General features: G+C 35.4%; 3 protein-coding genes across 8 annotated transcripts; all 3 read right to left on the bottom strand.

Annotated features, from left to right (window-relative positions):
- Positions 1 to 140: 140 nt before the first annotated feature.
- LOC140762911 (UDP-glucuronate 4-epimerase 3-like) lies at positions 141 to 5,410 on the bottom strand. 3 transcript variants are annotated; one of them, XM_073100893.1, is made up of 2 exons: positions 3,891 to 5,410; positions 141 to 422 (listed from the first exon to the last, which is right to left on the bottom strand). In XM_073100893.1, the coding sequence occupies exon 1, from the start codon at positions 5,300 to 5,302 to the stop codon at positions 3,920 to 3,922; it is 1,383 nt and encodes a 460-aa protein (XP_072956994.1). In that variant the 5' UTR covers positions 5,303 to 5,410; the 3' UTR covers positions 141 to 422; positions 3,891 to 3,919. The 3 variants fall into 3 exon arrangements, with proteins under 3 accessions (XP_072956994.1, XP_072956992.1, XP_072956993.1); XM_073100891.1 differs by having other exon boundaries at positions 142 to 403; XM_073100892.1 differs by lacking the exon at positions 141 to 422 and adding an exon at positions 501 to 901.
- Positions 5,411 to 33,441: 28,031 nt separating this feature from the next.
- LOC140763428 (transketolase, chloroplastic-like) lies at positions 33,442 to 37,524 on the bottom strand. The gene is made up of 7 exons (XM_073101619.1): positions 37,017 to 37,524; positions 35,919 to 36,009; positions 35,682 to 35,787; positions 35,299 to 35,581; positions 35,069 to 35,217; positions 34,838 to 34,991; positions 33,442 to 34,725 (listed from the first exon to the last, which is right to left on the bottom strand). The coding sequence occupies exons 1-7, from the start codon at positions 37,494 to 37,496 to the stop codon at positions 33,769 to 33,771; spliced, it is 2,220 nt and encodes a 739-aa protein (XP_072957720.1). The 5' UTR covers positions 37,497 to 37,524; the 3' UTR covers positions 33,442 to 33,768.
- An 18,960-nt stretch (positions 37,525 to 56,484) lies between these two features.
- LOC140763776 (probable tRNA N6-adenosine threonylcarbamoyltransferase, mitochondrial) lies at positions 56,485 to 71,205 on the bottom strand. 4 transcript variants are annotated; one of them, XM_073102126.1, is made up of 14 exons: positions 70,895 to 71,205; positions 70,743 to 70,787; positions 69,221 to 69,295; positions 69,045 to 69,141; positions 65,881 to 65,971; positions 63,569 to 63,618; positions 62,367 to 62,557; positions 62,112 to 62,197; positions 61,860 to 61,938; positions 61,672 to 61,755; positions 61,484 to 61,598; positions 60,782 to 60,870; positions 56,955 to 57,119; positions 56,485 to 56,872 (listed from the first exon to the last, which is right to left on the bottom strand). In XM_073102126.1, exons 1-13 carry the CDS (start codon positions 71,168 to 71,170, stop codon positions 56,988 to 56,990), a joined length of 1,410 nt encoding a protein of 469 aa, XP_072958227.1. In that variant the 5' UTR covers positions 71,171 to 71,205; the 3' UTR covers positions 56,485 to 56,872; positions 56,955 to 56,987. The 4 variants fall into 4 exon arrangements, with proteins under 4 accessions (XP_072958227.1, XP_072958228.1, XP_072958226.1 ...); XM_073102127.1 differs by having other exon boundaries at positions 56,485 to 56,869; positions 56,959 to 57,119; XM_073102125.1 differs by having other exon boundaries at positions 56,487 to 56,872; positions 56,959 to 57,119.
- Positions 71,206 to 72,089: the final 884 nt, after the last annotated feature.

Below are 72,089 nucleotides of genomic sequence, written 5' to 3'. Positions count from 1 at the left end.
TATGAAAATGGCATATATTAGACTCTTCAAACATATGTCTGTGTTTTTCTTAGCAAGGTATGCAACAATTTCAAATGAGAGATGAATGATCATTCCAACTCAGAAGGCAAATTGGTGAAAGAGACAATTTGCACCAAGTGAAAGATCAAAATAACAGAGTATGTTGAAATAACAAGATATAATCCCTCCTTTACCAAAAAACAATGATGTCACAATTCACAAAATTGAAGGCAAGAAGAAACTGAAAAGGAAAAAAAGAAAATCCCATACACGGGAACACTGTACATTCCTACCCACTGAAGAACAGAAAGATACCATCATCAACAATGGGAGCCATAGTAGGAACAGGTCCAACATTCTGATTCTCAATAACTCTAAGGATCAATCAAGTTTTGCCAGAGTCCTGCGAACAAAGTACTCACCTGGTTGAATAAAAGTTGAAACTTAATTTATACAAGTGAAGAACCTTGTAAACACGCATAAGCCTGTTACTGTCATCTAACCTTCTGTATTCCAATCCAGTGTATTTCAATTCATTATTATCCAGGAAAGTAAAAAATACTAAGGAAAAACAAGCATCCATCCACTAAAGCATGCATACCTCGAAAGGCTTATTGAGTAAAAACACATTAGCAAAAAGAAAAAAGAATTGCATCATTAATTCCAAAAGAGTTACATAAAATGATACTGGATAACCCTAAACCACTTGGCTACACCGAAAAATGTTTGATTAGAGTTTGTAAGATTTGCCACATCCAGATATGAATCAAGCACCACACTTTCATTGTAGTGGGCTACATGGAGTTGCTGAGAGGATAATAAAAAATTACAAAGTGACCTTCCTATAACTGCAGCTGAATATCCGAATCTAGACAATGGATTCCCAGATCAGCTTCCTCCTCTGTCCACATCATGTTTGTATAAGATCTTAATAGTTAATATAGTGCATAAAGAGAGCAACAATTCATTCTTCATGTCTCAAAAAGGAAGAGCAAGGGTGGCTAAAAATAATATTTTGCAAAAATCAAATCTCCCAAGTTAGAGGAGCATATCTCAGCCATTGTAGTGATGCTATAATTAAGGGAGTACAGAGAAGATTCTACTGTTCAGTTAAGCTTTCAACATTATGGTGTCTAGGCGATGACCAATCAATATCTAGCAAGAAAAAAGAGACTAAAGATTAGATGAAGTCTTAGCCTACAAGTAGCCCACCAATTTCTCCTTTTGAAGTAAAAGAACACATTGATATACTTGTATATCATGGGACCGCAGATGATAAGGAGCTGACTAATGGTTAGATCATTATAGACAGGATCTTTTTATTAATGGTACCATGTTTTCCAAAGTGGATACATCAGGAAGACTTGCTCGAAGACATAGGGATTGAGGAGAAACATAAATCAAGAGCAAGAAAGTGAGAAGTCTTAGGACAAAGGGCAGTGATGTCTGACAAGACATAGCAGAATAAGAATAAAAGGCAGTAATAAGAACTACTTGATCATTACCGTATAATGATTATGAAAAATAGACAAAATATTTGAATTTTATCTTGTGCTGCAACTATAGAGAAAGAGAAAAGATCTCAAGAAGTGGAAGGCAGTCCTTAAAAATTAATTTAAAACTGAGAGCTCCATCAAGTAGAAGTTCCATGATGGTAATGAATTAAGGTCTAGATGAGGATTCCAACAAAAAATAAAATAAAAAGTACAAATTTGTCCCTATCTTGGATCCTGAAAGACATCAAAATCTCATCTCTAAGTGTTTGTACATGAAATCTAAGAGGTAAACTGCTTCACACCTATGTCCTTATCCTCTCTGTTGGATCAAAAAGGTGCAAAGTAAATGAAGTATCACCAAGTAATGTACCTCTAAATTCAAATCCTTGAAGAGATATATTGATAAGGTCATTGAAGAAATTTAAGGGTTCATTGAAGAATTGAACATTTGCCACATAGAAGAGCAATCGGTTACAAGACCCAGCCAGTTGGAGATTATCTTGTTATCCTTATCAGATCTCAGGCGCAATAAAAACAGATATTAAGAGGTAAATCACATGATCGCCAAGCTTTTAGAGTAAGAAGTGATGAACCATAGTAGTCTCTTTGTTATTTTCAAATAGTTAATGTGTTAGAAGATGATGGTTGGATGATGTGCATCAATTATCTTGCAAATAAGATCAACCCTAGAGATAGATATCTTCTACCTTTTATCAGTGATTACCATAAGCAACAATATTAGATATCAAGTATATAAATAAGAACTAGAGGGGGGAATGATGAAACCTAGCTGTCTCCTTGTTCTTAAATGGTTCGTTAATGTATTGGAAAGATGATAGAAGAGAATTAAGTTCCACCTTGGATCACCATATACACTCGGGAATGCATTTTCCATAGGAGATCACTGTCACACTACTTCAGCCTAAATATTACCTATCATCTAAAGAAAATAGCAATCTGTCTTCAAATGGATGAAAGTCGTGTAATAATGGAAGAAAGTAATAAGTGGATAAAATCCCTGATCAATTATTTAGTTGTCCTCATTCTTCTTTCTCTTGTCACTTACCTATCTTTTCATTTATGTTCTACATTTATGAATAGAATTTTTGAATCAAAAAATAATAAGGGTGGCAAACCAGATCATATGGTAGAAAACATGCCTACAAGAGAAGATGTGGATACAATAGTAAGGAAAAGTTGAACTATCAGAAAAAAGTACAGAGGAAGATGGACTAAGAACATTCCGGAATCAAGATATTATTCAAGTGTGGCTTGCGCTGTCAAAAATTGAAATGATCTTCCTATTAATATTGCAATGAAGTTAGGTTTCCACAGTCATGACTAGACATGATCATCACATAAAAATCAGCCACGAGAATATTCGTGAACATATCCTGTAAACAACACTAGACATGCTTCATCATTATTCATTACAATGTCATTCAAAGTTTAGATTTCTCTTTGTCAACGGGGTTCCAACTAGGAAAGAGGCGAAGATTACAGATGCAAGAGTTTGTAATCATCAAGCAGGTGCAGAAGCAAGAGTTGCTACTTGTGAAGTATTTCTTTACTTTTCAGCTCCCATCAGAAAAAGAAACCAATAGTCCAGATGCAAGAGTTCTTTATAATGTATTTGCAGATGTGAGTTGGTAAAGTAGATTCACAGACAGCCATCTTGCTCCTTCCATTCTCACTCTTATTGCTAATGCATCTTTAAACTATGACTCTATGAGCGACATAAAATTTATACTAAATTATGGACTTAAATTGGTTTCTAATATGCTAGAAAAATTGAAGAACGGCAAAACTGAAAAACCTACCACTATCGCATTTGTTGCCAAATCAAATGCTGAAACCCACAGCAGTGGTAGCAATTTGATTCTAATCTCCTTAAAAAAAAAATTGATTCTGGTAAATAGGCCTCTACAATAAATTATGTAATATGAAGTAACTTCTAATCAAGTATCATATTTTCTCATAATAAAGATCAGTCATTTATTTCACGCAACAACACCAATAGGAGAAATGTACTAACAATGCTCAGAAAGATTAGATGACAACTAGAGATAACTGAAAGAACATAATTGGTTTGATTCCATCTCTTTTTTTCCAGTACAGATCACCAGAATGTCCTGCAAACTTACACCCCCGCACAACGCGTGGAAAAGAATCTTACCAGCAGGACTCTTAATTCCTTCCTCCACCTTCTCTTCATTCTTCTTCATCTTCTAACAATGCCATAGTAAAATAGCTAGAAATCCAAGAAGCATAGGTAGAAGTAACAGAAACAAGCAATTCGAAGCTAACTAAAGAAATTTCAAAAGGGGGGTAAATGGAAAAAGAAAGAATTCCGTAAGAGCATCAATAGGGAAGGAGAAGAATTCGAAGCCTGACCAGCCCGGCAGTGCAGCAGCCGCCGTCACTCATCTTGCGCTGCTACTTCCACTGCGCTTGCCAGTTTTCTTCGACAATGAAGGCGAGTAGTAATCCAGATACCACTTCACGAACCTCTTGAGGCCAGTTTGGAGGTCAGTGGTGGGCCGGTATCCAAGCTCCCTCTCGGCGAGGCTGATGTTGGCGTGTGTGAACTGCACATCTCCATTCCGTGGCATCTTCACGACCTTACGGATAGCCTTGACCTTAAGAATTCTTTCCAGGATAGTAACAAGGTCGCCGACCGGCACCGGGGAGGTATTCCCAAGGTTATAAGTGCGGAGGGGCGCCGCCCCGTGCTTCTTACCACCGCTTCCCGTGCTCTTCCCAGCGGTGTCCAAAGCCGCGAGACAACCGCGCACAATGTCATCAATGTAGGTAAAATCGCGGGCGACCGTGGTGTGCCCGGGCCCTTCGAAGACGGTAATCGGCTTTCCCCGGAGAATATCGCGGGTAAAGAAGAAGTATGCCATGTCCGGTCTCCCCCATGGGCCGTAGACGGTAAAGAACCGGAGGCCAGTGATGGATAACCCATAGATGTGGTTGTAAACATGTGCGATCTCCTCCCCGGCCTTCTTGGTCGCCGCGTACAACGAAGCTGGGCGATCGGTGCGATCGGCTTCGGAGAAGGGTACGCGCGAATTCAACCCGTAGACCGACGACGACGACGCCCAGACGACGGCTGGCTGGGGGTCGGCATTCTTCGCGGCTTCGAAGAGGGAGACGAGCCCGGCGACATTGGAGTGGACGTACGACGCCGGGTTCGCCAGCGCGTACCGGACGCCGGCCTGCGCCGCGAGATGCATCACGTGGGTGAAGGGCACCACGTCGAACAGCTTGCGGACGAGCGCGGCGTCGTTGACGTCGCCCTCGACGACGAAAACCCCGGCGCGGTCGAGGACGGCCTCGCGGGCGCGCTTGAGGGAGGTGTCATAATAGTCGTTGAACGAGTCGAGGCCGAGGACGCCGTCGCCGCGGCGCTTCAGCGCGGTGGCGATGTGGGATCCGACGAATCCAGCGGCGCCTGTGACAAGGACGGAGAGGCCGTTGGGCTCGCGGCGGATCCGGGCAGAGTTGCGGACCCGCTTCTCCCAGGCGGGCCCGCCCCAGGGGGCGGAGTGGAGGGAGCGGCGGTGGTCTGCGGTAGCCTTGGGGGAGCTATTGGCGGTGTTGGCTGGGGAGAGGAGGAAGAAGGCGAGGAACAAGGCGAGGGCGAGGAATGACCAGAAGAGGAGCTTCGAGAAGGGGGACGAATGGTGGTGGAAGCGGAGGAGGAAGCGGTGGTGGTAATTGGGGTGGTGATGGGTCGGCTTCTCCGCCTTAAGCTTACCGCCGCCGATGGGGGCGGAGGTTAAGCCCTCAAGATGCGTCATTGGACGAGGCGAGGAAGGTGTTCGGATTCAAGAAATGGGAGGACGACGAAAAGAAGGTAGAAGAATCCGAGGCTTAATTTCTCAGAAATTCCCTCTTTGCCCTTCCACCACCCCCCCCCCCCCCCCCCCCCCCCCCCTCCCTTCTCTTTTATTTATTTATTTATTTATTATTATTATTATTTATTTTTTTCCTCGATGCGGAGGGAAAGGTGGGATGCTGATGTGGTGGGGACCCCCTGGTGAATTGCTTGGGGCCGTGGCAAAAGGCCAAGTATTAATTCTCTTCTTTAAAAATTTATTTTTTTTATTAATTCTTTCTTTTTCTCTTTTAATAGGATTTGAGGAGATCCTTAATTTGCTCCTGGAATTGCTACCTAATCTCCACCAGATTAGAAGCCTAAGTTTGTTGAGATGGTTGTTGCTGCTTTCAATCTCATATCACTACTCACTCTCTTTGGGTTTCCAGTTTGAATAAGATAGATTCACACTTTTTGAGTAGTTAGGGCTGGTGTGTATGAATGAATATGATGATAACTGGAGCTTAAATTTTAGACTGGAATTGAACTGGATCCTATTGAGTAAATATAAAGATATCCACAGTAATAGTATACTGTGATGGATAATCTAAAAAAGATCCTTTTTCTTCATCAATAGATTAGGGCCACAACTGAGACTCTTTTGTCTTAAATTGGCTTAGCTTTTGTCGGTGGTAGGATGTGCTGTGCTCCTCCAACAGTCTCTTAAATTCAATTTTGTCCCAAATTAGGCACTTTCTAAGATTTCATTTTAGCACTTTCTAAGATTTCGTTTTAGGTTGTCCAGCAAAACCCAAGCTGAAAACGCCTCTCACCTTGTCGTCATAAAAGTTTACAATTAAATCTAAGAGGACAGGATGCGGAACAATCACACATAAAATAGCTGACACAAAAGCTGCTAACTTTAATAATAATTATTTTTTTTTAAATTTAATCGTATTTAGATGTCAACACATGTGCATAGATTTATATTTTTATAATAATTAATTAGTGATTTAAAATATACGTGGTTAGATGACTCAAATATTAAGCTTATTTTTTTAGAAATCATATCATAATATCTCTATCATAAATTAAGCTTATTTTTTTAGAAAAAAAATTGATAAATTACCTTCCACGTGTACAACAAGTTTATCTACTTTAATAAAAAATTATAGATTTTTACTAAGAAGAAAACAACAAACTAATCATCTCAGCAACAGCTCATCTCACAAAATCCAAAACCCAAAGAACATCAATCTCTGATAGGGGTGAAAACGGGTCGGATAAACTCCGACCCAACCCGCTATCCGACCCGACTTGGATCGAATTCGGATAAAAAATTTCTATCCGATTCGGATTCGGATTCGGATATGGATAGAATTTTTGAAAAAAATTCGGATACGGATTCGGATACGGGTCGGATATATTTTTTGGATTCGGATACGGATATCGGATATCCGTTTATCCGCATATTTTTTTAAATGATTTACAGTTTTTAGTTTGCTTTTTTAAATAGTAAGTATTAATATTATTACTAATAATACGTTATATATTATTTATAGAGATTAATTTCTCTAATTTTATATATTTGACATTAAAAAAAATTATTTGTTATAAAACTCTTAATAATTTTGTGTTAATTATATTTAAATAAAATATTATAATTATTTTAAATTTAATCAATATCCGTTTAAGATCCGATCCTTTATCCGAAAATTATCCATATCCGTTTAGTTAGGATATGGTTTTAAATTTTGCTATCCGTCTAATATCCGTATTCGAATCCGTATCCGAACTAAAAATACGGATCCGGATATGGGTTGAGTACTATCGGATCCGTTTTCACCCCTAATCTGTGAGCACTATAGAAATTATTCTCAAAGAATCAAAACCTAGAGGATATCCAAACTCCTGTCCTCCGTTCAATGATCGTCTCACATTCTCAGTCAGGTGTAGATGGCATTATAAATAAGTATCAAACTTAAAAGACAAAAACATATCAATATTATTGTACTTGATAAAAGAGGACACCTACCTGGAGATGCATAAATAAATGAGTGATTAATTCTAGTGTTCAACGCATTAACGTGGTTGAAGTATTATTTTATTTTTCTTTTAGTTCATTGACGCAAGCAATTACCTCATAAGCTGCTATATTAGCTGCACAAAACCCGTGACTGCATTTCGAAGATTAGATTAGGCTAATCTCGTGGTTAGTGGCTCTAATTTTATTCATATTACCATCATTATAGCTTCTAGATAAAGCCACCATCATTTGATAACAGTACCAGTGTACATATTGGCTATATTAAAAATAAAGCTCTCTATTTTGGTAAAACCGTTAAATAAATAGATATTATTTAATTCGACCATTAGATTAACTTAATTATAGAAATGCTGCCTCAAAGTTCATATTAGAGGAGCGAGATAAGGGAGACTTAGGAAATATTAGAATATTATTTAAAATTGATGAAATATTCTACTTTTTGTTCTATTCCTTCTAGAAAATAAGAGACTTTATTATTAAATGCTAAGAAAGAGATGGTTTTATTTATAATATAGTTAAAATCTAGTGCGTTATTTATAATTTTATATTTAATTTTTTATATTAGGTGATTTTATAAATTACACTCTATATTTTTCTGATTTTCTCTATTATTTTTATATAGTATCTTGAGTCAACTTAACTTAACCATAACCAAATGAAAGGGCATCACTAAAGGAATATAACTCATATAACAGAGTTAATATCAGTTAGTCAAAATAATATTAAAGTATATATGAAAATTATAGAGAAATAAGAGGGATCAGATTATAGAATTATTAAAGATGGAGTATTAATCAGAAAATAGAAAAATGTAGGATTTGATTTGTAAAATTTTCTTTCACTTACAAACTTTGAGACATTCTCCCTTATTTTTGTATCTAAAAAAAGTGAATCCTAACATTGTTTCTTTGAGATAATTGCTCATCAGTGACTAACAAATATTCTCCCAAATAAAATAATATTATCTTTTTATTTGTCCTCGATAAGAAAGTACATTATTCTTTAACCGCCAAAATTCACCATTTGTTGCTATCTCAAAAAATCATAATCCTCTCCTCAAAATCTCATCAGTCGTTAAGGAGGGTCCTCGTAGGTTCTATTTTAAAAATTGATGGTTAAGAAATGAGTTTTTTTGTTCTTATTTATAGGGATGTCAATGAGAACGAACTCTCTCAATCCTAACAAAAACTCTCAGTCAATATAGCCACTCTCACAAAATAAGTAATTGCGTAGGCCAAGAAGAACACTAATAGCCTTCATTTCCGGATTGCTAAAATAGAGAAGGAAATACTATCCCTCCAATCTAACTCGAACGTGAGCAACACAAATATACATCAGAGTTCTCTTATAAGCCTTTATAAACATTTATTGGTTATGAAGGAAATATATTGGCATCTGCATTCTAGAGTCCATTGGTTTACTTGGGACTACAGAAATAACTCTTTCTTCCATACTCAAGTTAGTGCTGGCGATTCATAGAATAATATAGCTTAGGCTTAAACTAGAAAATAGTGTTTGAATGCAAAACTTGAACCAAATTATAAAAGCTTTTATCTCTATTTCAAATCTAATTTTACTTTGTTTAACCATCCCTCCATGTTCAATCTATAACATCATTATGTTGATTCTGGACCGAAAATTTAGAACATGCTAGTGCAAGTCTAGATGAGATTCCTACAGAGGAGGAGATAAGCACTGCACTTAAAGGTTTAGCTCTTGATATGACTCTCGGCCTTGATGGCCTTAATGCTCGCGTCTTTTAGTCGGTGTGGCCTTCTCTCAAGGACATGGTATGCAAGGCAGTCAATCATTTTCATTGAAGGAGACATGGGCTTGAACCTAAATAAAATTAATATCATTCTTATTCCGAAAAGAGATTTTTCTAGGCAAAATGACTATCCTCTAGTAAGCATATGCAACACTATGTACAAGATTATTTCTAAAATTTTTGCTTCAAGGTTGAAACCTCTAGGATGGCTATTGGTCTTGAATGCCCATAATGTCTTTATTTCAAGTCGTCAAATAATTGATAATTATGTTTGCACTTCTTAAGCTCCTCCAAGAGTAAAATGAGATTATTCATTCTTAAAGTTGTTATGTCGAAAGCCTTTGATTGAATGGAGTGGTCATTTTTGTGAGACGGTTTAAAAATTTATGGCTTCTCAGATGTCTTCACAAGGTGGATATACTCTTACCTTTTTATGTCATCACTGGTAGTGATTATTAATGGAAAAAAATATGAGTTTTAGTTTTTTCGTTCATTCAAGGGGTTTGTAAGAAGGTTGTGTTGGCGGTAATAATCTGATTCTAAATGTCACAATTATGTATAGTCGAGTTTAGTATTAGATACTATCTCTTTATACTAATTCGCTCTCCATCGATTGCTTCTAGAATAGTAAACGTCGGCTTTCCAAGAAACAACAACTACCTTGCACTTGAAAGGAAGCAGTTATTCAAATGCCTTGTTGAACCTAAACCGTATTGTACTCCCTCTCAAATACAGACTAAATACTTGAACTAGAATTGAAAAGAATGAACCAAATTTCGTGAAAAAATAATGTAGACTGATAGCTTATTTATATAATTAAACAAGCTTGACGAAGGGATGCGACTGACCATAAATGGATGCACAATTTTCGATTTGATTAACAATTTTATTATAAAGGGATGCATCATTTCGGGTTCAATCAACAAACTGATAAACAGTTCTAGTCAAAGGATCACACCACTTCGGGCTCAACTAACAAATTGACCTGAATTAGATCAAATCCGAACATATATTAGGCACTGAGCTGGGCAGCGCGTGTGTGTAAGTTAAGTTGCATAGTATCCTTTACCCAAAAAATAGGTACCCCTATTAGGGCCCAAAGCTCATAAGAAGTTTAACGCTTATATACCATACTAATATTTCTCAAATATCGAATATAGTACTAAACTCTTTTTTTTTTTTAAATTTTCATTGTCATGATACCCACTTTAGAGCCAATTTTTATTTACTTCTTTTCATGAATTTAAATTAGTAAATATGTGACAATAAAGTACTCTTTGAACTAAATTAATTTCAACATTAATCCATCATTGATAATGTGTGATCCCCACTTAAAACTTAGCTCAAAGTTAATAAATTTTTTTATCAAATATATAAATTTTTTAACAATCCACCACATGAATGATTTGGCTGTAAATGCATATGAAATGCAGACTTGATTGAGAGTGCCAAAAAAAAAAAAAAAATTATCAGGATAGGTAGCTTTTGGCTTTGAACCTTCTTTAGTGAAGTATTACTGTATTTTTTTTTTCTAACTAGTGAGCATAATGTTTTGAACTATTTCATTTTTATATAAACTAAGACAATAATACTTACAAAGTTTCTTTTCAACATAGTCGTTTCTATATGTTGTGTCCATTTTGGCTCTGGACATGCCTGATAATTCTTTGAGTGCTCTAGATATTTTTAAAAGTATTATGCCATACTCCACTTAGATTTCCAAAGTATAAGGGTCATTATTAGCATTTGCTTATCCTACACTTAGTACATGTTTATCACTATATCATCATAGGAAAAGGAATAGAAAATTAATTCCTTAGTTATTTCAGAGAATGCCCCTACAACTTGATTGTCCATTTGAACCTAGATCTTGGGATCTCTAGTCAATTAGGTTGGGTTGCCGTTGTATTATTACTCTAGGTGGTATCTTGCCATACTCTACTTAAATTTTCAAGGTATAAGGGTCATTAAAAGCATTGCTTATCCTAATATGCTTGATCTCTTGATGAACAATACACTTGATCTCTTGTTAAACCCTTTGTTAACGGATCCATGATATTATTATTTGATTTCACATAACCAATGGATATTATACCATTTGAGCAATTGTCATAAAACGTACATATTATCAGTTGTTGTTATACAATTGACTCTGTGCCCTTTATATAGCCGATTGACTATCACAATGTATGCAAATTACAAACACAGGTTTCAGCCATATAGGAATATCTTTTAAGAAATTTTGAAGTCACTCGGCTTTTTCTCCAACCTTATCCAATGGTATGAATTCAAATTCCATAGTAGATTTAGCTATACATGTTTGTTTAGAAGATTTTTATAAAATAGATGCACCCCCAAGTGTTAAGACATCCACTCGTGGATTTGGTATCTTTTGTATCAAATATCCAGTTTTTATCACTATGCCCTTCAAGTACTGCTAGATATCTTGAGTAGTATAATTCATAATGATGTATCTCAAATATCTAAGTACCCTAACTATCGCTTTCTAGTGATCATTTTCTAGATTACTTGTATATCTACTTAGTTTACTCACAGAGTATGTAATATTCAGAAAGTGCAATTCATGACGTACATTAAATTGCCTATTATTCGAGAATATTTAAACTGAGATATACATTTACCTGTATTCTTTGTGAGATGAAGATTCCAAGTGTTCTGGCTAGATTATTATTATTTTTATCAAATTTATCAAGCAATTTCTTAATATAATGTAATGGAGATATAATATATCCTTTAATTATCTTAGTGATCTTTATACCAAGAATCACATTTGCAACTTCTAGATCTTTCATGTCAAACTTGTTAGCCACATATTCTTGGTAGCTTTAATGACATTAATATTCCTACCAGTTATTATTATATTATCCACATAAAGATATACAATGACATAATTATTTGAAGTGTCTTTCACATAAACTCATTTATCACATTCATTAATGCGAAAACCATTTGACACCATAACTCGGTCAAATTTTTCATGCCATTATTTAGGTGCTTGTTTAAGTCCATAAAGAGACTTAACTAGTTTGCACACCTTTTTCTCCTGTCCTAGAGCCATAAACCTTTCGATTTGTTCCATATAGATTTCTTCATTTAATTCATCATTCAAAAACATCCATCTGATGTATTTTTAGATTATATAATGCCGCAAGAGTAATTATTAATCGGATAAACGCCATTCTTGTTACTGGTGAATATGTATCAAAGTAATCTATTTTCTCTGTTTGTCTATATCTTTTGACTATAAGTCTTGCCTTATATTTGTCAATTGAACCATATGGTTTTACCTTCCTTTTGAAGATCCATTTTAACCCAAATGTTTACACACTAGTGCAATATCTATAAATTCTCGACTATGATTTTGCAAAATGTATTACTTCACCATCAATAGCTTCTTTCCATAAAAGAGCTTCAGGAGTAGACATTGCTTCCTTATAACTATGAAATTCTTCTTTTAACAAATATGTTAGAAAATTAGGACCAAAAGATGAAGTCCTTGCCCTTTTACTTCGTCTAGATTCATTATTATTTCCTTCTTAAATGGACTCTTAGTCTTCTAATCTCTTTCGATATTTTCATAAGTTCTTTTGAGAGAACTTACTTTTAATGTAGATTTATATAAAAATATATTCTCAAAAAATGATGTATTCCTAGACTAAATAATTATATCCTCATGTATTTCAGAACTATTTGATTTGTGTAATAGGAATTGATATGCACTACTGTTATGAGCATAACATATTCAATAGTTTTAGGTCCAATTTTTATCCTTTTAGGAACTAGAATTGCAACATTTGCTAAGCAGCCCCCACACTCTTAAGAATTTATAGTTAGGTTCTCAACTTTTTAATTATTCATAAAGTGTTTTATCCAATTTTTTATAGGGTAACCAGTTAAGAATGTGACTTGTAGAAAACAAATCTTTGCCCCATAAATTCTAGAGTAAATAAGAACTTAACATAGTATTCATTATCTCTTTTAAAATTCTATTCTTATGTTCAACAATATCATTTTATTGTGGAGCATAAGAAGTCATTGTTTGATTAATAATTCCATTTTTTATACATATTTGTGCAAATGGTGACTCATATTCACCATTTCTATCACTTCTTAGCATTATAATATTTCTGCTAAATTGGTTCTCAACCTCAGCTTTAAAATATATAAACATTTCTAATGCCTCATGTTTGCTTTTTAGCAAATATACATAATATTATCTTGTGCGATTGTTAATAAAAGTAATAATATACTTTTCACATTTCTAGTTTGAATAAATTTTAAATCACATACATCGGTATGTATAAGTTCTAGAGGTTTTGTATTTCGTTCGATAGAATGAAACAAAGCTTTAGCCAATTTGTCTTCCACACATATTTCATATTTATTATTCAAATTAATATAAAAATTAGGCAACATGTTAAGATTAATTAATCTACGCAATGTACCATAATTAATATGTCCTAATCCACTATGCCAAATTTTACAAGACTCAAGCAAGTAAGAAGAAGAAGATTCATCTTTATTTATACTTGGAGTCATAGTCATTACATTCATCTTAAAGAGACCATTAAACAAGTAGGCTCTTCCTACATACATGCCATTTTTGATAAGTATAAACTTATCAGACTCAAACACCAGCTTAAAATCTTTCTTATTCAGTAATGATTCCAAAACTAGATTCTTTCGAATGTCGGGCACATGCATTACAACATTGAGAGTAAGTTCTTTTTCTAAAGTTAATTTTAACATGACCTTTTCTATTCCTTCTACCTTAGAAGACGTTGAATTGCTTATATAAAGTTTTTCATCTGTCACAGTTTGATAAGATAAAAACATCCACCTGCTGGCGCAAATGTGGCTTCTTCTTCTCAGATAAAAATATCCACCTATTCTCATCAACATTAGAACGAAGGTTTTCCACTTTAGTTACATTGGCTTGTGACTTATTCTTCTCAGAGTTCTATTTTTTGGAGTTCTCGTTCTTTTTGAGCAAATGGCAGTCCTGAGCACGATATCCTTACTTGTCACAGACATAGCATTTGCCTTCGAACTTCTTTGCGTCATGACCTTTAGAGTCTTCGTTAGTGTGCTTCCTTTTCTTGTCATTTATAGACTCCACAATATTTGCCTTTGACATGTACTAGCTTCCAATTTTCTTTTCAGTAATACGATTGTCTTTTTCTATCCTCAATTTGATAATAAGTTCTTTAAGTGTTATCTCTTTGCGCTTGTGTTTTAGGTAATTTTTAAATTCCCTCCAAGACGATAACAATTTTTTTAATAATAGCCACCACTTGGAATGATTTATTAATCATCATTCATTCATCGTGGATCTCATGAATTATTACTTGAAGATCTTACACTTAATTAATCACTAATTTAGTGTTAACCATCTTGTATTTAAGAAATTTACCGATTACAAATTTCTTTGCATTGACATCTTTTATTTTGTACTTTTTGTCTAAGGATTCTCATAATTTCTTAGACATTTTGACTAAACTGTACACGTTGTACAACGGGTTGTCCAGTCTGTTGAGGATATAGTTTTGGCAAAGGAAGTCAGCATGCTTCCATGCATCTACTACTGCAACTACTTACCTATCTGCTTTCTCCTTTCGGAGTTTAGACACATTTTTATGTAGAAATTTAGCCAAGTTCAATATGGTAAAATAAAACAACATTTTCTACTGCCATCTCTTGAATCCTATACCACAAAACTTTTTAGGTTTTTCTCTATAAACTGTAATAACTAGAGGAGCAGCGAAAGGGGTAATAGTACTTTTTATTATTTCAACCATCTAAAAATATGAAAGAAAAATAAAAATTCGATAACAAGAAAAGAACAATGATAGGAATCAGATTAACAACCAGAAAATTAGTCTTAAGATTGTTGGCGGTAATAATCTAATTTTAAAAGTTACAAGAAATCTAATCCAAAATAAATAAATAAATAAATAAATAAACAGAATAAGCCTACAGATTATGGAATGTAAAATTCTATATAGTCGAGTTCTGTGGAAAAATAATATAGACTGATAGCCTATTTATAGAATTAAACAGGCTTGACAAATGGATGCAACTGGTCACGAACGGATGCACCATTTCGGGTTCAATCAACTAATTGATTAATAGTTAAAATCGAAGGGTCACGCTACTTCGGGCATTAGACAAAAAATAATTTGGACTTGTTTTGCGAGCGAATCGAACAGAGCCGGGTTAGACGATGCACGTGTGTGAGTGAAGTTACATAGTATCCTTTATCGACAAAATAGGTACCCTTATTGGGGCCCAAAGCCCATAAGAAGTTTGACACTTATATATTATACTAATATTTTTCAAATATCCAATATAATACTAAACTCATTTCTCTTTAATTTTTATTACTATAATACCCACTTTAGAGCCAATTTTTATTCACTTTTTTTCATAAATTTAAATTAGTGAATATGTGATAATAAAGTACTTTTTGAGCTAAATTAATTCCATAATAAATCCATTATTGATAATATGTAGTCCCTTCTTAAAACTTAACTCAAAGTTAATAAATATACATGTCAAATACATAAAATTTCTAATATGTTGTCCACTATCCCCATTTTTATTTCATTTTGGGAGCTAACATCCTTCATTATTTTTGGATCATGAAGCAAAGTGGAAGAGGATTTGTAGTGTAAAGCTAATGAGAAGGGCTCCATTGCTATCCCAGCTTATGTTTACTGATGATCTCTTTCTCTTTAGGAGAGTCACCACTAAAAATAATATCAATTTCAAAGATATCATTGAGTTTTATTGCAAGACCTCTGTGCAAGATGTTAATTTTGATAAATTTGCCATCCATTTTAGCAAATGGGCTAACGACTCAAATAGAAGTCTAATTATGTAGCCTTCGGGTCAAGCTTCTTGCACTTGGGGAAAAGTCTTTGGGAAATCCTTTGTTACTTCCAAAGCCTAAAGCTAATGCTCTCAAGTTTGTGGTGGAAAGCATTAAGACAAAATTCGCAGGATGGAAAGCAAAGAACCTTTTGTATGCAAGTTTACTTATCCTGATCAAGTCAGTTTTAGGTGATCTCTATTTATTTCACATCGACAACTCTCTTCTCAAATGATTTGCTTTCAAAAATCAAACCTTAATGAGAAATTTCTAGTGGGGTTTCAAAGAGCACCAAATGCACAATTAAAACTTGCTTTGCAGACTTTTAGCTCAGGGCTGGGTATTAGATGAGCAAAACTAGGTCAGAATAATCTCTAAATGATAGCTCTTTTGTGACGACAGTTTGCTCGAGTGTGTCAGAATAATTATTAGCTTATACCAAATGATATTCAACTTAGTAAAAATGTCTTCCTGCTGTCTTGTTGTAATACTTACATGAGGAGGCTCAACCCCTCTTGTTGGCATAATTGAGATGATCAAGGTGGGATATTCAAGGAGGGGCTTGTATCTTTAGTGACTCTATCACCGAACACAAGTTTGCAAAATTTAGACTATGCATCCTTTAGCCTGGGAACGCTTTTGGTGGATTTCTTTATTTTTTCCATCACAAGGATTCGTTTTATGAGCATGTGTAATAATATTTGAGCACAGGTCTAGCATATCGAAATCGAGTTGAAACTAGATAAAAATCTTGGGATGTACCAATGTGTTTTAAATGAATTATCTATGTCTAAAGACTTCTATTAAAAGAACAAGCTTACAATGTTCACGGCAATTGAGGAGTCATTCTATCATATGAATTGGTTTATTTAGAATGTAGCACCAGTTTTAAATGAACTAGGTCAAGTTTATGGATTGTGGTCAAATTTAACTCATTCAAATCACTTCTTATATTTTAGGGGCTTTTTAGATAATTGATATTAAACTTTCAAAAAGGTTATAAATCTCAATACGTTCTTTAAAATATCATAATTGTTGTTGAAATGTTATATTTTCAGAATTACCATTATGATTAGTTTTTAATAGGGTATTCTTAGAATATTTCTAATAGATTGTTGATAAAGTTAACAATATATATATATACTATCCTTTATTTTTGTTAAAGTTTAGAGTGTAAAAGAAAATCAGTAATTTTTGTCTTGATAAAGTGTTATTTTCTTGTCCTATTAGATAGCTTTTGAAACATTATGCAATTGATTTAGATAGCTTTTGAAACATTATGCAATTGATACAAAGGCTAAATAGTTTTAAAAATTTAAGTTTAGTTTTAATCATGATTCGTTAGATTAAGAATAGATTTCTTAAAAGAGAACAACTATTTGGGTGATAATTATAATATTTTGAAGAATATAGTGACAATTATGATATTTTAAAATTTTTTCAATAGCAACTACATAAGATTATTTCAATATTTTATTACAATTGTTTGATTATTAAAGAATAAGATCATTATTCTTTATCAACTTAAATTTTCTTTTAGAATAATTAGTGAGTTAAAATGATATTAGAGCAGGAGGTATTAATGAGTCAAACTAGTATCAAAATTAGAGGTCTTTGATAGTGTCATTTGACATATAGACCACTTGATCCAAACTCACCTTTTTAGATAAAAGTGAGGTAGATCATTTGATGGGCATCTATTTGGGCAGCCACAATATTTTAGTAGTAAGATCATCATCTTTCATCATGGATTAGACTACAAGCCAGTCTTTAGAGGAGACAATAGGACATAATATATATGATACCACCAAAGAAAAGGAAAGAAGCTGGAATGAATCTATCTCTTCATTTACACAACCTCTTCACTAGCAACCAAAATCACTTGTGTACTAGACTGGAAAAGGCTTGTGGTTGTTCTGAAACCTAAGCTGGCATTGGCTGTGTGTATGTGCATCTTGGCAAAGGGTCTCCACTAGGAAAATGAACAAAAAGGACAAAAGCAAAAGAGGAGAAGAGAAAAGTAGAAAGAATTGGCTCATAGAACTGAGAGGGGTTCAACATGATAGATTTCATTGGCACCAACCACAGTCCACAGTATTCATAGTACAATGATGAAAGAACATTCATTGCAAGAAAGCTTCTTTATATCTTTTTCTTTTTTATAAATTATGACTAGTTATAGTTCAGACAAAGAAACTAATCTTCTTCAATAATGGACCACTTTGGTGGACCTTAATGTATCTTTCTTTCCCTCACAAAAAGCCTAGTGAGTAAAATGGATTGTACAAGGAAAATATAAAATATAAAATTATTGTTCTCTAATCGTTTAAGTTTGTAGTAGTATCATAACAGAAGTCATGAGTCTAAATCCTGTCAAATTTATTTGTCATTTAAAATGTATAAATATCTATCCATCTAAATTAAATTCATTTTTTTTTATTCTATCAAAATATCTGAAATCTTGATGCAGAAGGAGAGAGAGATCAACAAGTTAACATCTTGATACTGAAGGCAATGAAAAAGAAGAACCAAAGGAAAAGTTTGCTCATGATGGTCAGTTAGTGGCATGCTTTTCTTAGCCTAATTTACCATTTGTTGATCAAATCCACATAGATCCTACCCATCAGATCATTTGGTTGGAAACCTACTTAATGTAGTTGCAAAGCAGCAGATAAAGGAGAAATGCCTAGTTCCATGTTATTTAAGCGAGTGATTCCTTTTCTTGAGGGAGAAGCGAGAACTTTAACTATATCCCAGTTAAATCGATGCCGCTAAGATTTGAACCTAAGAATACTCATACAGTATGAGTATTTTTATTTTGCCTAAGCACGAGGTTATTGACATTTGAAGCAAGTGATTTATCTCAGCTACTTAATCTCAATTTTGATCAACAATATAAACAATTTTCACTTTGAAATCGTTTCAATTTTAGCACTTAGTCCATGAAACTAGACAAAACTTTCATGCTTGTCTATGTGCAAGCCAGACTATAAATTTGCACTTTTGAAGTAGCAGTATTCTTTGCAAGTACCTTTTGGCCATCACAATGACATCCTAGTAATAATGTTGCCATGGAAAGATCATCATAATAAGCAGTATACTTGGCATCATAGTGACATCCTAGTCTTTGTCTCCATAAGATTAGATCATGAGCTTACAGAGCAAGCCTTCCATTTTCTTTACAACCAAGGCAACTTAAAGTAGGATGTCTTTGTTAGCTCACTCAAGTCTTGAAAACAAAGTATGCAACTTTTCTATTTGGCAATCATATCCAGCAGTAATACAATCCTTTGCTAGCTTTTAATGCTTTATTCTGGAGAAGGGTAGACCCAAGTACTCAATTGGCATCTTACTGATCAGCAATCTTGATAGCAGGCTTTTAAAAAGAGCATCTAATTCTTCTGAGGAAAGAGAAGCTCTGACGAAAACTGAGACTGCACAACATTAGGCAATGATACGCACATAGACATGAATTGTGAGTTTGAACTGCCTTCATCTTTTATCACACCTTAAAGAACTTTATATGACAGTTAACAAGGGCGATAAATGGGCCGTATTCTTCAAGAGCTACCACAGAAATTAGCTACTGAACCATTAAATCATCAGAGTAAGAGAACTCACATATACAGCAAATCCAACTAGTCCAAGTATAAAAAGAAATCTATACATTTCAGAAGATTGAAGGAATCTCATATGAAACTCTTTATTTTATTTTATTTTTTTGAAAAAATTTCCGTAGACTGATCGTATCATTTGTTTCAATATACCGATTATAACATGATATAAAGGATGTTGAGAGGAAATAGGACAAGAGGTATAGAAGCAAGTCCCACACTTGGCTGTAGTACAGATTGAATAACAGTTAACACAGATATCATAACAAGAACTCAAGCACAAAAAAAAAAAAAAGAAACTGAGGAGATAGAGCAAAACTCTAATAGCAAGTCTCTCACTTAGCCAATTGATAGCACTACAGGTAGAACAATATGAATTTTGAGAAGCTAAGCACCCACCTAAATACCCATTTGGGTAGACCTGTGATAATGTACACCTAAAATTTAAATTTAGACGCGCAAAGATAAAAGTAGAAAAGTTACGTACAATTACAATTTTCCAAGAAATTTGTATATAATACTCTGTCTTTTAATAAAATTATGATCTACGCACTACATTTTTACTATTTATAAATAAATTCTTATGATTTAGCGAATATGTGTAGAAAATACACTGCCATTAAATCGGTTAGTTAAACTTAATAAAGTATTTTATTTAAGTTAAATATACTAAGAAAATTATGAAAATATTCTTAACCAAGTCATACTAAGGACATTTTAATTATTTTAAAAATAAAAACTTATTAGTTATTTTAGAAATAAAATATCTTTACTTAACAAAATATTCTTATGGTGTTTGTTCAAATTTAACCTAGAATATTTTCTGCATATATTCACTAAATCATAGACTCAATTTACAAATAGTAAAATTATATGATGTAAACCATAATTATATTATAAAGTATGGTGTTAAAATTTCTCTAATTTTCTTGGAGTGCAGAAGCACAATGAGATTGGAAGCTTGATTCCAACTTAACAGGGCGTTCTCATAATGCCCACCATTCTCTGGACTGGACTAGATGTTTTGTTACTTACTTTCTAAGCAGGATTACTTTGGATACCAAACATATAAAAATAAATTAAGGGTGGGAGAGAGACTAATATGGTCACCAAAATTTCTTCACAGTCTAGTAGTAAAAGAACTTCAATGAGCATGCTACCAACAATAAAAAAGTTCGTCCATCTTAAGGAACTTGGAAATTAAACAAGCCCAAGTTGCAAGCCAGATATTCCACATAATTGAAACTTTAAACTATGCATTTATGATTATAGATTGAGGGTGTGTTGGCAATTCTGTAAGAACTAATCCAGAGTAATGCATTACTCTTGAACCTGAGATGCCCACTAAATTACGGAAGTCAGAGTGGTCTTTTAGATTACCCAAAATTTCATAAGTTTAAAGTACTTCTAGAGTTTTAGTCTTGTTACTCTGATTATAATTGATTGCCAAATACCCCCCTCAAGGAAATTCCTCTCTTATGCTTATCCTTAAATATTTGTGAAGAAATGCTTTGATATACTGGAAACGAGCACTATCACAAGTAGTTATTAAATATATATGGATAACAGTGGCGGTCGGGCCGGCCTAATGGGTTTGGGTTAGGTTTAAATTTAAGTACTAGATGTAGCACATCAAATCGAACACAACCTAAAGGATGTTGCTATTAGGTTTAGAGTTTGGGAGATGGGAGTAAAGTTAACTAGGTTAGAGAAGTAACTTAAAAGAATAATTTTATTTAAACCTCGTAAACTACTATCATTGAACCTTTATTTTTACAGATTAAAGAGGTTTTTAATATAAGGGTTCATTAATTACTTTTTTTTTCTTAGTTGGAGGAAATATATTGTGAATTTTTTTCGTTTTAGTTCGGAAGTATGCTGGTGATAACAAAATTCAAAATATATATATAAAAAATAATAATAGTTCAAGGGTGAAATTATACCATTAACTTATATGATCATATCGTTAAACGGGTTGATAATACAAATCTAAACAGTACCCGTTTAATAATCGCATTGAACATGTCAACCCGTTTATGATATGAGCTCATTTATATTAAACCCGAAACTTTTTTTTAATGCCATGGGTCTGTCACCTCTACCTATATATACAACTGAAACTGCTCATCCAAGGGGAAAACTAAGATAATATGATCAATTGTTCTCCACCAAATTATATAAGACAAAAAGGGATAATTATACTTACAACCGTGAGCCATTCTCATTTTATACAGACCCCATCATTTATTTTTGGTAACACGTCGATCCCTTTTACTATGTAAAAACCTCTAAAATATTTTTTTTAATTAATTTTTTTTAGTTAAAAAAAAAAAGAAGATATCACACAATCAGTTTTAGGCTCTGTAGGATTGTTTTATTCTTAATTTAGCATAAAAGAAGATAAAGAATTTGAGAGGTAGATGGTTATTTGATATCTTTAGTTAACACCATTAATGAGGTTGAAAGATATTAAATAGTTAAAGGAATCAAAGTGACAAATAAAAAAGTATAAGGAAGGGCTTATATGAAATGAAAATGGCTATTAGTTAAGGGTGCCAATTAAGGTGTGATTAGCCTAAGACAAACTAAGGGGAGTAATTGACCTATGCGCCGAGATTTTTGTTTTTTTTATTTTTGTTGATAAAAGTTTTGAGATGGGTTCTTTCATTCAAATAACTGGATTACAGAGATGATCCAACAGTGGATCAGTTCATTCTTTACATGTATATTCTCGAAGAGCAAGGATAGTTAGGTCATGAGCAGCAGGATTATTATCGGTGAAACTCTGAAACATAGACACCCATCTAACACATTCTAAAACTATAGGGTATCCAAGGCATGATCCTTACCATTCATAGTCTTTACCATTCACTCAGAGCTAGTAAGTATCTAGTAGAATTAACAACATGCAAGGCTTTCAACCCTGACAGTTGGGTCAATGCTTCATGGTCAGGTCCTAATGGTTCCCAATGCTATTCTTTCAAAGAATTTGGTCTTCTACCAAACTAAATATACCCTTAATTATTGACGATTTCTTTCACTAAAGAAACTCCTTAGTGTGTAATTTATATTATATCGTTCATGAGAACAAGAAGTATATATAAGCCCCCAAACTATCTATCATTTAAGTGTTGAAGTTCGCGTCTCTTTTGAAATCCGTCTCAATTAAGTTCTTCATGATTAGATTGCCTCCACATCTGATTTAGAGTATGCCACTATAGATCACGCTTCAAACTCTGTGTTGATGTTGATAAATTTGATTCAGCTTGTCCGATGTTCTTAATCGATCTTTGATGTAGAACTTGCAATCGGACATATGTAGAAGCTTATCTTAAATAGATAAGAATTTAACTCTGCTAGGGAATTAGAGAATTCTTCAAAGTTAGTACTAAAAATTTTTAGAATTCTAATTTTGATAGGAGTACAAGCCATCAAATGAATTTTCAAAACTTGTTTTGAATATGAGCTTTCTTTACTATCCTATGCATGCCATTTAGATGTCACTTATCCCATTCGGATGCCTTTAGTCTGACAAGATGAAATTTTACTTTTCTAAATTCAATTAAGCATCAATTGACTTGGAATGTTCATATATTTTGACATCCATAAACTATGTGACTTAATTATACACTTAATCTAATTCATACAACTCAATTAAATATTAAAATTTTGTCCACAAATTTATCATTACAAAAATATCGCCCATACAAATTTTCATGAAGCCTTTCGAAAGAAAAGCCATTAACTTTATATTTGTCATCAAATTGTAGTCAATTTGAAGGAAACATAATCAACACAAATTTAATTGGAAAACTAAGATAAAGGCGATTTAAACGAGGAATTATTTTTGATTTGTCAGTACTATCACTCTTTCTTTGCTAAGAATTTTTTTGCCTCTTTCTCCTCTCTATGTAATTTTTAAAATTTTATTGCTATGAACAAATCTTATTTGGACTGATCCCCATTTATTTTTAAAAGAAAAAGAAAAAAGAACCGATCAAGAAAGCGAAGGGAAAGAGACTAATATGTGACACGAAGATCACTACAATAATCATGCTAATAGGGTAACTTAGCTCTATTATGTTTTTCCTAACAAAGGCACAGCCCTTGGATCTCCCTTTCTCCCATCCTCCAACCCTAGTAGGGGATTTGGTGGAGGGGAGAGGCTGTCTCACCATAATTTTTTTATTAGTTTTGCTTGCTTTTCCTCCTATTTTCGCTCTCATTTTGTTTTCCTCTTTCTCTTCTCTCTTTTCTAACATTTTATTTTCCTCTCTCTTGTGGATTGTGAAGGAGACGATCTCCCATGTCACTTTCTACTTCTTGTGAGTTGAGAAGGGGATGATGAGTTCTTGAGTGCCCTTTTCGCCTATCCAAGGTAAGATGCGGGGATTTTGATCCTCAGGGATATTTGGTCTTCTCTTCTCTCCTTTTCTCTCTCTCTCTCTTCCATCCCCTAGAGTTGAAGTTCCAAGGAGGGCATGACAAATTTTGAAGCAAGATTATTCATTTGTTCTTATTGTAGGATGACGACTCTTTGTTTACTTTCCTATTTGCTAATGTTATTACCTTCTTGCTATTTTGGGTTATTATCAGCACAATACTAGTAGATGTGGTCAAGATAGCTAGCAGCCAACTTATTAATTCAATGTATCTTTTCTTATCCAGTGATCACCGTATGCATCCAATGGCAGCGTTGAGTCCCTTTGTATGTGTGTACAACTATGTTCTCTCCACAGTCTTGTGAAGTACTTACAGTCTTAAAATTGCCATATGGTATTACTTAAGGTCCCTTTTATGGGTTGTATTCGCTTACTTATGCAAATGTTCTTATTTATGTAAATCCTAAATGATTACATATTTCAAGCTACTTATAGTTTAACACATATTTCTCCTTTTAATTATATGCATAAGCTTTGTAATTGATTGATTTTGAAATGAATAAAATATTTGCCTACGAGCTTTCTTTCTCTCTAAAAAAGGAGCACGCTAACGGTAATCGTAGGAAAACTGGAAAATTGACTAGGCTCTTGCAATAGTTAGGCGAAGATAAATCTATCTCTTGAATAAATTTACAGTCCACTTATTAAGATTGAAAATTACCAAAATAATATATTCTTGATGGATCAAGGTGCAACTCGCAATATTAAATCTTGATCTGAATAAGAGTTAATTATAAAAGCAGGCACTAATGACTTTTTCATATCTCAAAACAAAAACACTATTTATTATTTATATAAAATAAAAAAGACACCAACTAAAAGATGCCAGTAGTTAGATAACTAAAAATTAGTTACGATAGTTAGAAGACCAAAAGATGCAATTACTACTTAAATAACTAACAATTAGTTATGATTATGAAAGTGTACCTTATCTAATTATCCATTCACAAAATTATTTATTTATTTTAAAATAATGTCATTGACATTAATATTTCTAACAATCCTCCACTTATTTAAAAAAAATAATAACTTTAATTTTAAAAATACTTACAGTTATACAAATATATTGATACATAAGTGAAAATATCATATGGTTTGAATTTTCACATAGTGTAAAATCCTCAAAATTATATCTGCATATTAATGGATGTAAAATCCATGACACAACTAGATAATTCACACACATTTTTATCAGAATCTTTATATTCTTTCCAACTGTGCATCAATGGCCATGTGCTGATCTGGACTTTATGAGTATACTATGAGTTGACCAAACTCTGACATAAGCACCATGACTTTGCACTATGGGTGAAAACATATTAGATATTGCTCAACCCATATCTGGATCCATATATTTAGTCCGGATATGGATTTGGATATGGATTTTGGACAGATAGTAAAATTAAAACCATATCTTAACTAAACAAACATGGATAATTTTCGGATAGAGGATCAGATTTTAAACGGATGTTTATTGTATTTTAAATAAATTATTATCTTTTATTTATACATAATTAACATAAAAATATTAAGAGTTTCACAAAACTTAAATTTTTTGTTGGTCAAATACATATAAAATTAGAGAAATTAATCTCTACAAATAATATATAACACATCATTAATAACAATATCAAAATTCACTATTTAAATAAGCAAACTAAAAAAATGTAAATCATTCAAAAAATATGCGGATAAATGGATATCTGATATCCGTATCCGAATCCAAAAATTATATCCGACCCGTATCCGAATTTGTATCTGGGTTTTTTTTTTTTTCAAAAATTCTATCCGTATCTGAATCAGATAGAAATTTTTTATCTGAATCCAATCCAAATTGGGTTGGATAGCGAGTTGGGTCAGAGTTAATCTAACTCATTTTCACCCCTACTTTGCACTTATATAGGTAGAGTTTTTTTTATGCGCTCTTGTAGATTAAACACCTATTATACAAACCCATTAAGAGTTTAACTTGACCAAACTCGTTCATTGTAGGAACATAGCACTTATCAAATAATTTTTTGTAGGTGCTACATCATTACCCTCCAAATTTATTTTTTCCTTTGTACCTAGAGCATGAAAATCCATGGTTTATGTAGGGATGTCATTCTTTGGTGATATTATTTAACTAGTCTTAGACCTATCTCACAAGATGGTTTTCTAATTAGATTCTTGTTAAGGCCTTTAGTCAAAGGATCCGCTAAATTTATGCACGATCATATATAATTTACGGTGATTACTTCATCTTATAATAGCTGTCTCATAGAATTTTGTTTAAGACATATATGTCTTGACTTTCTATTATATGATTTGCTATATGTTTGTAACAAAATGGCTTAACTATTACAATAAAATAAAAATATGAGGCATAGAATTTGTCCACATTAGCGAATCAATAAAAAAAATCAAACAAATAAGAAAATTTCTTAAGAATTTTTTCTATACAATGACTTTGTGACAATGCAAGAGTTTCTATATCTGTATATTTTCATACTAAGAATAGTATTTGTAATATCCAAATATTTCATATCAAAGTGAGATGATAAATTTTTTAAATTATTTTAATGCATAAAATACTTTTGCTAAAAAGAAACATTTCATCCTCGTACAAGCATATGATCACAATGTCATCATCAATCATCTTATAATAAATGTATTTGTTTACTTTATTTGACCAGAATTCATTAGAAAGCATAAACATGATCAAATCTCTCAAGCGATTGCTTAGAGACTTGTTTTAGACCATATCTAACCAATTTGCATACTTTATTCTCTTGACCTTACTAAATTAAAACTTCTAATTGATCCATGAAAACTTTTTCGTCCAAATAAGCATTCAAAAATATTGTTTTCATGTCCATTTGATGGATTTTAAAGTTATATATTAATGCCAATGAAATTGAGATTCTAATTGAAGATTTTCTAGCCATAGGAGTATACGTATCAAAATAATCAATGCCCTTAAATTATCTAAACTCTTTGGCTACTAATCTAGCCTTATACTTATCAATGGATCCATTAGATTTAAGCTTTCCCTTAAATATTCATTTGCATCTAATAGGTTTAGATCTCGAAGGTAAGTCTACAAAAGTCTAAGTATTATTAGATAAAATGGACTCCATTTTATCATGTTATGAACCGGTTTGATCCGATTCGTAGTGGTTGAGATTCGGGTCTACACGGGATTTGGGATCCGTGGGTGGAGGCACGAATTCCTAGGTATAGGATGGAGGTAATGATGGATTGGAGGCCGAGTAGTTGATGGAGGTGGCTGAGATTTGTGGATGCAGGTGCAATAGATGGTTGAAGGCTATGATTGACCTACAAGAGGAGGAGGGAGATGTAGAGACCGACGACCCAGTTGAGAGAGATGCCAGGGCAAAAGCCAATTAATATTTCATTCCATGTATGCCTAAGATACAAGACATAATGCCCTATATATAGAGAATAAATTAAAAAGTCCTAAACAAATTTAACTAAATCTTCTCAGATTAACTCTTCATTTCTTTGTAGATAGATACCGAATCTGTGAAAACTCTAAATATAAAAGTAATAGATGAGGAAGTCGCCGACCTTCTCCAATTGATTTGATATTATTTGGATGTCTGTAGATTATCTTGCAAATATTTTACTAAAACTACGTAGATTTGAATTTAGCTAATTAAATAAATCTTAACCTACTAAGACTTTAACTAAACCACATAAGTATAATAAATAAGATAACTAGACTTGATATATCAAGATCAATGTCTTTTGTGGTGATCTGTTCTAGTCGGAATCACATCATATTATTGATAGCTTCTTTCTAAAAAATGACATCTCTTGATTTTATTACTTCATCAAGACTAGAAGGACCACTCTCCATATTAAAACAAAAATAAAAATATTTCAAAACAGAATTTGAAGTGCTTTCTACAAGGTAAGTTATAAAATTAGAACCAAAATTTGATTGTTTTCTAATTCTTTTGGATTTCCTAATTTCCACATCTTCAAAAGAATTTCAGAAAAAATATAATCTAGAGATTTCCCTTGATTATTGAAATAAGATTCTAGAGATTTAGATTCTTTAAATATTTTATTCTCAGAGAATTCGACATATCTACATTCAATCACAACATTTGTATTCATCTTTAGAAAATGATATGCTTTGTTATTAAAAGCATAACCAATAAAAACATATTTAGTGGTTCTTGGCCCTAACTTTGATATTTTCAGATCGGGCAATCTAACATAAGCTAGACACCCCCATAATTTTAAGTATTCTAAGTTATATTTTCGATCAAACCATAACTCATAAGAAGACACATTCCTTTTAGAAAATATTTTGTTAAAAATATGTGCAACTGTTAGGATTTCTTTTGATTGAATTAAAATTCACATGGCCTAGTCTAGCATGCCATGATGACAAAAAGTTAGGAAAAATAAATAGAAGAATCATTCTTTATTAAATTTAGCTTAAACATACAATCTTCATCATAATCTTTGTCGACAAATAAGCTTTTCTTAGTACAAATTGTTCGATTCAAGCATAAGCTTATAACTATGCTTAGAAAGCAAATTACCGAAAACAAAATTCTTTCCAATCTCGGGAGCATGGTATATATCAAGTAGAGTAAGAGTTTTACTAATGTAAATTTTAATTTTATAGAACCCTTTCCAACTACTTCCAATAGAGGAAGAATTATCTATATAGAGAGTGAAACATTGTTATTTATAAGTTTATATTTTTTGAAAAGATTTTTTATCTCCATAAAAATGACGAGTTGCGTCTGTATCTACCCACCAATCTGATATAGAGACTACTGAATTTTCTTTGGACACAACAACGATAAGATTTTCAACTTTGCTAGATCGTTGTTGCTTTTTCTTAAAAATGCAATACTTATTTTTGTAGCATCCCTTCTTCTTATAGTAATAACAAATTACATTCTTTTTGTTGTTGTTATTCTTCTTACACGAAATTTTTTTAAATCAAGGTTTCTTCCTTTTTTTATTGTCTGTTTCAATATGTGCAACTTTTGTCATTTCTGCGGTTTTCTTAGCATTATTTCGAAGCCTTGACTCTTTCTCAATTTTGAGTTGACATTGAAGAACCTCAACTTTTGCTTACAAGACGTGCAGTAATCTTTCTAACTTGGTAGTAATTTGGTAATGATAGCACCAAATTAAAATTTATCCTCTATAGAAATGCCCTTAGAAAGTATTTGTTATACAATAAATTATAAATTATGAACTTGAGAAAAAATAGGCTTATTGTCAACAATTTTAAAATCAAAATAATTAAAGATAATAGTTTTTGTTACCAAAGACTTATGTTTGTATTTATTTTCCAAGACTATTCAATTCTCCTTTATGGTCTTCATATGAGAATATATACCAAATAAGTGTTTGGTAAGGGACCCAAGAATAGTATCACGGCATAAAACATTATCCTCATCCCATTTTTATTTTACAGTATTTTCTTCTACATTAGAATTCTTGATCAAAATGCAACATTCCTTTTCTATCACATAACACATCTTTATCACTCTAACAACAAACTTTAAGGCAAGATAAGCCATTAGTCAGCTGTACAATGGTAGGCCAAAACCTTCGACGCCTTTTTTTTTAACCTTGCATCACTTATAGTTATTTTCATCGAAGTGATTGAGATTGTTATACAATGATATGATGAAAATACAGCACTAGAAGTAGCTATTTGAAATCACAAAATAAGTAAAACTTATTCAAGAATTATTGGAAAACTGAAAAGTGTAGATAAATGAAATCAAATAGCTAAGCTCTTGCAACGGTTAGGTGAAAGTAAATCTATCTCTTGAATAAATTTTTGTGCACTCATGATTAGAAACTACAAAGGCAACACGTTCTCGAGATATAAACCATCACGAATCAAGGTGCGACTCATAATATTGAACTTTGATCTGAACAAGAGTTAATGGTAATAGCAAGCACTAAGGTCTTCTCATATATCAAAATAATAGCACCATCTTATATTTATAGAAAATACAAAGACACCAACTAAAAGATACCATTAGTTAAATAACTAATAAGTAGTTACGGTAGTTTGAAGATTAAAAGATACAATTGAAAGGATGTTATTTAAATAACTAACAATTAATTATAATTATGAAAATGTGCCTTATCTAAACATTCATTAACAAAATTATTTATTTATTTAAAAAAAATATCATAGAAATTAATATTTTTAATAGTAATAATGATCATCTAGTAGTAAAAAGATTATTCCCTTTTAGGCAACTTTGAAATTAAAGGGCTACAAATCCCACATAATTGAACTATCAAATTATGCACACATGAGCGGTGGTATATCGAAGACTTCGTTACAAAGATTCGTGGATTGTGGCCAATTGATTGCGTTAGATGATAAGAAAATTCTCATGCTCATTCACAAAATATTTGTGAAGGAATAATTTGACGATTTAACAATTTCTTTAAGAATACTGGAAATAAGTATTATCGCAATATATGAGTTACAATTGAAACTTGTCATCCAGCAGAAGAAAAAAAACAAATTGGATTAGTTGATCTCGAGAAAGAGCATTTTGCTATATATAAGACAAAATTTAGATAGAAGGCAATTAGAAAGCATGCACGATCCAATTTTCTAAACTTCACTGGAAGCTTCTCCACCAAATTGGCTTATTGTGCACTCTCCAATGGAAGCTGGTTAAGTTCTTCCTCTTCAACAGTAACAAGCCAACTTTGAAAGATAATTTGGAAAAGCAATCACTCCCCTCCAAGAATCAAACTTTTTATATGAAGAAATATTGTCGGAGGTATTCCTACTAGATTAGCACTTCAAACAAGATGATCTCTCTCAGACTAGATGAATGGTTAGTAAAACTAAAATCTTACCTACCTAATTAAGAGTTATTCTGTTATTGCATTAATATTCTTTGGAGCATTTGGAGGTGTAGGAACAAATTTTTCTTCAGTGGAGTGAAATTGATCCCTCTTTGTGTGCTTTGCATGGGCAGGCTACTTCTCTCGATAGAACCAAGTCTTCTTATCTTCCCTTATAGATAATCCCATCTCGGAGGGTAGGATGGTTGGAAGTAGCATGACGTGGTTACAATGTCAGAATGCTTTGCATGGAGAACTGCTAATCTTACTTTTGACAATCAAAGGGACTTCCAAATTAGCTAATGATAAAAGGATTTGAATTTTTAACATCGATCAAAAATCTCATTACATCGATCAATGAAACAAACCCGAATAAAGTGGTTTGGACCATTTCTCCTCTCATTTTTGAAAGCCTTCGATGGATATCCGAAACCTCCTTCTTAAAGATTTGTTTTACTAGTAAGAGTAGCAACCTTACAGTCAATAGTCTAGCAAATTTTATAGTTTTAAACTGAGTTTGTAAGGATTGGATTAATCTATCTGTAAACTTTTAATATAACCTAGCTTTGCTTGAATGAATTAATCTATGGATTGTTTTTTTAGAAAAAAAACATCATGTTCATAGATTATTTACGACTAATTGATTGTGGATCATGAGAATTTTTCTCATGCTCATTCATAAAATGTTTGTGAATGAACATTTTGATAGTTTGAAATAAAGACTGGCATTTTTTATTTTATTTTTAAAAATGTCTATAGATAGATAATTTATTAAGCTTCATGAAACATTTACAATATGATACAAATGAAAAATCAGAGATAGGATAAAATCCTATAACAAGCACCACTCTTGGTTGAATAATTGGTTGACCAACAATTAACCTTGTGTATCAATATATAACTGAACAAATACTTGTGAAAATAAACAAACGAAGGGGATAAGGCATCGACCTTTGAACAAGCCTCCCTCTTGGCCTACTGAGGCAGCCCTACAGAGAAGAAACAAATGCAGGAGACTTAAACTTAGAGCGCTTATCATCAAAGGGCTAGCATTGTAAAATAGACCCAACACACATAGAGACCGACAGACCTAACTAAACCTTCCAAAAAAAATCACCGTAGAATCTACCAAACTATTGAGAGATCATGATACTACACCAACTCCACAAAAGCAAACTAAGCTAGCATATACGGCAAGGCAATCACTTGCCCACAGCCATGGCTGATCCAACACCTAACAACAACCAGGGCAAAGGAGGCCCAGCAAGCGATGGGGCGGAGGGGAGGCCGGTGGCGATAGAGGGAGGTTGGTAAAGGTCACGGCCTCAAGCTCTAGCAAATTAAAGAAACTAGCAACCATCGTGGCATGGGGGAAAAAAAGCAACGATAGAGTGGGAAGCCGAAGGAAATGATGGTTGGACAGTCCAAAAGCTACTAGAAGTAGTGATTGGAGGGAGGGCGACTGGGCTGGAGGTTGCATCACCAAGAGGACGGGGTTCCGACGGGGAAGGGGGTGAAGAGAGGATTGAGCGAGATCTAGTCAGAAGGGGGGTAGGGGGAAGGAAGGGTAGAGAGAGATGTCATCAAGATCAGAGCTGAAGGGGAGCAGTGTTGGAGAAGAAGGAGGTGACGATCTTGGCCTAGATGGCTTGGTACCACCATCGAGCCGGTGAACTCCAAGCTCAACAAGGAGAGAAGGAAAAGAGGATAAAAGAGGGAGATGGAGAGAACTTTAGGGAGAAGAGCCTCTCCCCTCCCCTAGCGCATGGCTAAGGGAGGGGTGAGGAGGGAAAATCGGTCACCGAGAAGCCCCTCGGTCAAGAGGGAGAGGAGGCGACCTAACCCTAGTAGAGAGCTAGGGCCGACACCAAGAAGGAAGGCCTATGGCAAATTATTAGATGCATATGGATTACAATATATATACAAAGTCATTGTAGTTAACAGCAAATCGATTATCTAAAGGTAAAGACTAAAGAGTGTCTTTTTTAAAAGCTTTGAAATCAAAGGGTAGAAATTTCACTTAGTTTTTTCTTTAAGTTTTTTGAGAAGAAATCTGTTGTCGACGTAGACAAATATCATTACTTGAGATCACAGATTTGAGAAGAAATTTCAAATAGCAGAAACATCAAATTACACATATATGGGTCATATATCGCAAACAATCGGAAATTCTGCCCAATTTTCCTAACTGCATCATTAGGGTCGATGACAAAATTCTCATGTTCATCCATTAACCTTTCTCTTTTCTTTCTGAAATTACTAGAAGTGAGGACCATCGCAAGTTATTAGATGCCTAAGTTTACAACTGAAAGTTGTCGTCAAGACTAGAAAATAAGATATTTGATTAGTTTATCTCTACCGGGCTATTCAACATTTATCTTCTCATTATGCTGTGAAATGTCTAAAGTTGTATATGCCTTTAAAAAAAGTTGAATATCCGTGTTGTGGCTCACGAAGGCTTCAGCTAGATGTCCAAACTGAGTATTCAAAAATACTAATAAACAAAATAAGCATCAAACAAATTTTAAGCAAACAGAATATAATCTGATATGGCTACATAGTTCACATTCAATGGCAGGTATACATAGTGTTGAAAGCAGATAGAAGAACAAAGCCAGTCTTCATTGCAATTGCTTATTAGATCCCCTAAACCAAAATGGAGTACAATCTCGTGCATGCTAAGAGCAAAATGAAAAGAATATATATATATATATATATATATATATATTTAATAAAAGTCTAATGCCTTAATTTACTCTCCTCCTTATCAGAGTCCATATTATTCTCCTTTTGGCCAAGAGATGAACGTAAGACAAGAGAAAATCTTATAGTGCCTTAGCTTCTGCAATGACATTCTCGACTGTCAGACCAAACTCCTTGTATATTCTTCCAGCAGGAGCACTCGCACCGAATTGGTCAATACCGATAGCTTTCCCTTTGCTTCCGACGAACTTTTGCCACCCAAGTGTTGATCCTGCCTCGATGCTAATCCTCGAAGTGACTGCACTGGGAAGGACACTCTCCTTGTATTCCTCCGGTTGATCGTCAAACAATTCCCATGAAACAAGTGACACAACCCGAACCATCTTCCCCTCCTTCCTCAGCTGATCTGCTGCCTTTGCAGCAATTTCAAGTTCAGAACCGGTGCTTATAAGAATGAGATCCGGCATGTTCCCAGAAGAGTTGTCGGAGATAACATAGCCTCCCTTCTCAACCCCTTCAACAGATGTTCCAGGAAGCTGAGGGAGCTTCTGACGAGAGAGGGCAAGGACCGACGGCCTGTTCCCATTAAGGACTGCAACCTTGTAAGCACCAGCAGTCTCATTACCATCTGCAGGCCGGAGCATTAGGATGTTGGGCATGGCTCGGAAACTAATAAGATGTTCAATAGGCTGATGGGTGGGTCCATCTTCTCCGAGACCAATGGAGTCATGGGTCATCACGTAGATTACTCCAGCCTCACACAATGCTGATATCCTCATGGCAGCTCTCATGTAGTCTGTGAATACAAAGAAGGTTGCGCAGTAGGGGATGAGGCCGGGGCTATGAAGTGCAATACCATTGCATATGGCACCCATTCCGTGCTCTCTAACACCAAAACGGATGTTCCTCTCCTCAGGTGTGTCCTTTTGGAAGTCACCAAACATTTTCAGCAATGTCATATTTGAGGATGCAAGATCAGCGCTGCCTCCAAGAAGTCCGGGAAGTACTTTAGTGAGTGCATTCAAGCACTGTTGAGATAAATTTCTGGTAGCATCAGCAGGACTTTCAGGGGTATATGTCTGCAAATCAAACAACAAAGTAACAGAACTTAGAGATACATATTATGATACTCTCACTATTCTTGACCACATGGAAAGATCAAAAGTATATAAAAGTATAAGCAATGCTCACCGGAAGAGCCTTCTCCCATCCAGCAGGCAGTTCTCCTTCTATGATGCCCTTCAGTTCAGCAGCCTCCTGCTTATACTTGGTTTCATACTCTGCGAATTTGGCTTTCCATTCAGCCTCAAGAGAAGCACCTTGGGGAACATGCTGACTCCAGTGCCTGAGATGGATTAATAAAATTAGTAGGTTATCAGATGAAAATTTTCATCCATGAACAAAATTTCCGAGGTCACATACCTCTTCACATCATCAGGAACATGGAAGGGATCATAAGGCCAACCAAGGTTCTGCCTAGTTGCATCAACTTCCTTCGTACCTAATGCACTCCCATGTACGCTATATGAGTTTGACTTGTTAGGTGATCCATACCCAATAGTAGTAGTGACCTGTACAAATCATCCCTCACAACATGAGTCAAGGCCAAAACACAGATTCATTTAACATGAGAAAATTAAAATAATAATGACCTTAATCAATGTCGGTTTGTCTTTGACAGCCTTTGCTTCCTTAATAGCAGCACGGATCTCATCATAACCTGTGTTACCATTCTTTACCCAGATAGTGTGCCAACCAAGAGCCTCAAATCGGGCACTCACATCTTCTGTAAATGCAATGTCAGTGTCTCCATCAATAGAAATGCTATTGTCATCATAGAAAGCAATCAATTTTCCTAGACCCCAGTGGCCAGCAAGAGAACAAGCTTCATTTGAAATGCCCTCCATTTGGCAGCCATCTCCAAGTATAACATACCTAAAGCCCAAGCATGCACCAAAAATTCACATCATACAATTCTAAGTGATTATGAAGATAGTCAAACAAGATTGAGATGAGTCGGGAAGATGTCTATTACGTGTAGTGGTCAACAATCTCCATATCAGGCTTATTGAAACGAGCAGCCAAGTGTTTCTCAGCAAGTGCAAGTCCAACCGCATTTGCAATACCCTGACCCAGAGGACCTATACAATAAAGTAAATTAAGTCTCAACTATACAGATGAGAAGAGGAGAAATTAGGTGACAGTTTTGCAAAACTATCCACATTCTGCTAAACAAAGAACAATTAGACCATGCTTAGTTTAAGATGCAAACCACTGGTCACTTCAACTCCGGGTGTCTCAAAATTCTCAGGATGACCAGGAGTCTTACTCCCCCACTGCCGAAAAGCTTTCAGATCCTCTTCCTGAAAGATTAAATATCACTCATCAATAACTAAAGAAAATAAATAAACAGATTATTTCCATACTAAGTTCTGATGTGTTGCGGTAGGTTAGCATATGCAGCTCAATATATGGTATATCTCCAAATTTGTTTTTCCATTACTGTATCTATGTCCGTATTCTGAAAAAGAAATCAAATGCAACTAGAAATCCCTAATACTCAGTATTGGAACCAGAAAATTCTGAAACAAGGTCCCCTCCCTTCAAAATGCCTATGTTAGTGAAGGCTATGTTAAAATGGCAGGGGCCAAGTGGAGGTCTAGAGTACAGATTCCATCAATTATTTACTATGAAGGCACTCTTAAGCCACTGAAAGCATGAAGGAGTGATTCGCGAGAACCAATCCAAGGAGCGGACTAGTGGCTTTTATTCTTTCTTCTTTCTTTTATGGTGAATCGAACTGAAGAATTCTTGACTTGAAAAGACAGAGACAAAGGGCTGAAATAGCAAATTACACAAGATTGGAAATGCACGGCCGAGTGTGATTGGCTGATGTTGGGCATTAGCAGCAACAATAAAAGTAGATCTGTCTCTCATACATCAGAAAAAGAAAAGTATCTATTTGTCTAACAAATTAATCTATGCTACAATTTTTAGTATAAAGAAAAAAATATTTTCATAGAAGAATACCAGATTGCTCTACTCCTATGGCTTTAAAATCGTCAAACCAATTCTTATCTAAGACACTATCCAATTACAAACATAAAAAAGGATGAAATCATCATGTTACCACCTTGGCATTTAATCCAACTTTGCAAACCATTTTACATATTACAATCTAACACTTAGGATTCCAATTAAACAATCAAAGCATCTTCTATCGAAGAGTAAACCCCACCACTCTTCTCAATATCTAACAAGCAACTATCAACACCAAGTTGCAATCTTTTTCCTACCAAATCCACAAATTCAAATCAAACCCATATATAATATCAAGAAAAAAAGATAAAATTGATCAAGAGTGGCGTACCGTTACGCTATCATATCCGGCGAGGTGGAGCAGGGCATACTGGAGCATGCACCCATGTCCCGCCGAGAGAACAAACCGATCTCTATTAAACCAATACGGGTTCTTCGGATTAAATCGCATGACCTCATCGTAGAGTATGTGGCCCATCGGAGCGCAACCCATGGGGAGACCCGGGTGGCCAGAGTTGGCCTTCTCCACGGCGTCGATGGCTAGGAACCGGATCGTGTTCACTGACTTCTCCACCAAATCTGTCGTAACCGGCGCCGAGCTCTTCTTCTCCTCCGAACCCACCGCAGCCTCTGATCTCGCGGAGGTGGCCCTCCGTGGCCGATATGTCACGCTGGCGGCGCCACAGCCCGAAAGGGAGCGAGCCGGGAGGGCGAGCCGGTTCGGTCTGACCGGATTAAACCGGGTTAGATCGGAGATTGGTCGGGCTATCATGGCCTTGGAAGCCGTCATCGACGAGGACGACATCGCCATTGCTATGTTTCTATCGACCTCTCTCTCTATAGTGTGGAAGTATATAAATAGGAGGTGACTCGACGGGCTAAAAAGGGAAATTGAAAGACGTATTGAATATTAGCCGTTGGATGGGAAGGGAGAGAGGATCAGAACCGTTCGAAGCAGTAGGAAATCTTTCCACGTGTTGTTAGGTATCTTCCGTGGGAATGTAGTTTGGGGAAGGGAATGGGTTTATTGTTTGGGAAGTTATTGGCAAGCTTTAGGATGGCTATTGGTGGTTAGCTTAGGCCAGGTTTTTAGTTTAAAATTAATTGATAACTTTGACCATCTTTTGGATGTTACAAAGAGCTAAGATTTATATTTGGAAAATTTGGAAAAAAAACTCGGCTTTTCATGGTTTGAATACGGGGAGATTTGCACCATAAACTAATTATTATAATTATTATTTGTCTTACTACCTATTTCAAATTTTTTTTTTTGAGCTTTACTCATTTCAGTTATAAATAATTATAATGCCGGGACCAAATAACTATGACCTTCAATAGTAAATGTAATTATTTTTCTTATATTTTTCTATTTTTATACTCATTCGAAAAGAGAATGTAACGTATACTTTAAATAGATAGCTGGTGAGAGAAGATTAATTAATATGATTTGATCAAGAGCTCAGGTGGTTGAATGCCCCACCAATAATATTCAAATTACTGAACATGACTTATCGAAGCGTTCGAATGCCCGATCAACATGATTCAAATGCTCCAATCCAATAACAGCTTTTTGTCGAGGTGTTTTGAACACCAAGTCAATGATGTTCAGCCTTCATCGAAGTGTTTCAACACCAAATTAATGACATTCAAATGCCTCTATCTAAGAATGGTCTTCGTTGAGGTGTGTTTGAACACCAAGACAATGACATTCGAATGCTTGAACCTAAAATCAGCCTTTGTCGAAGTGCTCAAACTGCATCTAATGATGTTTGGACACCATCAGACGGGAGCAGCCTTCGTTGAAGTGCTAGAACCATATCCAAAGACATTCGAATACCCATAAGTAGCCTTCATTAAGGTGTTCAAACATCTAGCTAACGGCGTTTGAATACCCAACTAACATCATTCGAATGCCTGAACTAGAGAATAACCTTCGTCGAGGTACTCAAACACTCAAATATTGATTTAGTCCAATTAGGTTATTTCAATAGTTGTTTGAGGTTTACAGCTTATTTAATTTTGAGTTATTAGGGTTAGCCTCGAAATAAATATGTGGCGAGCAGCCACATTTATGGCATTAAAAATATTATTATTTTTTACCTTCCCCTACCTCTTATCTCTCTCAATCTTCTCTTTCAATCAAAGGCTGACCCTATCAAATCGATGTCATTCCTTTCTTTCCTCAACTATCGATCCCCCTAGTCCATTAAAGTCAGCCATCTTCTCCCCCTCTCAAATTCTAGCTATCGGCTAACTCCTCCCTCCTCATTTGTTGATCCGATCCTCCTTCTTTAGGTCTGACCATTTTCTCCCACTTCTTCCTTTCTAAATCACAGAACTACTCTACACCATCATCATCTCAATTATTCTTTTTCATTTTCATCATCTCCAATGACCACACCACAGAACCACCCACCATCGTCACCTCAAATAAACCCACCTTAGGTTGGTCCACAACATTAATTCTCCTCCGCAGTAATATAACATTAGTCCATTCTTGTTCTTTTCAATAGTAACGAAGAGTTTTGCAGCAAACTCTTTCTTTTTCACCTCTCCAATAGAAATAACTAAAACAACTTTACATCTATACTGTATGCTATTGTCCTCTTTCACATAGAGAGTACTATAACAATGGAGGAACATAATATATACATAGAGAGGACTCTAGACAACATATGTACGAAATCTAAATTTATAGCTACAGAATTCATAAAAAAATATATGGAATCATAGATAAAATTTTCATAATCCATAGATATATTTACTAATATATCTAGGGAATTCACGCATATTCCATCTCCATGCTTCTATAATCTACTATCAAATAAGTATATAGTTTATTTTATACAATGAGCATACTCCAAACATTAACAAGAGATGTTTATCTTCAATAATGTTGATAAAATAATCAACTTGCTTTGACGAAAATAGATACTTAATAGTAATATTATATTCATTTGGCTGTCATTTCATTAATTCATAAAATATGACCTTCACTTCTAGCATAGTAAAATTATTTCTAATTTGTGAAAGATGAGTTCTTTCACCTTCCTGATAGCTTGAGCCGGAGTAGCAGAAATGGCAACGATGGGTTCGAATCAAGACGGCTTGCAAAATTGCAATAAGGATCTGAGATTTTAATTTAACTAATTTTGGTTAATCATTTGTTTAATTAAGTTGTATCTTAGATTAGACCCAAGGATTTAATCTTTTATTTCAGCATTTAGTTGTTCCTAGGGGATTAGTCAGACCTGAGCTCAACAAGCAAGGGCTGATCTAGTTGAATCAAGTCATTTGAATTAATTCAGTTAGTTGTCAAATAAAGGGTGTGGAGAGCATTCTCTCTAATCAATCAATATCAGTATCTATTTTCTTTATATTAGGAGTGTTGTAACTTTGCTTCGACCACCATCTCCATTCTACCTCCACTACAACCGAGCACCACCACCTCCACTGAATGCCATCTTCCGCTCTAGCGTGGCCATCTCTCTTGACATACCATAGAGCCACACCGCGCTAAACACCTTGTGACGGTCCCGACCCAAGGGGACCATTACATTAATCCATTATTATAGCACATTTTATGAAACACCCATTTGCAAATACATTTGCCTCTCATGTCACTTTTGAGGAGAAGATCTTCGTGTTTAGAACGCTGTCTCCAGTTTAGGTTCACTTTAGTTCCTACAATTCTCTAGAAGAGAATCTCATTTTCAATAGACTTGATTTTCTTTTGGAGGTTGTGGGTGTTGGAACAAGCCTATTGCTTGATCGTGCGAGTTAAAAATAACATATTTTTTGAGATAGGATCTCCAAGAATGTAGCTAGCAGACCAGCTTTGCTGATAGAAGGAAATGAAATTGTGGTGTTGAGTCCACCAATGCACAAATCGAAAGCGACAAGGAAAATGTCTGATCTTTGGGTGCAACATCAAGAGTAGTGGATTGTAGTCATTGCTAATTGCTAGGAGGTGGTATACCTGTGCGATGGAGAATTTCAAATACCAAAGAATGGAAGCTAGAGTTCTATCTAGTCTTTCACAAACTAATCTCGATCTTTAATTTGATCATGTAAAGTTTAGGCTAGCGAATCCTAAATTTAGAAGACCAGCGTTGTTAATTCAGCTACTAAAAGCAAAGCAGTGGGAGTAGGACGAAACAGTGCCACCAAGCTTTTCATTCGCAATGGTGATGGCATTGAAGTCACCCATGTAGCAAAAGGGAAAGGGCTAGTGGAATAGTAGTTTATACAATCCCATAGTTGCTCATCTAGGCCGTGGCGAGATTGCCATAGACACCGCCAAAAATCCATTTAGTGTTTGAGGTTGAATCACCAATATTGGTGATAATGTAGTAAGGAGAAGCTTCCAGAACTTGCACCGAGGTGGAGTCATCCCAAAGCAACCAAAGTTTGTCAAAACGCCCCTAAGAGCCGACAATAAAGCTATTGCAAAAAGGGAGTGAAGAGATAATGACGTTGGACTTTTCACTGCTACACTTTGTTTAAGACAAAAGGCCAACAAGGAACCTATACTATGGAGGAAGCTTTTTGTGCTTCAAATTGTTGGCATCGATAATTCTAGGCTGTGATCTTTATTGATTTGCCAGTAGTGGAGTAGCGCTGCTCGCTTGGCGTTGCTACATGGAGAAACCAAGGCATAGATAAGAATAGCCATCTCCTTCCATCACTTCTCTGTGCAAAACTCCAGCATCTCCAACACCAGTTGATTGAGGGGAGTCAACAGAATGAGAGAGAGCTGATGAACTCTTTTAGGGTTTTGATAGTAACGCTTTTTGAAGAGCTGATGGTGGGTAGAGTATGGATGGGAACATGAATAGTGGGGGTCATTTTTTAATATGATGGTAGTAGAGCGAGTAAGGATGGGTACATAAATAATGGGGTTTTGCATGTCCGAGGGTCTTTTGGATTTTGAGTGGGATTGTTCTGCTTACACAACATTAGGTTGATCTTCTGAGTTGTGATAGTTGGAGATGGATGGGTTGTCAGGTGAGAGGGGGTAGCTATTGTTAGAACAAAAGAATACAATCCAAAATATGAAATTAAATTCTATAAAGGATCGAAAACTAATCTCCCAAAAGATCATCATACCTTTAGCCATTGGTGTTCAAATTCACACTTCAAAACTAATGATTTTTCTCACGTTAGCTTTGGATTTTCCAATCTCTCAAACACTATAGTTTGATGGTGTGACTTTTTTGAATTAAGTGAATAAGCTTAGGGACCAAATCCACTATATATAGCCTAGCTACTATCAAGCTTTATGACTATGAGTTACTATATTGAAAATAAACGTTCATCTCATAAAAAAACTTTTATCTTAATCAATTAGAAAACTTCCATCTCAATTAATAAGAAAATATTCATCTAATCAATGAGAAAATATTCTAACCATTATGAATGCTAGAAATAAGAGAGGAAACGTTTGGACCATAATAAATTGGGTTAAATGAAAAATGGTTACATTCTCCTACTTGGTCTATACGTTTGACCTGATTGATGCCTTAACTTAATATCATTGATTATCTTTTTTTTAAGAAATAAACATACAAATCATGGCGATAAGTCCTTTGATAACAAGTATTATCTTCCATGTATTACGATATGTTTAATTCTTAAGTATTATACTTTATGTGATAACACTAAATGAATAAACCTTATGTTTATTCTTAGTCCTATGAATTTTCTAAAATACTTATGATGCACATTAATATGAGAAAACATCATAATTAATAAGAGTTTCATTCATAGATTGTATATATAATTACATAGTGAAACCAAGTCCCATTTTCTCTACATGATCCTTGAATTTCATTGGTGGCATGCCCTTAGTCAAAGAATCAACGATTATTAATTCAGTGCTTATGTGCTCAATGACCACTTTCTTTTCATTAATACATTCCCTTATGGCTAGATACTTAATGTCGATATGTTTACTTCGACTTCCACTTTTATTATTCTTAGCGATAAAAACAACAATTGAATTATCGTAGAAAATTCTTAATGGCCTGGAAATAGAATCCATAACTCTAAACCCAGATATGAAACTCTTAAGCTATACACCATGTGAAGTAGCCTCAAAATAAGAAACGAACTTTGCTTCCATAGTAGAAGTGGCAATCAAGGTCTGCTTGACACTCCTCCATGATATAGCTCCACCAGCTATCATGAAAATATATCCAGATGAAGATTTACGTGAATCAACACAACCAGCAAAATTAGAATCTAAGTATCCAATCACTTCCAAATTATTTGTCCATCTATACATAAGCATGTAATCTTTAGTTCCTTGAAGATATCTCATTACTTTCTTTGCTGCTCTCTAGTGGTCCATACCTGGATTACTCTGATATCATCCTAATAATCCTATAGCAAATGCAATGTCAGGCCTTGTATAGACCTAAGCATATATCAGGCTTCCCACAGCAAAAGCATATGTAATGTTCTTCATTTGTTCTCTCTCAAGATCATTCTTCGGGCATTAGTTTAAATTAAACTTATCACCCTTCATAATAGAAGCTACACTTGGTGAACAATCTTTCATCCAAAATCTCTCCAAAACTTATTAATATAGGTTTCCTAAGACAGACCGAAAATACCTCGAAGTCTGTCTCTATGAATCTTAATACCATTGACATAAGACGCCTCACCCATATATTTCATATCAAAATTTTTAGAGAGAAATTGTTTCACTTCATGAAGCAAATCATTATCATTGGTTGCAAGTAAAATATCATCCACATATAGAACAAGAAAATATATCTTATTCCCACTAACCTTCTAGTATATGCATTGATTTATGGGATTTTCAACAAATCCAAATGAAGAAATATACCATGAAATTTAAAATATCAATGACGGGATGCTTGTTTTAAACTGTATATGGATTTCTTAAGCTTACAAACCAAATGCTCACCTTCACTAGAGAGGAATTTTTCAAGTTGTTTCATATAAACCTCCTCTTCTAAATCTCCATTAGGAAATATTGTTTTTACATCCATTTGTTGTAACTCAAGATCAAAATAGGCGACTAATGCCAATATAATTCTCAAGGAATCTTTCTTAGATACAGGAGAAAAAGTCTGTGTAATCAATTCCTTCTTTTTGAGTGAATCCCTTAGCAACAAGTCTCGCCTTGTATCTTTCAATGTTGCCTAATAAGCCCTTTTTAGTCTTAAAAACTTATTTACAACTTATGGCTTTTGCACCATCAGGCAACTCAACAAGATCTCAAACTCTGTTACTCTTCATTGAACTCATCTCATCTTTCATGGCATTGTACCATAATTCGAATTCTTTGCAACTCATGGCTTGTAAAAAAGACTTAGGATCATTTTCGGCTCCAATATTATAGTCAGATTCTTGTAGATATACTAAATAGTCACTAGGAATTGCTGACCTCTTAATTTTAGTAGATCTTCTTAATGTCATACTATCATCTTCTTGAGAAGTAGAGGTTCAACTTGTTGTTCAGAAATTTCATGCATCTCTTGAACAACCTAATCTACTGGACTGTTGTCAATAACTTAAAGACTTTCGATAATTGGTTGTTCAACACCAGTTTGTACTTGAGGTGTGCTGTGAATAATTAATAATTTATCACTTAAAGTGGAAGACTGAGACTCTAAATGATTAGTATCAGAAACTATATTCTTGATTTGATCGCTCCCACTCATCAAGCCATATTCAAGAAATTTTGCATTTCTTGATTCCACAATCCTAGTTCTATGAGATGGACAATAAAATTTATAACCTTTAGACCTTTCGGTATATGCAACGAAATACCCACTAATGGTCCTTGGGTCAAGCTTTTTCTCTTGTGGATTATAGATCCTAACTTCAGACGGACATTCCCAAACATGCATATGTCACAAACTCAGTTTCCAACCTTTCAATAATTCAAATGGTGTCCTTGGGACAGCCTTGGTTGGAACTTAGTTTAATATATACACTGTCGTCTTTAGTGCTTCAGTCCACAAGAATTTAGAAAGATTGGAGCTGCTAAGCATACTTCGCACCATGTCTAACAATGTTCGATTTCTTTTTTCTGCCACACCTATATTGGGCAACTATCTCATACTCTTGAAGAAACTTAGCGAATGGACTAAGTGCTTGTCCATCTTCAGTGTATCTACCGTAGTACTCTCCACCTCTATCTAATTTCACAATTTTAATTTATTTTCCACATTGTTTCTCTACTTCAACCTTAAATATCTTGAAGACATTTAATGCTTCACTCTTATTATGAAGCAAGTAGAGATGCATATATCGCTAGTAATCATCAATAAAAGTGATGAAGTATCTTTTACTATATGAGCTCACATTTGAACTACATATATTAGTGTGTATGATTTCTAATAAGCCCGAACTCGTATTGGCATCCCTTTTGAACTTATTGGTCTACTTTTTCTTAATGCAGCCAACACGTGTCTCAAAATCAGTGAAATCTAAAGTACTAAGTACTCCACCATTCACTAATCTCTTAATTCTTTCTAGGGAGATGTGTCCTAATCTCCGGTGCCATAACATAGAGGAGTCATCATTAATATTACACCATTTAGTGCCAGTGTGAACATGTATTGAATTATAAGTGACATTATTTTATAAATTACTACTATAAAGACCATTAGACAAAATACCATTCCCAACACGACCAGAATTGTAAAATAAACTGAATGATGTGTTTGAAAATTTAAAGGAATATCCCAATGGTACAAGTTTGGAAATTAAAATCAAGTTTCGTGAAAAACTTGGAACATAAAAAGTTATATTTAATTGCAAAATAAAGCTACTGCTTAAAGTTAATAAACATGTTCCTATAGCCTTCATATGTGAGCTCATCTTGTTTTCAGATAAAATATTTTGCTCACTTCCCACTGGCTTTCTTAGGTTTTGCATACCCTGCAAGGAGTTTGCAATATGAATTGTAGATCCAGAGTCAATCCACCAAGTGTTAATATTAACATTAACCATATTATATTCATAACAAACAAATGAGATTGGATTACTTTTATCCTCAAGCCATTTCTGAAATTTGGCACATTCCTTTTTCATGTATCCTTTCTTTTTTACAGAAGAAACACTTGGCCTCTTTTTTGATATTAGCTTAGGGTGGTATTTTACCCTTCCCCTTCTGATTAGCTTGAGTTTTTCTCTCCTTTCTTCTTAAACACACATAGTTATTAACTCATTGATTGACCATTTTTCTTTATGTGTTATACGAGATCTTAAAAGGTCCGTACTGTTGTGGAAGAGTGCTTAGAATATAGTGCACTAGGAAGGTTTCAGACATCTCAACCTCTAGTTTCTTAAGTTGAGCCACAATGTCCCTCATCTGCATGATTTGCTCAAGCACATATTTGACATTAGTGAGCCTTAGAGAAGAGAACTTCATAATTAGAGTACTTGCTAAAGGCTTTTCTGAAGTGATGAACTGGTCATCAATGGCCTTAAGCAAGGCTTGAACATTTTCATATTGATCTACTAAACCACGAATACTAGCAGATATATTAGTCTTAATGAATACCACACTTAAACGATTAGATTGCTCCCATCATTCATAAAGCGCAATGTCTATTAAAGAGCTAGTTGTAGTGATTGTAGGTGGTTCATCCTTTCTTATTGCATAATCAATGTCCATCCACCCGAGATGAAGGAGAATTCTCTCCTTCCATACTTTATAGTTAACCCCTTTCAATTCGAGAATATCACAATGGATATCAGATAAATTCTCAGGTCATGAAGCTGCATTTAATATTACATGCTTATGTTAAATTGAGGCATAAATGAAATTATGTTTTACCAATGTAAATCATAGTTGGAAAAAATAAATCAAATGACATAAAATTTGTCTATGGGCTAAATTTTATTTCAATAAAATTCATTATTCTTTATGATAGAGTTTCTCAAACTATCTTAATTCATAATTCTATGGGTATATTATGAGTATAGTTTAATCTCTTAAACTTTATGATAAAACTATCAAATAATCACTTAATTCATAATTCCTATGGGTAAGTTATGAATAATTCGATATCTGTCCTAATTAATTATTTCATTATAATAAAATTTCTTGTGGGATAAAATTTATTATATTTAAATAATTAATTACAATTAATATCTAAAATTATTTTATGTGATCTTTCAAACTATAAAATATAATTTCATTTAATTAAAGACGCTGTGGCTATCGTTTAATTAAATAAAATCATATAAATCACTTATTAGACATTTTTTTTTTATAATTCAAAGTTTTACCATAATATTCTTTATTGCATATATTATGCATGTTATGATAATTTCAAAATTCATCCCAAAATTGCATGCATTAATTTAGAACATAGATATTAATCCATGCAATACATAATGAGCATAATCAATCAATTTGCACAATTTAATTCAACTTAAAATTACATATATTATTCTAAGCATAAATAAATAACATATGCGAGCAATATAAAATAATGCTGAAGAATTAAATTTTATAACTATGTAAATCTCAAAACTATTATTTTCCTAAGCCAAAAAAATGGTATTATCGCAAAATGATGGGAAATATCATTTTTGCAAATTCATATTCAATCTTCATCCAGGTCACACAAACCTAGTTTAGACCCAGCTTGGCATAATCAATGTTTTGATGCAAAAAAACTTCTTCCTTTTTTTTTTTTATTAAACATAGAATATTTAGAAAATCAATATCTTAAGGATTTCTAACTTTATTTTTTGCATCAAAAACAACTCAAAAGGAAACTTTAATTTATAACAAAAATCTTGGCCGCAAATAGAGAAGAATATAGATATTATTCATAAATACCAAGGCAAAGATTAAAAAGTGCTCTGATACCAAATGTTAGAAGAAAAGAATACAATCCAAAATACGGAATTAAATTCTATAAAGGATCGAAAACTAAACTCCTAAAAGATCATTGTATCTTCGGCTATTGGTGTTCAAATTCATACTTCAAAACTTATGATTTTTCTTACGTTAGCTTTGGATCTTCTAAGCTCTCAAAACTCTAATTTGATGGTGTGACTTTTCTGAATTGAGTGAATAAGCTTAGGAACCAAATCCACTATATATAGCTTAGCTCCCATCAAGCTTTATGGCTATGAGTTACCATATTGAAAAGAAACGCTTATCTCATGAGAAAACTTTTATTTTAATCAATAAGAAAACTTCTATCTCAATCAATGAGAAAACATTTATCTAATCAACGAGAAAACATTCTAATAATTATGAATGTTAGTAATAAGAGAGAGAAACGTTTGGACCATAATAAATTGGGTTAAAAGAAAAATGGTTATAGCTAATTCGAGTAAGGTTGTAATGATTGATAATGGAACTGATTGGAGTATGGTGAAGAGGGGTCGATGTGTCAGCATGGAGTTGTGATTTGGCGGTAGAATTGATAGTCTGGAGCATTGGGTAATTGGTTGGCCACAGATAGGGGATGTCCTAATGGTGGCAATTGGACGTGAACGAAGGGGAAAGCTAGAGACGTCACATCATACACTAAAGTAAGAAGTCTCTTTGGTGTTGACAACAACATCGTCTGTCGAAGAGAGGTATGCAATGTCCAAACCCTCACTAGAGCCATTATTCCTTTCTGGCGAAGCCGATGCTAGGGGTGACGATCTCTTGCATGGGCCTTATCCTTTTCGGTCGACAAAAGATACTTGCCTTCCCATTTTAGATATCATGGCTCATGCAAGGTTTGCGCTCCACTTAGGTGGAGGAATTTCGGCTTCAGCATCTCAAAGTGTTTCTGATGGATATGCGGAGGGAAATCACCAGTAATTTTCATCTCGAGCTTGCCCCGTTGAGAGCACTCTGACTGCTTGTGGCCGAGCCAAGCACAAAATGTGTAATATCACGGGAAGTGCTCATTTTTTACCTCAATTTCCTGGATAGTTCCATTGAGCAAGGTGACAATAAGAGATAAAGTGAGAGGCTTGGAAATGTCAACTCTGATACAGGTTCGGATAAATTTTGACCACTTCGCTTCATCAAGGGAATATGAAGGAAGAAATAGCCAACCCTTTTGGGTAGAGCGTGAGCTATGTTAGTGGAGAGGTACTCTAGGGGAATGGCATGAAATTGGACCCAAAACTCAGCATAGGTGAAGGGCTATGAGTGCACTGATCTATTAGGTTGAAAGTAGGCGAGAGCAAAAAGATTTCGATTAAAAACCATGGCGAATCATACCAGGCCTTCCATCTATCGATCTGGAGTTCAAAAGCCATTAAATAAACATTCTTACCCCCCTTGATAAAACTCAAGTTTTCTTTCAGGAACCCAAGCTCACATGAACGCATCCTTTAGACTAGCTGGATTGTGGGGTTTGTTGTTGATGAGTTTCCCCATAAGGCAAAGATTGGGCTTTCTTGATTATATTACATTATCCTACCAGGGTAATGGCATCCTCTATAGTATCTCCTATGAGAAGATTGGAGGATCTTTTAAGGAGTTTGTCCTCAATGTTGGCTATAACTGGTAGCGCAATGAGCTGCAACTTTAAGCTATGAAGCTGAGTGAGAGTGACGGATGAACTAAGGTGGGGGATACTGAGCCTACGGCAGGAGAACAGCTTCGAAGGTTGACAAGTATAGCAACAGAGAGTAGATAAGAGAAGGAGTAGAGAGGTAAGGGCAATGGTGGGCGTATAGAAAGAGGAGAGAAGGGGGAGCAGGGCCAAGTGAGAGAGAGGAAATTGGAGAAGGTGGGCAGCTGAGTACAATGGAGATCTATCTCTGAGAAGAGATGGGGAAAACTCTCATGGAGAGAGGAGGAGAATCCAAAGTGCTTAACCCACTAAGCAGTAGTGATGACTTTTTATTTAGTAATCAACAAAAACATGAGAATTTGATGTTTTTTAGCATACTCCATTTGCAACCCATATCAAAATAATTACTCCACCTTATGTTTGTTCCATATGTGCGACACAATGTTATGTTATGAACCGGCCTAATCCGATCCACGACGGTTCCAAAACTTAGATCCTAGCTTGATAGCCCTTCAATAGCTAGATGGATGCTAGAGTTAGTTCTTGGTGTGAAGGGGGAGAAGTTGTTGTGGAAGAGGGAGGATAAAGGTTGGAAAAAGTCGACCAAATATTTGGGCGGTGGAAGAAGGGAGGTGGGAGAGGGTGCCAATGGCTAGAGTCAAGAGAGAAGAAGATGAGGCTAAAACCAATTCCAATCTAGATAATAATCTTTCAATTAAGATTTCCTCCACATATATATAGAGGCTCACCCAAAAGACTCCAAAAGTAACATAAAAACACCCCAAACAACCCTAACATTCCTAACTTAACCCATACTTTCGCCGTGCCGCGTTCAAACGCGCCCATTTCCGTTCAAACGCGCCAATTCCATTCTCTATCGATGCGAACGTGATGTAGGCGTTCGAACGCGCCCGTTTTCGTTCGAACGTGACAATTCCATTCTCTGTCGATGCGAACATGATGCAGGCATTCGAACGCGATCTTTGCGTTCAAACGCACCTTGGCAAAAAATAGATTTTATTGATTCTACTAACTCAACTAGATAAATAGGTTCACTCCCATGAACCCAATGTTCTGCGTGGAGCCAATATGGATCGAATCGTATCACTCCACCACGCTTCCGCGCACCTTGACCTCAAGGTGTCAGCTTCGGGAAACGGTCCATGAAGTCAGCTTCAGTCACCCATGTCGCCTCCTCCACTAGGCGTCCTTGTCACTCCACCAAAATCTCAATCATCCACTCATCTTGAACTCGAGTACGTTGGCGTGCTAGGATCCAAATTGGAGTAGGGGTGCTTGGTTCGGATTCACTCTTCGACCTCCGTCGTCATTGGTTCGGGTGGAACACCTCCGATGGGCTCGGTAGGGGGAACTCGAGCTTTGAGATTCGAAACATGAAATACTGGGTGTATCTGTGCCTCCTTAGGTAAGTCAAGGCGATAGGCTACTGGTCCAATCCTCTCGATCACCTGATATGGTCCATAAAATTTTGGAGCTAACTTCTGATTGGGAATTGGTCTAACCGAGCTTTGCCGACATAGTTGGAGCTTGATGTAGACCCAATCCCTAATCGAGAAGGACCTTTCTTGGTGCCTCTGGTCATAAACTTGCTTCATCCTATTTTGGGCAGCCGCTAAATATATTTTGAGTCTCCTCATCACCTCATCACGGTCTCTCAGAACGGCATCTACCTCGGTTTGCTCCATTCAGACTGATGGCAAGTATGTCTGCAAAGTACGAGGGGATCGTCCATAAACGGCCTCAAACGGAGTCATGCCAATAGCCGAATAAAAAGCTGTATTATACGACCATTCCGCCCATGGAAAATAAGATATCCACCGTCGTGGTCGCTCGCCCACAAAACACCTCAAATACTACTCTAAGCAACGGTTCAGCACTTTAGATTGCCCGTCCGTTTGAGGATGATAGGCTGAACTCATTTGAAAAGTTGTCCCTTGGAGTGTAAAGAATTCCTGCCAAAATTGACTCACAAATATAGGATCACGATCTGAAACAATTGATTTTGGCATACCATGCATTTTGGCCACGTCGCGCATATAGACCTCAGCCACCCTTTTTGCCATGTAAGGATGCGCTAAGGCTGAAAAATGCGCATACTTGCTGAAACGATTAACCACCACCAATATAATAGAATGTCCCTTGGCCTTGAGTAGGCCATTAATGAAATCCATGGCGACATCCTCCCAAACCTTGGTCGGAATGGGAAGCGGTTGAAGCAATCCAGCAGGTTTGGCTGACTCCGTTTTTATCCTTTGGCACACTTTACAAGCCTTGACATAGGCCTGCACATCCTTCTTCATCCCAACCCATATGCAACCCTGACTCAACCTTTTATAGGTGCGTAACACCCCTTCATGTCTAGCCATAGGAGAGTCATGGAAGTGGCATATCAACTCCAAGCGCAATTGACGGTCATCTGGAATAATGATCTTCCCCTTGTCTATCAAGAGTCCATCCCTCAATAACACCCCTTGTTTACAATCAGGATCTGCAGCAAGGTCATCCATCATCTTCTTGGCTTCTGGATCATTCTTGTAGGCCTTTTACAACTGCTGGAAAAAGGGAAAAATCGGTGCTGAAATGGCTGCTAACTCGGCTGGGTTTGGGCAATTAGATAAGGCGTCGGCGGCGCTATTTTCAGTCCCCCTTTTGTATACGATCTCGTAGTCATATCCGAGTAGCTTAAACACCCACCTTAGTTAGGCTAGTGTGTGAATGCGCTGCGCAAAAAAATATGGTAAACTCCTTTAATCCGTGCGAATTGTGAAGCGCCGCCCGATGAGATAAGGCCTCCATTTAGTGATAGCATGGATGATGGCAAGCATCTCTCTTTCATAGGTTGATAGCAGCTGTGAACGCTCGGAAAAGCCTTGCTCATGTAGGCTATAGGCCTTCCTTCTTGCATTAAAACTGCCCCTATACCGACTCTGGATGCATCGCACTCAATGGTGAATAGTTTGGTAAAATCTGCTATGGCAAGGACCAGGGCTGAAACCATTGCCTTCTTCAAAGCTTCAAATGCTTCCCTGGCTTTGTCCGTCCATGAGAATGCCCTTTTTCGTAGCAAGGCCGTGAGGGGAGCTGCCACCTTGCCGTAATTCGCTACAACCAGCGATAGTAGCCGGTTAAACCAAGGAAACCGCATAGTTCCTTGGTAGTCTTTGGCAATGGCTAATCTACCATGCTTTGAATCTTCTTAAGGTCTGTTTCCACTCCATCTTTTAATATGATGTGACCCAGGTAGTCGACCTTTTGTTGCTCCCATGAACACTTGGAGTCCTTTGCTTTTAGCTCGTGCTGCTGAAGTAGTCCAAGAACCGTCCTAAAATGTCCCAAATGTTTCTCCCATGTGTGGTTGTATACTAATATATCATCTAAGAATATCAACACATATTGCCTTAGGTAAGGCCTAAATATATCATTCATCAAGCTCTGGAAAGTGGCTAGGGCGTTGGTAAGACTAAAAGGCATGACCAAGAACTCATAGTGTCCATCATTCGTTCTAAATGTCGTCTTGTGCACGTCAGATGGTTCGACTTTGATTTGATGGTATCTAGCCCTCAAATTCAACTTCGAAAAATAACATGCACCAGCTAGTTCATCCAACAACTCTTCAATCATTAGAATAGAGTACCGATCCTTAACGGTGATGGAATTGAGAGCTCGATAGTCTACACAGAACCTCCATGACCCGTCCTTCTTCCGCATAAGTAAGACGAGTAAAGAATAAGAGCTCCTACTTGACCTTATCACCCTGCTGGATAACATCTCCTAGACCATCTTTGATATATCCTCCTTTTAGATGAATGTGTATCGATATGGCCTCACATTGGCTAGGCCCGCCCTTGGCAAGATCTCGATGCAATGGTCTTGCGCTCTAGGTGGTGACAATCCATGGGGGTTGAGTCCTTCATATCCTGGGTCCCCTCGATGAGTTGCATGAGGAACCCGCGGCACTCGGGTTTTGGCAACCCTTCTAGGGATTGTAGGACTTCAAAAGGTTCCTTATTTGATGCGGTCGTTAATTGGATCGGGTTGAACTCTATTTCCATGGTGGTGAAATTAAAGGTGATCGGTCCAAGATTCCGTAGCCATTGCATCCCAAGCATCATGTCGGCCCCTCGAAGAGCCAACGGGTAGAAGTTAATTCAGAAGGTGTGGCCTTGAATTTGCAGCTGTACCTTGCGGCATATTCCCTTAATCCTCAACACGGTGCCGTCCCCGATGATCACATCAAAGCCATTAAAAGGCTCCGATTCTAAACCCAATCGCCTAATCATCTGTAGATCCACAAAGTTGTGGGTGCTTTCTGAATTAATAAGAATTAGTGTCTTTTTTTCTTAATCATACCTTCGACTCGAAGGGTTTTCGGAGTCGACTCGTCGGCAAGCGAATGGAGGGAGAGTTCGGCTTGAACTTCTAGCGAGTTGTCTTCCTCGATGTGATTCATTTCATCCACTTACTGCCCTTCAAGATCTACAATAGGATCTTCCTCAATCATCTCTTCCATGAGCATGATGGCTGCAGGTTGTTTGGCACATTTGTGGCCTGGTATGAAGCACTCGTTGCAATAGAAGCATAAGCCCTTAGAACGCCGATCTTCGACCTCTACTAGTGTGAGGCGTCGCCCTGTCACCCTTGGCTGTCCCCGAGAGTCTGGATTTGTACATGGAGGGTTTTGCCGACTAAGGTTTGGCCGAGCCCACCCCGAATGTGCCACTACTGAAACCGACGGTCTGGTGTTAATACGCGGGTCCGCAACGCTCCAATTGGGGCGATGAGTAGCCTTCAATTCCCTTATCTTTTCTTCCATCATTTGAGCCGCTAAGAATGCCTCTAGTAAGGATGTAGGACGAGTAGCCTTAACTTCCGCTTGGATATCACGGCAAAGCCTAGGGATGAAAGTACTTTTAAGGGCCGAGTCCGACCACCCATGGACTCTATTGCTTATCCTTTCGAACTCTTCTTGATAGGCTCTTACTGAAGTTTTTTGGGTTAGCTTTGTTAAGGTGGCTTGGAAGTATTCATAGTCTGATGATCTGAAACGCACAAAAAACACATCGACAAACTCCTCCCAAGTGGCGAAGGGATGAGCTCGATGTGTTGCTTGATACCACCTTACCGCTATATCTTCAAGGTGGAATGTGGCCAATAACACCTTTTGATGATTAGATGTCCCTTGATATGTGAAGAACTGTTCCACTCTATAAATCCAATCCAATAGGTCCCCACCACTGAACTTAGGAAAATCAATTTGAATAGTGTGGAGTTGTAGCATTTGGTCGTGCCCATTCTCATGTCCTCGACGAAGCGGCCCTTGATGTTGGGCCCTTGAGTGATGAGGAAGTTCCTCCCACTCATCCCAAGGCTCCTCCTCTGGTTGTGGGGCTATAGGTTCCCCTGGGTGAAGGGGAGGTAAGTCGGCGCGGCGCCCATGCGGCTCATCGTGCTGTCTCCAAAGTGCCTCCAGGATTGGTCATCGTCGATTTCCCTCTCTAGGTAAGGGGGGTTCTTCATGTCTTCGATATTGTTCAGGTGTACGCCTTGGAGGGTATACATTCCTATCTACAAGGGTGGCTTTGATCTCCAACAAAGTTTATGCCATAAGCACTAGGGTTTGCGCGAGATTAGGCGGGCTTTCTATTCATCCTCGAGAACTCTGAGGGGATGAAGATCTTGATATAGCCACGCGGTCCATCTCCACGCCTTGATCACTTACTTGCTTAGCCACCTTAGATCTTGTGGTAGCCATAATGGTTCGAGGAAAGTTGGCTTTGATACCAGTTGTTACGAATCGGCCTTATTCGATCCACAGCGGTTCCGAAACTTAGATCCTAGCTTGATAGCCCTTCAATGGCTAAATGGATGCTATGGTTAGTTCTTGGTGTGAAGGGGGAGAAGTTGTTGTGGAAGAGGGAGGATAGAGGTTGGAAGAAGCCGACCAAAGACTTGGATGGTGGAAGAAGGAAAGTGGGAGAGAGCGCCAATGGCTAGAGTCAAGAGAGAAGAAGATGAGGCTAAAGCCAATTCCAATCTAGATAATATTTTAATTAGAATTTCCTCCACATATATATAGAGGCTCATCCAAAGGATTCCATAAGTAACACAAAAACATACCAAACAACTCTAACATCCTTAACTTAACCCATACTTTCGCCGCGGTGCGTTCGAACGCGCTCGATTGCGTTCGAACGTGCCAATTCCGTTCTCTGTCGATGCGAAAGTAATGCAGGCATTTCAAACACACACTGGCAAAAAAATAGATTTTATTGATTCTACTAACTCAACTAGATAAATAGATTCATTTTCATGAACTCAATGTCCCGCATGGAGCCAATATGGATCGAATCGTATCATGTTATGTTAGCAAACTTCCTTTGGTATCTACAGCAGCTAACATAACAAAGGAAGATGAATTCCGAAAGGGCCAATTCTACATGTGTTGTTTTAGACGTGTCTTCAGATGTATTATAATGTATTGATTGCATGTACAGTTATGGTCATAATTAATTACACCATCATAATCATCAACTATATTTGCTTTCGGATACAACAGCAGCACTCAAATGCGTGCATCTAACTATACGCGTTAAATCTTCCTGCATGGAATTCCTGTGCAAGATTTTATGGGTTTCGAAGAGTTAGAGTTTATAAGATGTACAAAAAGAGACTTCCCGTTGTAAGAAAGATTGTTCTCACAATCAATACATTATAGCTATAATCGTGGTTGAATCGAAGCTCCATATATAATATCCGGAAATCTTTGTTATTTAAGGGTAAGGTTTGAGTGATCCAAAAAAGTCTCAGGCATGTCATATATTTTTAACGCATCTATTGGGTTTGGTGTGAAGAGCGGTAGGTACGTCTAAAAGGCAACACCTACTTTTGTTCTTTGGAATCAACCTTACCAACCCTCTCTCCATTTGGGTTAGTGAGGTTGGTTAATCCCACTCCAGAAAAATTGCCCACAGATTCGAAAACTGTACTTATGACACTTCTATACCTTCTTTTCGTTTTCTCTTATTCAAATCAATCAACGTCTGTAATTTACCACCAAACAAGGAAGGCTACTTTAGCATCCGAGCACAGCCTAAAGTGTCAGGTAGAATACTCTAGTACGATAAGTGGAAACTTAATAATGTCCCAAATCTTTTATCAAGACCAAAAAAAAAAAAAAGGAAGCAAAAATTGCATGCCTAAATCATGACTGTTTAAGACTAACTTCTTCAGATGAGCAATTTTAATAGTAATTTGGTATTATTTAAGTTTCTTTTTCCTTTCAAGTTTGCAGTAGATTCCTTTCCCATGCAACAACACACACAAAACTATCACACATATGTGCATAACATTCTTAGAATGGGAAATACCGTAAACATTACAATCACCTTAAAGATTGCCCTGGCATCAAGTTGCCAAAACTAGTCAAAACTGAACTATATGTACAACTCTATGAATTATGTCGATACATGGGCATTTAACAATAAATAAGAATGAACACTTTCAGAGAAGCCTACTTTCCCTCGGTTGCTCGGATGTTACTTAACTCCTTAGAAAAAGCACAATCTTCACTTCTCAAGCAAGTAGGCTGATTCACAGATTTTGTAATTTAGCTGACTTCGAATGAAATAATTCCTGTTGACTACTGCAGAAATGATGAGAAATAGGTTAAGCTTTCCAGGAATAAAAGCCAGCCAGATGAATCAATCTGAAAATCGAAGTCTTACCCACCAGTTTTAGTATAGGAGCAATTAATGTATCTATGCCTGCGGAGAAGAACCTTGAATGATGGATGTAAGTGATGGATGTACACGGGCTGTTTTGAGCGAGCGAGCTACACTTTTCCCTTCAGCGTACTCCTCACCCAATGGCCACCGTGGACGCAAATCATACTGTGCCAGAGAATATTCTGTTAGGTGCTATAATTCTAAGTGAAGCAAGATTTAGAAAGAAGAGCACCAATATTCTCACCAAGTTACTAGTGTTTAGGAGTAATTGAAGTTTATTTACACAATCCAATACCTAACATGCTCCGAATAACAACAAAAAGGTAAAGAAACTGCTCACAGCCACAATAGCAGGAGCATCCTATTGAAATTATTCAGACCAAATGGCTGAGAACTTTTATCTGACCTTTTACCAAGATATATATGAGAAAGCACTACAAAGTCAAGCTCGGACTGTAATGTCAATGCTAATGGATTGTGGTACAGGGTTCATTTTGACGGATTACTCAAAACGCTACTAGGAAAATGGAAAAGAATAATCCTCTTATTGCAGGAAGTGCCACAGTAACTTTTAAACATAATGGAGATTGTAGCATTTCTATTGCAAATAGTTAGTATGTATTAAAAGTATAGGAACTCCAAACGTAAAAAATGGTAATATTAAGAGAATTGCACCAAAGGGAAGGGAAAGAAGAAGCTAAAGTTATTTTGGAAGGCCTGCACCTATCTGAGTATGCTTAAGCCAGAAACAAAAAGAACTAATTCGAGAAACATAACCAGGTTTCTATTATGATATGAACTTATTAGAATTAATAAAGCTCGATATATTTTTACTTGGTTTTTGTCAACCAGTTTTCGGTTTCATCCTATTTCATATTAAAAGCAGGGTTTTTATCAACAAAAAAACCCTGCTTCACGAGTCTGAATTCTTATTTCTGACTCATTGCATTATTTTGCATTTCAAATTTTCACTGTTTTTAGGAGCACTAGTCTAGGGCATGATATCATAAGATCTGGATAAATGCTATTCATTAATTTTAGGATGTAATAGAGTATGTGATCAGGATAAACATGACAATAAAAGATACAATACAAATTCCGAAGAGTGCAATAAACCTTACAGTACTTATCTAACATTGGAAAAACGAAAAAAAAAAAACAGCCCAAGGTTGCCAATCCTGCTTTCAATATGAAAAATCCTACATCAGTTATAGAACTTCTAAGCATTTGTTAAGTGACTTTGTTTTCCTTGCATCTCATACATATATGATGATTGCTGTTGGACAATCATACCAAGCTCTGGTTACAGTAATTAGCAAGTAATGCAAGATGAACATCAAGGAAAACACAATTTGCAGAAGGGAAAGAAAGTAAAATGAATATTTCAAGTTCCCAACAATGTTATAGGTTGATAATTTGGGGCTGAAACAAAGAGTTTACCTCGACTCACAATTAAAGGGAAAATGAATAAAGAATTCTTACGTAGTTGGATTGCAAGTTTTGGAATTCTTAGATTGACATCAATTCTAAGAACACTAAAATTTAAGTTGCTCTGCTGAATTAAGAGAAGCTACACTGCAGAAATATGGTGACACTTCATAGCGATGTTTTTCCATAAGGTCGTTATAGGACTATAGATGAAAAGCATATACTGAAGTAGGGATGTAAACGAGCCGAGCTTGATCGAGTCTGGCTCTAATCAAACTTGGATTGAAATTAATTTCGAGCCTGTCTTTGTGATCAAGATTGAATTGAAATAATTTCAATCCGAGCCAATTTCGAACTCGAGCCAATTTCGAGCTTAAACGAGTTGCTAAATTAGCAATTTCAAATCTTATCAATTTCAAACTATTTTCGAGCTTAAGCAAGCTTGAATTAATTTAGGTTTGAATCAAGCTTGAAATAAAACCTAATTCAACTATAAAGATATAAATATTACCAAAATATAAATTACAAGCAATAAAGATAAATGGGTTAGAAAATTACAAGCAACCAAAATATAGATTACAAACAATAAAGATAATTATGTTAGAAAATAATAGCTGAAATTCTAAATAGGTGAAAGGGTTTTGATCTGATAATTCATATTAGTTTGATATTACTCATATTAATATATATATATATATATATATATATATATATATATATATATATATATATTTGAGCCTTATTAAGCTGACTCGATTGAACCGACTCGGTATCAAGCTTGGCTCGAATTTAATTTCGAGCCTAGCTTTAATGATCAAGCTCGGCTCAGCCTATTTTTGAGCCGAGCTTGATCAAACATTATCGAGCCAAGCTCAAGTCGGCTTGATTATTTGGACAGCCCTATACTGAAGCAAAGACGTGTTCTTATGGATAACGGAGGGAGCTATAATATTCATATTAACAGATTACCGCCAGGTGTCTAAGATGTACATTAGATGGTTCTGTAAAGCACATCTAGAAAAAGATAATTGAATCTCAAGAGGCTCTTATGCTAGATACTAATGGGGACTGCAAATGCTTCACTAGGGTGGAAATGCACACTTCAAGATTCTATTGTTCCATACATGCGGAGTTCCAAATAAAGGAAAAGTTTTGAGTCTGGAGAAAATGTTCATCAATCCTTTAAAGAGCAACTCTTTTGACAGGCGAAGTCCCAATGCAAGAAACAGTTTTATGTTTCCTAGACAAGTAAAGGGAAAAAGGCCAACAAATTATAGATGCCTCTTCAAACGACAAACTCTGGTCATGAAGCCACATGTATAATTATGAGCCTCAAGGCATGTTTGCCGAAACTAGTTGAAATTTTTTCTGTTTTAAGATTTAGGTTCAATTGGAGCTAGAGAACATTAATAGTTGATGTCTCTAATTACCTTCTTTTCCAACTTTCAACTTTTACTCTCTATCACTTACACATTCTCCTCCCACTTCTCACCCTTTACCAAGTGTAAGAGGGAAATTATTATTTTACTATATTTTTGTCACTTTTTCTAAATATTTAGAAAACTTTCGGTATTTTAAAATAATATTTAAATTTTAAAATATTTAAAGAATAGTTTGATTCGGTACGAGCTGCTGATATGATCGATACAGTCGATATGATCATTATATATCATTTTTTTGATACCAAGTTTTAGAATTTGGGTATCTACCATAAGATATTGAAGACCTGCATCAAAGCTTCTTTCACAATTTAAATTTACACATTCTTTGAAGCCAATATTTAAGCTGAAATTATGCTAGAGTTCTATTAAGAGAGCATGTTGTAAGTTGGAAAAACAAAAACATGAAAATAACCATACTATCTGATTTTGAAAAAAAATTTTAAGGATCCAACTGCACAAGATGTTCTTAACAGGGATAGTGTCTGATTTGCATTGTTGGTATAAGATATTCGTTCACAAATTTACCCATGCCTAAGCTGACCCTAAATGTAAAATTGATAAGCCCCTTAATCCCACAATCTTACCATCTAAAGTTGGTTTGTTTTCAGTATGGATATTTCTTGTGTAACCCATTCCTGTCAAGCATAGTTTGTCCGGAACATCTTCATGTTTGACAACGTCAATTTATCTAGTTGCTGACAGCCATGATATAGGCATATAGCACTATCATAAAATCTCTGAACAAATTTATTTTTACCTCAGCACAATGAGCTTGTACAGAGAGTTGAAGGGCAATAACAAATGAAGCAGTAATGCAATGTAATAGCCAAGAACAGGTTCCTGACTTAGTGAAAGCACCTAAAATGGTGAGGCTTAACAAACAAAATTTTATCAAACATCAAAGTGTGAAACATAAAGGATAAAAGACAATGTCAATCTAAAAGTTCCAGTTAAAACCTGGGAATCTTCAGGCTCATTGGCAGGAGGTGGAGCATCAAATCTCCCTAAAAGGAAGTGCTCAATCCCAGCCCAAGCAACCATCACACCTATTCCAAATCATTACTTCAATTACAAATCTAATAAGCCAAGGAGAACATGTATTTAAACGCAAACCATCAATGCATGCATTACTACACAAGCAAAGATTTTGGAAACAGGAACATCATCATGAACCAAACATACATAATCAAACCATGCCAAACGGGAGTGATTGTGAATATACTAGTATGGTTTAGTTTTGATGAATATGATTCAGAACTGGCCAAGCAAAAAACATTAAGTCTTGTTTGGTTTGAAACTAAGCTCCGAACTCAATTAGTTAGTTTTATTTCTTAATCTTAATCTTTTGAAGAGTAAATTTGATTAGATATGAAAAAGATAAAAAGATGTTTGATTACTGAACTAGTTTAAGGGTCTGTAAATTCAAAGCAAACATGGCCTTAGGAAAAGAAGTGGAATAACCTCAAAATAGCCCAACCAAATTGATATCATAGCTCAGAGTTTAGTACAGTTTTGTTAATCAGCCATTATGCGTGGTGTTTAATCAACTTGCCCACCATTGTAACTAATATGTAACCACCAGAAAAATGATTTAATAACCAGTTGCACACAACTCTGAAGCTAATCAGCATAGAAAGACAAATTAGAGAAATTCCGTACCATTGTCGGTACAAAGGCTTGGAGGAGGGCATACAAGTTTCAGGCCATTCTTCTCCACAATATGATTAAGACGAGTTCTTACATATTGATTTGATGCAACACCTCCCGAAACTACCTAGAAGTTTTCACAAAGAGATCGACATCAAACATAAGCCCCATTTTAGCCCTAAATAAACAAATTTACTTACCAAACATTTAATAGAAGGTTCAATCTTCAATGCCCATTCAATTGCTCGCTGACACCTTTCCTCCAAATGTAGTACAGCAACTCGCTGCAGAAACCCGAATGCATTATTGTTAAGCTCATATAAAGATACTAAATTTTTGAAAAGCCAAATGATGGGCTATAAATTAAAGTTCATCAGTAATCTAAAACCTGAAAAGAAGCAGCAATATCTGCCCTTAACCTTCTTTCATCCAAAGTTGCAGAAGAAATGGGAATATTGTCTATGCATCTGAAATTAATATACAACCACATAACAAGTCAACAAATAACAAATATACTCCTGCAAAAGATGACATAATAATTTCAGTAGCAGTACCATTAAAAGTGTTTTCAATACTTAAGTAGGTATTACCATATAGGCATTATATAAGAACAAAAGGTTTTATCATTGTAATCTCTTACAAATTTCTAGATTCAATAGCCAATCTAACTTGAGTCTTTAAACCTGCATATGAGAAATTGCAATCCTTATGTTGCCTCATTGGGATCTGAGATAGAAAAGAGAAAAAAAAAAAAATCTTCAGAAAAAAAGCATCTGACGACAATATTATCACTAGTATAAACTATAAACTTATAAAGTACTATACAAGAAAACGCTTGTTTCATATCTCGATATCACTGCCAATCGAAATACAAAACCATCGGTAAAGAACTTACTGAGAATTTAATAGAGTTTGGATCACCTTCCCGAGCAAGTTCTTCAAGAGCAGGGCCACCACCTTTTCTCATATCGAGGCCAAGCCATCGTGCTGTCTTATCATATGCCTCTCCAATTGCATCATCTATTGTTGTCCCAAGTTGCACATAATGACCAAGACTATGAGCGAGAATGAGAAGATTGTGTCCACCTGATTAGGGCACCTGGTTAGACACCCAACTGCAAATTGCTAGGAACCAACAACAAGGAAAGTCTATATTATAATAGCATGCCAAGAGCAACCACAAAAAATAGCATCTAGAGAAGAGAACGTGAGATGAAACCTAACAGTTGCAAATAAAGCATACTGGACATTGACAAGTACATACATAATTACCTTGACCTGTAGAAAGAAGATATAAATCCTGTTTCAATTAAAATTGTACTTCATATACTTTCTTTTTCCATACAAAGTTAAATGCTGTGATTTTCCATCAATCACAATGTCTTTCATTATCTTAATCCTTATCTGCTCAACCAACAACATATAACTTCTTTGAACAGACCATTAATGTTGTATATTTCCTAAGACATAAGAACTATGTAAAGCTAGTAAAAAACCTTCATATCCTTACATCAAGAATAGTTGGCATTCCTCAAACAAAAATGCGATAAATAGAAGTGCATCAACAGATTTTACATACTTTTAATTGTTATACAAATAATAGATATAAGTCACTGATACATAACAAATAATAGATATAAGTCACTGATACATAACAAATAATATATATAAGTCACTGATACATAACAAACGTATGACAATATGAAACAATTAAATCAATTTATTATAATAGACTAACTAGACTTAAGTGCATCAATGGCTATAAAATTTAAAAAGCAAACAAAAGACAAGGAAAATGGCATATTTGTAAGATAGTTGAATGACTGCCAATTAATGGCTGCTCACATGTATGAAAAGACAAAATAATTGACCCAGTATGCTTATAAACCATGTAAAAGGAATATGGTAACTTCCACTATATTAATTATACTTGTTGCAAAGAAAGACAATGAAGGTCTTCAATAATCAAGAAGAATATAATCATATTTTGGACCAGGTGGGAACAACTCATTAATGACACATAAAAGTAATCAGATTTTAGATAGAACATAGAGCTTTTGGCAAAGAAATATCATGTAACAAACAAAAATAGGGTACCTGAAATAAGAAGAGTCAAGAACGGAAAATGCAGATCCCTCTGTACAAGCCTGGAAGGAAGTAATAAGCATAAGAAAAATACATTTCATTGCATACCAAACAATTCCGAGATGAAGCCAATCCACTATCTATTGACTTTATCAATTGTCTAGTTCAATTTCTGGAATCTTCAACCTAGATGTCATGGAGGAAATTGAAGTTTGAGAATTTTAAGCTTATTTCAAGGAGAAAAGGAAATTACGAGATTAGTTTATTATAATCAGATTGATGGAGAAAACCAACTGGGAATGCCAATACCAACTAAGACACAAGTCATAAGCTATAGAAATAAATAAATGGGATGTCAGTACCAGATTAGCTGATTAGGGTCACACTCTTATTCTTATATCGCATATAGTATGAGGCTGAAGCTTATTCTTTATTATGCATATACAACCCAAACATTGATACAAGATCACTAGCTCTAATAACAGGAATCAAATAGGACAATCTAGCTCTGAGCCTACTGGCAATAATTTTTCTGATGCAGAGCAGTAAAAGGAAGACTTGGATCAACAAAGAAGAAAAAAGAAAAGAAAAGAAAAACAGAAATAAAGACTGACAGCAATAGAACAAGTATTGCATGTTTGTGTTTTGAGATTTGGTCTTGGTTTCTATGCTAGAAGTATCAAAAGAAGCTTGATTAGGGCTACTTATACTGCCTTTAGAGGAAACATGCAAACATAAAGTATCAATGCCCAAGAAATCATTGGTGAATCAGCTCAAAAGAAAAATCCACATAAACTTTATAAAAGGAAAAGAAAATAGATGAACAGATTGTGGAAGCAACACTAAGGAATGAGGACCAAACCAAACAAATAAATTGAAAGGAGCCAAATAAAGGAAGAAACTAGAAATAAGGAGAGAAAAGGAAGAGGAAAATAACTATTAGGCCCACTTTTGCTCACCAGAAAGTATCCTGGGTGGTTGTCCCCATACTAATCAATCCATTGAAGAACATGAAAAAAAATTTACTCTTTTTCCTTTATTTCTTGAAAAATATACTCTTTCTCCTAAGGCAGTTCGGAGAGATTTAAATCCCAAATTTTTTTAGTAAGGATTGGATGAGAATTCACAGTCACATTAGTAGAAATAGGTCAAAAGAGACCACAGCCTCATAGTGATGACAAAAGACCTAACCAATTACTAACTGTTTGACCCAATACACCCTAAATTAAGATAAAGTTAAGTTCAAATATTAAAGTTATGAAAATATACAAAAATGACTCAAATAAATAATAAAACATAACTCAAATAAACTAAATTCAATTAGATTGGACTCAATTATGACCCACCAAGACTAGTAAATCTAATCTGATATTCTATGAAGGTACTCTGTTCCTGCATAGAAGAATCACTAACTTCACTAATGTAAGCCAATTTTTGGAGTAAGCTAGCAAATTAACTTTTCTGAATCTGATTATAATTTCCACCAGTAGTTGGAATTTGTATCAGATATTCGGATAATTGACTAAAGATAAGTGTACCTGGTTACCCTTCAATAACAACCAATTTCACTTATTTATCTTGATTTTCATGGTTCTCCAAATTTCAAAAAATGGATCTTTTTTCTAGCCATACACTAAAATCATGCCTTATATTTCTTTTCGCACTTGTTTTGGATGATTTATGAGCATGCGAAAATCACAAGCACATAAGCAGCTTATGAAAACCCATTAATCAGCTGATATGGGAGGGAGGAGGGAATAGGGAAATCATGGATTCTTCTAATAATTATGTCGATGCATGGTCAGCACAACTATTGCTGGCCCTGGTAAGTAGGCCTGGGTTGGCACGATAACCATGGTCAGTAGTTTCTACTTTATAGATTCAACTTCTAGGGAAGTTGCAAGGGGCATTAAACTAAATAACCTAGAAAACATAAATTTCACAAGAATCCAACATATCAATTGATGGCTTAACAACTATTTTGTTAAATGTCACTGTCTCCAAACTGTCAGAGATATTAATACATGCAAAATAAGGTGATGAAAACAAGAAAATAGGAAATGTTCCTATCCATTTTTGGGAGCTATATCTAAAGGTGTTGAAGTAAGATAATAAAAAATAATCTTTCCAGGTTTTGAATGTTATATTGATGATATCCCAATATCTAATCAGAGAGATATAAAATATCAAACATCTTGATCCAAATTAGGGCACTGAAACATTTTCCCGCAGACCTCATTTTAATATTGGCACCAAACCAAACTCGAATGTTTCGGTTTGGTTTGCAGTTTTAGGAGAACCAATGCATGAGTATGGAAGCTTACCTAGCAACCAATGCATGAGCTTCCATATGATGAACTCCAACTATAGGCAAGTTGAACATTCCAGCTACTCTCCGAGCTTTGGAAACACCCACTGCATAAGAAAAATGGATCACTACATATGAAAGTTGTATACCCATATTGACATGATTATGAATATGTGCAAGAATCTATTACAGAAACAAACACCTCCATATGAGTCAAAGAAAATAATAGCAGTCCAGGATGTTTTGCATATAATTGGTCACATCTTAAAGGGATGCAGGTCCAACTAATGAATGATCAATGATCAACTTTAGAGTTTATATCATCCTTTCCTAGAAGTCGACAACTCATGGGATAAGCCCCACCAATGGTTAGGAAGAAGACTAGATCTCTTCAATTATATCTAACCATCGCATGTGATTTTTATATCTCCAGACATTTAATTTGAATACTGAAATGATATAAAGTAAATGCGATTTGTTTAAAAAGGTCTGAAGGGAGCTTAATTTGTTGCAAGTGGTAGAGATGTCTCAATTCAATTGATTAAAGAGTAAGGTCAAACTCCTAACAGGGTGCTATACCCAATTTATGGGTGTCGATAACTAACTACTGTCACCAACAATTTAAATAGTAAGGTCCACCTGTTTGCTACCCCACCCATGGACCAATAACATGTTGAAATTTTCAGCTTTCTCAATGAGAAAGTAATTGTTGCACGCTACAGACTCCATACTCACACTTCTCCCTTCTTATGTGAGTTCTAAAGCTACAGACTGCAATTTCCAGTAATTGCAGAAAATTTTAAAATTCTAGAGAAGGTTAACATGGTCATCTGGGTCTTTTATAGTTTGCAATTATTTTATCTATATGTACTCTGCCTTACTAAGACTTACACATGGTTATTCATCGAAACTATCGTATTACAAGCCTTCAAGGAACAAATCTAACTAAAATACTATATCAACCTTTTCATTATCTTTTCAATCAATGAAGCACGGACTTGAACACGGGACATGAATACAACACAATATGGATACGGTAAATTTTGAAAAAATAAGACACGGACACAGAGAAATAAATAAATAAATAAAATATATATAATTATTGATACATCTAAAAAAAGTTTATTACACTATCTGCTTATAACATTATCAGTTTATCACACTAATTAGAATTAATATAAACAATAAAAATTTAAATTTAAGTCCCATTGGTATCAAAAGAAAAATAAGGGAAAAATGAAAGACTTTAAAGGAGAGAGGGAGAAAGAAAAAGGTAAGTGAGATCATTTTAAAGGAGAGCAGGTTTGCTTGCAAGGAGAGAGAGAGAGAGAGAGAGAGAGAGAGGTCTGCTTGCGTGGAGGGAGGGAGGGAGGGAGGGAGAGAGGTCTGCTTGCGAAGAGGAAGATGAGGGAGGGAGAGAGAGAATCTCGTCCATCGCAACCGGCCTCAAAGAAGCTGCTCAGTTACTCATTCGTCGCAGTCACTCGTTATGCTCGCCGTGGTCACTCCATCGTAGCCGCTCGTTCTTCATGTTCATCCATCGCAGCCGCTCGTCCGTTGCAGGTGAGGACTTTGGGCTAAGAGAGAGAGATTTCCTCTGAGAGGTGAGGGTTTGGGGTAATTAATTTGGGTTTGAATTCGGGTTAATAAAAAGGACACAAACCCGACCTGTTAACACCAATAGTAGTCCTGTTGGTGTCCCACTCGTGTCCCGCCGTATCCCTCCCATGTCCAATATTTCTTTTATATTTTTTTAATTAAGAATACTTTGGACCCGTGTGTTCGAGAAGTGTCCAACACGAACCTCTCCCTAGGAGAGCTATTCGTGCTTCATAGTTCTCAATCCTTATGCATATCTGATGAAAAAAATTTGTTTCTATGTGTATGACACTATATATGTTACAAAGTGATCGCAAGACAAAGGAATTATCAAATTACCACAAAGTTTTATATCACAAAAGGTTTGACATTAGCTGGACAAGGAAAATGACTTCACATGTAGAAGGTTCCCACCAATGTGAGTTCTAGCAAGAGCAAGATAAATAAAGTTTTACCCCTATTGCTGAAGGATATTAATAATGACTATTCACAAAAAGTGTGCAAAATGGCATTAATCAACATTCCAAGTATCAGAATCAGGATCAGGATCAACTATCCAAAAAAGCAATATGTATGAGCCATATTGGTGGTTTCGGCCATTTGTATTGGCTTGTATTTTAAAATAATTTTTAACAATTTTTAAAAAAAGAAAAATTCTAAAACTTTTAGAAAAAAAATAATAAGATATAAATATAAATTTATCATATATAAAGTCTAGAAACTGAAAAAATAAATACTATTTTCTCAATCTCTATCTCTCTCTCCATTTCTACCATTCGTACTCTCCCTCTATTATACAAATAAAAAAGATTCTTACATTCTCTCCTAATAACTCTCTTATCAAACTCTCTATCCCATTCTCTCTCCCATTACTCTTTCTTTTACTCTCTCTCACTTAAGAAAAAAAACACCCTCCCTCTCCCTCTCTCTCTCTCCCTCTCCCTCTCCCTCTCTCTTTTTCTCTCTCTCTCTTTTTCTCTCTCTCCCTCCCTAGCATTCTCACTCTTCCTCTCCCACTCTCTCTCCCCTAAGGCAATGCTTCTCTGATGTTGTTTCGGCCTCCATCAATATTCGGCAAAACCTTTCAACACAGATCCGGCTCCATCGACCTCTGATGACCTTAGATAGACTATTTTCTTATATTCTCTCTTTCTCTCTCCGACGAGCTCTCTTTTTCTCTCTTTCACTCCTCTCTTTCTCCCTTTCTCTCTCTCGCTTTTGGGATGTTTCGGCCAATATGATCAATCTTGACTTGTAACGGATCAAATATCGGTCGATTTAGTCGATGTTAGGCCGAAACTAGCTTCTATGGCATAAATGTAGATGATTCATTCCTAATAAATCTAGACGAACTATAAAGTATTGTAAAAGAAGCTTGTCACAGTACAACATGAATAATTTCCTTAATTAATTTGAATATATCTAAATATCTCCTAAGAAATGTTTTTATTTTATAATTGTATCTATAGTATTTTGCCAGTTCAACAATCAAATATCAAGAGAACTAATCATGAGAATAAGAGTACTTAAATATTCAAAACTTCAGAATATGAAAAGGCAGTCATGAGAACTTTGTCGTACCCCTTAGGCAAAGACTTAAGCCTGGGCCAATAGTTACAGCAACTGCAGAAAGATCTTTTCCTGTCAAATTTGCATTATTAAGTGCTTGTTGAACAACCTGCAAAACTAGAAAAAAATTAGAAAAATAGATTGAAAACAATGTGGCATCAACTATTTCACTAAATAAGAAATCAAACCTTGTCAATTACTAGTGCATGTGCTTCTTCAGCCATCTTAGGAGCAACACCCCCATACTTTGCAAGCAAATCTGCCTTAATAAGGTGAACATTAAAGGTCAAAATGTCAAAATCTAAATACTATATCCCATGTAAAAAAAGAAACTACCACGAAAAGACAAGCACCATAAAATAAAAGGAACAACTACATAAAGATGAGCTTCAAGAACAACTTTGAGTGAACTAGTACGGTTAGATTTTTGGGGAGGGAGAAAGGTGTGAAGAGAAGTGAATGTGAAGATGCTGGAATGGTGAACTTGAGTATACAAGTTTTTGGAAGAGAAATTATCTCCACAACAAGTACATAATAGAGTAAAGACTAAAGAATGAACATAAGATACAATAAGCCATAAAGAATGAATAATTGCATAGTCGTGCTATCTTATTTTGTGAATATTAATAATTATCAATTTGATAGTCAGAAAGACTTCTTTATCCTTGACAACACTGTACAGTTTAGAATTTAGATGCTTTGAATTTCACAGTCTTTTATTCTCAGCTGGTCAATAGATTCAGAACCAGAAACAACTGAAGTCGTAACTCCATAAGCTTGGTTAAAACCAAAACGAAGGCAGTACCTCAAACCTTTCCCTGAAACTTAAATTTTCAAGTTCATGTTAATGTCTGTATTTCAATCAATAGATTAAGGCCTAAAGGCCATTGTCTTGAGCCCTTTATATATACCTAATAATGTCATTCTATTTGAGTGGTCAATTGGCCAAATAAATGAAACCCATTATTTCAAAATGTCCTTTAGAAGAATTTATTTATAAGAAGCAATTAACTTGAGACTGTAGATGTTACTTGGTATTTAGTATTGAAGCAACAAAATTTTCGGCCAAATTATTTATTATTTTATTTTCACTTCTTGCAGTAATTTTATTTTATTTTCTTTTCTATTTCTTTTCTTTTTGGCTTCCTGTCATCCTTACAGCACATTCTTCTTGAAACAAATCACTTCTACTTATCCTACATAAGTCGAATGCAGTTTTGTTGTCATAGGCAAATTTAACTCAAGAATTCCAGTTGTATAATGTCTGAACAACCTTTCATTATTTCTGCCCTCCTAGCTTTTACATTATATTGTTTATTTCTGTTTCTTTTATGCTTTGTTCTGTTCCCTGACCTCACTTATCCATAGCATTGGCTATTACAAAGAACATAGTGTCGATTGGAGAAAAAGGGTACCTACCATGTTTCAGACAACTTTCAGTAGTTCTTTTATGGACAAATGAATTTATACAAAAGGTGCATATTATAGTTATTCATAATACTATATTTATAAATTAGAATACCACGAGAAAAATAAATTATCCTACAAGATATTTAGAAAAATACAAATTCAACTAGAAATTGAGATAATCTCACTAGTAAACAAACAAATAGAAATAGTGAGAAGATCAAGATAATGGACTACCAGTCTGAATCAATTCCATCTATTACATAATTTCATATTTAAAGATACAACAAAATGCGAGCTTACTTGGGAAGACACAACTTGGCTAAGAATTTCCCCATTCCCTCTGACCTGAGAACAAGATAAAGAAAACATCCAAATGTATTTAAATCGAGAAAAAGAAAAGCTCTCTTCACCAATTATGAAACAGAGAAATCCAGATGCTTCAAGAAACCTACCACAGCAGCGGCAGTGTCATCGCAGCTCGTCTCGATGCCAAGAACGATCAAATCCTCTCGGTCGCAAGCATGAACCGATGAGTCCAAAGCACGGAGACTGGAAGCTGAGGGCACAGTAGAAAGGGATTTGGAGGGGAGGCTCCAAGAGAGAAGAAAGGTGGAGACAAGGGGTCGACGGAGTGAGGAAGCTTTGCTTCTATACAATGGAAGAGAGGGATTGAGAAGGAGAGCGAAGCGGGAAATGGATAGAGATGAGATGAGAAGAGAGCCCGTCATTATTCCACGAGGAGTATGCGACTCGAGTGCAAGACGAGGAAGGCTTTATTAGGGATTTAGGATTAATTACATTTTGACCCTTTGAGCTATCGTTTCAAATCATTCATGAAAAGAACACATACACGGATATTAGTCGTTACCCCTTAATTATCTAATTATATCATTAAGTACCTTCCATTATAAATTCTATTAGGAAAATATTAAAGAATTAATTAACAGATTAGATGAATAAAAATATCTTTACTTTCTTTTTCTCATCATGTTCGAAAGTTAATTTTTAAAAAAAAAATTAGAGAATATCAGTTTAAAGTTCAATATTAAGAGAAGTTGTCAAGGAGACTACTAAAGAGAAGAGAGAACAATATAGAATGAAGACAAGGGCAATTTTGTTACTCTATTAAGTCAGTCAAATTTTAAGATTATTTTTATCAAATTCTAATAAAATATTGATGGAGAGAGTTTAGTGATATATTTAAATAGTTTAGGAGGTATATTTGCCCACTTTATTTCTTAAAAGGGGTGAAAGTGATACTGAATTATAGTTGAGGGGTACAAGATGTAAACAGTAAACCTAAGGAGTTATACATAAGTTGGTAAATCAGATCAGGACAAATCGATTCAGCCCATTGTATTTATGAGCCACTTGGTTCACAAGGGGTAGTGAGTCATATTTATAGTTAGGGCAAATTATAATTTACCTTTGTGGTTTGGCCTAATTTGAACTTATCCTTTTTAACTTCAAATTTAAGAAGTTAATCCCCTAGTTTAGGTCAAATTATTATTTAAAATTTTTGTCTAAAACTAAAGCTGGTTTATTATCATCAATATTTTTCATTATAAGTAAGCTACTAAATGACCAAACTATCTTGATATAATATTTTTATAAGGGTAATTAAGTCCTTTCATATACTATTAGCGA

The sequence above is a fragment of the Typha angustifolia genome, chromosome 7, assembly GCF_048772165.1.
Source record: "Typha angustifolia cultivar Huaian chromosome 7, ASM4877216v1, whole genome shotgun sequence".
NCBI classification, from domain to species: domain Eukaryota; kingdom Viridiplantae; phylum Streptophyta; class Magnoliopsida; order Poales; family Typhaceae; genus Typha; species Typha angustifolia.
The sequence above is the reverse complement of the archived record's forward strand: the minus strand, read 5'-3'. Positions and strand labels throughout refer to the sequence as shown.

What these genes read in the sequence shown, in the direction of transcription:
- LOC140762911 (XM_073100893.1), bottom strand. Translation starts at nt 5,302, where the DNA reads ATGACGCATCTTGAGGGCTTAACCTCCGCCCCCATCGGCGGCGGTAAG.
- LOC140763776 (XM_073102126.1), bottom strand. Translation starts at nt 71,170, where the DNA reads ATGACGGGCTCTCTTCTCATCTCATCTCTATCCATTTCCCGCTTCGCT. An exon ending in ATGCACTAGTAATTGACAAG is followed by an intron (nt 69,142 to 69,220) that starts GTTTGATTTCTT and finishes CTAGTTTTGCAG; the next exon opens with GTTGTTCAACAAGCACTTAA. An exon ending in ATATTGCTGCTTCTTTTCAG is followed by an intron (nt 61,756 to 61,859) that starts GTTTTAGATTAC and finishes GGGTTTCTGCAG; the next exon opens with CGAGTTGCTGTACTACATTT.
- LOC140763428 (XM_073101619.1), bottom strand. Translation starts at nt 37,496, where the DNA reads ATGGCGATGTCGTCCTCGTCGATGACGGCTTCCAAGGCCATGATAGCC. An exon ending in CGGAGTTGAAGTGACCAGTG is followed by an intron (nt 35,788 to 35,918) that starts GTTTGCATCTTA and finishes TTTATTGTATAG; the next exon opens with GTCCTCTGGGTCAGGGTATT. An exon ending in GAGATTGTTGACCACTACAC is followed by an intron (nt 35,582 to 35,681) that starts GTAATAGACATC and finishes CTTGGGCTTTAG; the next exon opens with GTATGTTATACTTGGAGATG.